The 72,089-nt window shown below is 40.7% G+C and overlaps 1 protein-coding gene across 3 annotated transcripts; it reads right to left on the bottom strand.

Annotated features, from left to right (window-relative positions):
• Positions 1-19,080: 19,080 nt before the first annotated feature.
• On the bottom strand, positions 19,081-65,984 carry WT1 (WT1 transcription factor). 3 transcript variants are annotated; one of them, XM_029911520.1, is made up of 9 exons: positions 65,594-65,984; positions 59,516-59,638; positions 58,826-58,928; positions 48,326-48,403; positions 37,218-37,320; positions 35,641-35,791; positions 24,364-24,453; positions 22,796-22,888; positions 19,081-19,266 (listed from the first exon to the last, which is right to left on the bottom strand). In XM_029911520.1, exons 1-9 carry the CDS (start codon positions 65,982-65,984, stop codon positions 19,145-19,147), a joined length of 1,254 nt encoding a protein of 417 aa, XP_029767380.1. In that variant the 3' UTR covers positions 19,081-19,144. The 3 variants fall into 3 exon arrangements, with proteins under 3 accessions (XP_029767380.1, XP_024067238.1, XP_029767381.1); XM_024211470.1 differs by having other exon boundaries at positions 22,805-22,888; XM_029911521.1 differs by lacking the exon at positions 48,326-48,403.
• Between the last annotated feature and the right edge of the window lie 6,105 nt (positions 65,985-72,089).

Raw genomic sequence — 72,089 nt, 5'->3', positions numbered from 1 at the left:
TCTAAAAGGGTGTCATAAGGGGGAGGGAGAAAACTTGTTCACCTTAGCCTCTGAGGATAGAACAAGAAGCAATGGGCTTAAACTGCAGCAAGGGAGGTCTAGGTTGGACATTAGGAAAAAGTTCCTAACTGTCAGGGTGGTTAAACACTGGAATAAATTGCCTAGGGAGGTTGTGGAATCTCCATCTCTGGAGATATTTAAGAGTAGGTTAGATAAATGTCTATCAGGGATGGTCTAAACAGTATTTGGTCCTGCCATGCGGGCAGGGGACTGGACTCGATGACCTCTCGAGGTCCCTTCCAGTCCTAGAATCTATGAATCTATGAATCTCATTTAAGTTTTACAAGCTTTTGTTTTTTAATTGAAAAACCAATCATCTAATCCAGATCCACATTTTTGTGGATTATCTAATAATTGTGTCTGCAATCTACAGCACCTGGGTTCATTACAGATTGGTTGGATTTGAACTCTGGGGAACTACAGATGAGTGTGTATGTGAGAGTGTGATCATTTGCCTTTTATTATAGTGGCTTGCCCACAGAGCAGATAAGGGATCTGACTAGTAGTGTGAGCTGTGTTATGTCCTAGAATGGTAGAGACTTTGGCTGGTTTGAGGACCAACGCCTCCACATTGCACCTTTATAGAGCCCAAATGCTCTGGTTTTACAAGGGTTGAGTGTATTTTGCCCACAAGGAATATTGTACCGACTGCATTATTCACTTTCATATTTAATTCAGTAAAAACTTCTGTTAAATTTACATAAAGATGCTGCAGGATTGCCAATCTGCTGCAGAATCCAGGGGGTCTTTGTTCAGGCTTGCCACAGAGTATAGAGGGCCTTATTGGAACCTAGTTTGCAATAGACTGATTTTATAAATATGTGTGTTTATGTTTGTGTAGTTATATGTGTGAATTAAATATATAATACATCAGATAACCTAATTAAATTGCTGCAGACCCAGTTATCCTTTGCATTCATCAAACCTTGAAAGCTTGTTATTATGTTTACATTCTATAATAAACACCAACTGATTCTAATAAACGACAGTATAATGATTAATAACTAAAAGAATCTGGCTTTTATTTTAGCAATAGCTTTTATTTGAGAAGTTTAACAAACCCACTCATCAGACAACTGAAATCTTAACTTCTCACTTTGTCAGGTCACCTACAAAGCACCGAAGATTTATGTGAGCAAGAAATGTTGTTGCTATTTTAGGTGGTGGTGGTTTTTTAAGCAGTGTATCTCTATTAGAAATTTAGTCTCATAGTGCATACAAAGGCTTTTGCTTTGAGAGTATTTGGTATGAACTGGGTCACAAAGGCAATTAAAAGTTGTAAACCAGATGTATCATGTCTGTCCAATCCCTTTTATTTGTGTCAGAGGGTGAAATGGTTGCCTGGTATGCACTGGTGCATTTTGTCATTCTAAAATTGGAAGCGATGTAAACCAAAAAAAACAGCTCTCTCTGATTTTGTAATACTGGAATGGAAAAGATATTTATTAATATACTTTCATCTTCTTGAGGTGGGTTTTCATATATAGCCATCAATATAATCAGTGAGTATCAATTCATTTATTAAAACACATAATTTTACTTTAATGTGAACAGGACTGGGCTCTAAATAGTTATTTTCTGCTTCCATGGACAATCAGTTTTAACAAGTAGGAATAAATGAACCATTTATGTGGATTACACACTAATAAGCAACTCAAGTCAATTATAATTCTGTTGCTTTTGGCAAATATCTAGTGCTGCAATATTTACTCTAATGTAATAATTTGGTCAGAGCTCTAACCCCCTTTTGAATCACACTTACTATGCATAGTTCAAAAATTATAAACATATTGGAATGAGGTTTTTGGATTCCATAGAAGGTTTATTAGCTACTTTGCCAACTGCAACAGAGAGTGAAGGTTCCCAAAATCCCACACATGCCCCAAATTTCTGCAATAGAAGTACTCAATTGTTACATAGCTACCTACACCTGTTGAGGAAGGGTCAGGATGTGGGACTATAAGCAGAGTTTTGTACAGTAACCAGAGAGGGATTCTTAGTAAAATAGCCTGCCTCTTTCCAACCCAGGATTGGTAGTAGGGACTCTTGTTGCTCCTTGAATCTGCAAGGGGACTGGCAGCTGCAAGTGGAGGAGTGACTCTGTGGGGCCATTCTTCACTCCCATGTTCACATGTGGGGCTTCTTCCACATGTGAGTGATACAGTCATCGTTGTTTTATGGTGAAAAATGACATGTGATCTCTATGCATGTTGCTTTCTTTGTACATCCACACACATGCAGTGATATGGCTATGCTTTTACTTCACCATGCTAGTATTTTTATCAGAGGAAACTGTTAGGGCATTGAAAGTTATTTATTTTCCCATCTACTTTATTGGGTTATTTCCTGTTTTTCTTCCTGTTCCCTCACTCTGTCTGATTTGGCAGATTGATTTTCTTCTTGCACTTTCCTCCCTTTCAGGCTTGTTCTCCCTGATCTACTCATCTCTCTCTCACACACACTGAAATTTTCATGTTTTAGGTTAAAACTTAAGAAGTAGAGCTGATCAAAATGTTCAAATGTTATCATTTTGAGGTTTTTCAGCTCACTTCAATCTTTAAAAGTTTTGCAAAAAGTAGGTGTAGTTTTTCAACCTGATCTATTAAACAGTAATTTCCTCTAGTTTTGCTTATTTGTTATTTAACATTTTCTTTAGATTTTGTTTCTCCAGCACCTACACTACCCACTTCCTTACCTTTTTCCTGCTCCCACCAAACTCAATAGGAATAAGATTGGGCCCAGTCTAATGCCCATTTTATCTACCTTAGGAACCTATATGGACTTCATTACCATAGTATCTGAGTGCTTTACAATCCTCACAACACCCATGTGAGGCAGGGAAGTGCTATTATACCCATTTTATAGATGGGGAACACAGAGCCTAAGCAATTTGCCCAAGATCACAGTAAATCTGGGGTAGAGCAGGGAACTGAACCTTCGTCTCCTGTATCCTTGGCTAGCAGCCTAACTGCTGGCTGGATCATCTCTTCTTTCTCCATCAATTTCAGTGAGCATGCTCTATCTGAATAATATTCATTTTCAGCTCAATTGACACAAACTTCAGCTTTGACCTCTAGCTCCCTCCTCTCTGCTAGCTGTTTCAGATATTATAATGATAGTAGGAAGTGAAAACTGCTCATTATATTGAGGAAATGAGCCAATTTTCTCCAATCAAAAGATGAGTTTCCCAACCTGCTCTCAATAAACCTTATTTCACCAGTTTCTAATGAAATATAACATGTTTCAGGGAAATAGTCACTCAGAGCAGTAGTATCCATTTGGATTGAGATACATTGAACAATGTCAGCTGTATCTACTCCATCACCTCAGGGAGAGAGACCATTAAGCTCAGCTCATAAAGGAAAAGCCCCAAAGTGCTTGATCCTGGAGTACTTATTCAGGCTAAGCACAGCAAAAAATCCTAAATTTGGCATACTCAGACTATTGTTTTGAATTCCCAAATGGCCCTCAGACGGACTGTTTTGGAACCCAGAAGCTATGTATTCTGTGGTTAATCTCACTCATCAGCTATATTAATAAATCTCCCAGGAAAGGGGGTGCATTACTTTACTGGGGTATACTGAGACTTATTTGCTTCTCACAGAAAAATAATCTAAGGACTTTTTGTTAAAAAAAAAAATCAGGTATTGATTGTTCTCACTCTCACAATCAAAACAAAACAAAGTGATTTAGTTCTAATAATACAGAAACCAACAAGTATATGAAACAGGCTTACCAAAACATTATCACTCCAAACCCCAAAATGAGGAAAATGGATTTATTTTAAAGAAATATTTAGAATTAATTGTATTCTGTTCACCAAAACTGGAGCAGAAAACTCCTAACATACTGCTTTTTTAATCAGTTTACAAACATTATCTAAATTTCAACATTTATTCTAAGTAACTAAGCAAAAATTTAATACAGTTTGATAGGAAGAAATAGATTACAGAGACAAAAATATGCTGATACTAAAAGCAATGAAAAAAATATATTTTTCATGCCAAAAAAGAAAAAAATCCTTGGAGTATGACCTGGAAGTTTGAACACTTGAAGAACAAGGGTTCAGCATATATTTATTTTTTTGGCACACTCTCTGTTCACTCCAATTTACTGCTGATGTGTTTGGACACAGACTTCAACTGTCTCTTGTATCCAAGGATAATGACCTAGCACTCCAGTGATTTAGTAAACCTCAACTCTGTGTAGCCACTCAATCAATGATGGGCTAATCCCTTAATGGCCATTCATGTCTTTCCAATGCCTCTCAAAGAATTCTGCAACACTCCAAATTGTGCTACGTGGAATTACGTGCATGTCTTCCACCCTCGTTATCTTATCTGGTAGCTAATTCCCACAAATTATCATGCAGTTTCAAGTAAAAAATCAAATTGCTGTTGAATCATAAATTTGTCACTCTTTAGACAGCTGCTAAATCAGTAAAATCTTGATCAAGTGGGGATTAGTCACTGGATTGAACAATTAAGACCGGTAAGTGTATTTGGCCTTCTGTCAAAGAAATGTTTATTGATAAAAAAATAGTTTATGTAGAGGTTTAAAGTGTTATTAATTCTTAAGTGGGGCATAATCCTTTATCTGGTATATTGTGACACATAGCACAATATCCTACTAAAGTCTAGTTCAGCTCAGTGACTGTTTTAAACAGAATCTTTTGAAATAACAATGTTTGAGTCTTTATAAATTACCAGAGCATAATGCAGAGATGTCATTTACTGAAATTGCTTGGTTCAACTTTTAGTGTGTAAAGGGAAACTTGATTCCACATCATCATTTAGCTATGTTTCTTAATACAGTTCTTGTACATATTGGGTGAAAGACTTCCTGCACAAAGAAAATGAGTTTTATACAGTGAACTCTCTCTCTCTCCCCCACGCCCCTCAGACCTATTTTAAAAATATGTTAGGGTACAAGGTGCTATTGAAACATCACTTTATAGTGATTTTTATGTAATAGAAACAGCTAAAGGAGTTAACCCCTTTTCTTCAAATTAGCGATCTCTGCTCAAAGCTTTGCTTACCTAGAGATTTTTTTTGCCATTTTTATCATGTATCCATATTTAAGCACAAAGTCCATTTTTTTAAATATATATGTAGAAACTAGAGATTAGACTTTTAGATCCCAAAGCATGGAGTATTACTGTATCCACGGCTGTAAGATGACTCTGGAAACCTTTCATAGCTGGATCATTAAGACAACAGTGGCTTAACTGAAGGTATATCTGAATAAGGGTTTGTATACTTATATATTAGTGTAATTATTGAGGTTTTTGTGATTTGGACATTTGTCTACTGAGAAAAAGGACTTAGACCACCAAGTGCATTTCACACATATACCTCATGGCAACAACTTTTGATTACAGTTGTCCAGGGCTGGATTTGAGCCAACAACCTAAAGCTAAAATGATCTAGAGTACAGCCCATTACCAAACCAGAGCACCATTCAAAGCCGTGTTTAAGTAGCGCCGTAGTAGAATCATGCACATGTTCTGGAGAATGCTTGTTTTTCCTATTGTGGTTGGCATCAGCTAAATAATTAGACTCTTCCAATACAACTGATACCTTTTTCTGGTTTGCATGGTGTAAGGAAAATAGCATAGTGTGAATATCTCTTTGGGTTAATGTCTGGTTTAATCAATTTCTTGAAATGTCTGTGTAGTATTCAATGGTTTTGAAAATGATTCTCTAGAACTACCTTAGAAATGTTATTTATATTACAGCCAAGTGTATGCTCTTAATAAAAATAGTGTTGAAACAGCTCAAAAGCCACATTAATTTAACACCTAGCCCCCCACCCCAGATAAATGGCTTAGTATGTGCTAGGGAGGGAATTCACATCTGTTATATTAAGACATTAACAATGTTTTTCTTCTTGGTTCTGTACAGCACCAAACACACAGTCACATGCAATAAATAATAATAATGTTTAGCCATATAAATCATCCACAGCACTTAGATGGAATTAAAGGCATGTATAATTTGGGCTGTTCATAATTATGTAATGTATCTTTAAAATATTATCTGCTTGGGCATTTAGTATAGACCTTGTTTATGGCCGATGCAAGCTTGAAATTAAGGAAGAAGGGAAAAAGAAGAATGAAAACAATTTTAAAGGATCTATAACTGGAGAAATATTTTTAGTCTGACAAACACTTAAATATAATACAAATAAATAGTCTAGCAGCATTGTGAATGTGATAGAAAAATGCAGGCCCCAGCTCAAACATCATAACCCTCTTATATAAAGTGCCTATCAGCCCAAAAGATCCCAAGGCAAGTCACAAACATAAACCCCTCTTCTACAACCTCTGCCAATGCAAGTAATCCTTACACTTTAATTTCAGTGGGCCCACTCACATGAGTAAGGGTTGGAGAATTATGCCCTTAACAAATTAAGTGCAGAATTTACAAACTGAGATGCTTATTTTACATCCAACAATGAGATATAGTCACCTCTAGAGTGAAATTCAACAATTGTTTAGGATAGGTGGAAAGAGAGAATGCCATGCCCGGCCAACCGAACCTACAAAGGTAGGCAGGTTCATCTGAACTAATTATTATTACTCTAGCAAAAAGATAGATTCTTCTGTTATCATTTCTGCACCAAGCAGGAGTCTGCAGACCTTGTATATTTTTAATGTACAGATTGCAGCTGCTACTTAATCTCCTGCAAAACCTCCTCCTGTATTCTTGTTTTTGTAACCCTAAATTTTGGGCTCGATCCTCAGCTGGTGTAAGTCGGCATAATTCCTTTTACGGACCTATGCCAGTTTACACCAGCTAAATGGAGCTATACCAATTGACATGAGTTGAGGATATAACCCTTTGTTTTGAGGTGCTCCTCCGGTAGCTCCATTTAGTCTAGAAACCTCTCCCTTTACCCACTGCTGGCTGTGACAAGTCCAAGAAATTGGATGATGTCTCTTTGCATGAGGCCATATTTAGGCTATTTCTTAGAGCATGTCTGCAGGCAGAGATCTCATAATGTACACCCACAGGCTCTATTCTTTTTTTAGAATAGTGTCTGCTAAATGATGTTCATTGAGGACAGTCTCCCCATATTATATTTCTTTATCTGAGCACCCCCTTTTTTATTCTCACTGTTAAGAGCTGTATGTAAAGAGTGATGCACAAGCAGCCTTCTGCAGTGTACAAGAAGAAGTTTTATTGGTCCAACAAAATCAAGGAACAATGCTGTATGTTTTTGAGTGCCATCTACAGAAATGGTATCTATTAGCTAACTATTTACATCTCTTACAGAGCTCTGCTGTAACAGTTGTCAACAGCTTTCTATTAAACTCAGGTAAGTCCCAGTCTTTTTTTACCTTTCTCCCTTTAATTTATATATCTTATATGGCCCCTATCACTGTAGTAGCCAACATGGGTGATTTTATTGCAAATCTCATGCTAGCTGGTGTTTTTCTTCAAGCCACCAGCTCTTGGAATCTTCTGTTTTCAAAAGAATCATAGATTTAATTGTTTTAAAAGTGAATTTCTAGTCCTTGTGCTCGTGGTGAAAAGCTTGAAAATGTGATCCACATGAACCGAAAAGCCTCAAAATCAACAGGCAATAAAAAGAACCTAACATTTATTATTTCAAATTATCCTGATTCTTAAACCAATATCATGATTTTGGGGGGCCTGACTGATGATTATTGACTTCTTGGGGCTGGTAATACTGAGGCTGTATGAGCGGATTTTAACATAATTTCTTTGGGCTAAAAATATTTCCTTGCAGGTCTCACATAGGACAAACACAAGCAGCTTTTACTGGGTTTTATCCACATCATATGTACCTTCTACAAATAGTGGTTTGTCATACTAATAATTATATTTTAACTTTCTTTTGTAATTGTTGTGGTCTTTTGGACTTTCCCCATCAGATAGCTACCGTTTCTTCTTCTGGCTAACCATGTTTCTTTTATACGAAGGGGGAAGACAATATAGCACAGCACAGTTGTTGCCACCCTCTGTCCAAATGGAAGAATTGTGTGAGTGTGGATGTGGGAGATAACTACCGTAATCACACACACAGGTAGTTCACTATGGATTTCTTCACAAATCAGAATGAAAATGCCTTAGTCCAGCCATTGCCTCTCAGTGCTATTCAAATAACATCCAGAAGCATAATTTAATAAGTACTTAAAATGCTACATTAATGGGTCACGATAAATTCTTGCTTGCCTTGTCTACAACTGATTAATGCGAATTAATTTCATGCTAATCAGCCCAAGCAGTTTGCATGCTGTTCAGATGACCACTATTTTCACTAGAGTGCAAAAATATTTTCACTGTTATTATTAATGGTTTCAAAAAGGTCAGAATATTAAGGGCACTGGTTTCAAAAAAGAGGATGTGGGAAAAAATGAGATCATGCTAACCCTATATCTGAAAATGTGATTTTAAAAAAATCTACTGAGTTACTAATTAATTTTCCTGAGTTTAGTGTGTGTCAGAGCAATGATATTTAACAAGCATAAAAATAATTGAGCCTCATGAAGATGGGTTTTCTAGAAAAAAAAGCCAGGAATGCAGTTAGCTATTTCCAGCAAATGGCCAAGTTAAACATGCCATGACAAAAGTTCCAGTCAATTAAAAAAAAAAAAGTGGTACATTTCATACTCATTCCAAGTGGGGGGAAAAAAATAATCCTTTTTTTCTGTTACCTGAGTTTTTAGTAGCAACCAAAGTACTTAATGAGATATATTCAAGCATATATCAAAGGGAGTAGTATCCTTCTAAACTGAATGACTCAGTCTATAGACTGAATGTGAAACCACTTCCCTATTCCCAGTAACTCACCCACACACTATTTTATGGTTCATCCTCTAAAGCTGGTACTAATCCACACTCTTTGGGTCAAATTCTGCAAGTTCTTAGGCAAAATTCACATTGATCTTGGCTGCAGGGAAATGGGGCGGCCATTCTCAGTAAAGGATTAATTTCCCACTTCTCAGTAAAGGATTAATAGCACCCAGATGTAGCTAGCAAGGCCTATTACTAAAATTGTACTATGTTTAAACTACAGTACAATACATTTATTAACACATTGATACCGCATCATAAATGGCTAAAATGACAGTTCTCAAAATAAATTCACATGGTTCATTCTGTAATGCGTAGTCTTTGCTTTTAGTGTTTGTAACTCACAAAATTCACTGATTTGCAGTGATTCTCTCAATTACCATTAATACAAAGTTCCAACAAGTAATGTGCCCAAAGATGTGTAGTTTTCTAACTCCCATTGATTTCAATGGGAGATAGGCACCTAAATACCTTTGAGGATCTGGGCTTGTGTAATCATTATGAGGGTCTGTGTATAGGTTGTAGGCCCTTATTCAATATAAATGATGCATCTCATGTTAATCATTTTTAAGTTTTCAGCACAATCAACTTTGAATCTGAGTATGGCACATTTCAATTAAAATAATCATCAATGAGATACTAAATGTTTCAAGTTTTACATTATGACTATGGAGTATTTCGCTATTAGGATCACTGTGTTTGAGAGTTAGCCCAGGCTAATAGTAAAAGAACTTTGGTACCATTTGATGGATGATCAGTGGTTTACATGCAGTAAGTATTATGGTTTCAGTCCAGCTCCTAGTGGACACATGCTCAACACACACAACCACTGCATCTGCAGATTACACCTTGTTGGCAGCCTAAGCACAGAGGCCAAAGACTGGCCTACTATCTCGCCCCCTAAAAATGAACTTTCCAGAACAGAGTTGAGGCACATCAGTAAAGCACTGCAGTGAAACTTACACTGCTACTACCTGTTTCCTACTTGTGCTATGGATAAATAAAGGGCACCACTCCTGAAGGCTGGCATCTTTCAAGAGCGCTAATTTAACTCAAAATTTTTTCTATGTGTTTAGATTGCATAGAAAAAAACCCTCCTGTAGTTTACTCAGCTTTAGAAAACTGGAAATTTCAGAAGACATAACTATTAGACAGCTCTGGCTCAAGTGAGAACCAAGAGGTTAACAAAACTCTAATCACGTGTTGCCATCAAGCAGCAGAGAGTAGCAAATGTACTGGACATAAATAGGTGATAAAAGCTGATAAGAAAGATGACAAAATTAAGAAAATAAAGAACGCTGTTCTAAAGATTTATAGGTCAGCTAAAGCAGAGCAAAATAAATGATAAACACTGATAAAAAGAAACGGGGCATCAGCCATATAAACACACAGGAAACTTCAATGCTTCTGTATAGTACTATGACACTGGTTTGTTTACATCAGTATCGACCTTTTGCTCCCAGAGAAGTTTATTAACCATCTTGGCCTTCTTTTGTATTGCTTTACTCATCAAGAGAAAGTTGTACAGGGTTGATTCTGATGAATGGCTTTTTCAGAAAGTCAAGTTATCCTTGACTAGATGCAGATGGCCCAGTAAAAAATGAATACTGCCAGCAGACATTGTCTTTATCAGTTGTAAAAGTTCAGCAGGGACTAGACTTCCTCATCTCTGGCCAGAGAAACATAGCCTTCTGTTTCAGCACCATATCACATATTGTCCTAATGAATTCTTGTAACACACTGCAGCCCAGATAAATATGCTTATATTAATGTTTTTGGCAGTCTGGGGCATGGTACAGAATTGACACAAGTGTTTGGATTCTGCCTAAAGCAGACATCAGGAATGTATACAGCTTAGGAATATTAGCCTGTTAGGTTGTTTGTCCTGTGTGATGACCCTCAGTATCATAAAATGTGGTTCATGCTCCCCGAACTGTCTTCATATGGGGGAAGTCTGCATCACACTTGTGCTGAACTCCCATAGCTCAATCACAAGAGGGTGAGAAATCAAATCAGTCACTAGGAGGTTCCATTCATTCCAAGGACAGCACAAAAGATTAGAGATATGTTTTCAAAGAGGTGCACAGGGATTTAATGGGTTGAATTCCATTTCAGTCAGTGCAAATCACAATGCTAAGCCACTCTAAAGTGCTTTGAAATGATCACATGACCCCATACCTCATATTGTTCCTTCTAAAAGAAGCAACACTAATCTTCATCTCTTTCCATCTCAGAATAACTGAAGGTTTGCAAGACATACTTAGAATGTAAACTCCATGGGGAAGGGATCATTTTTTTTTTGTTATATATGCATGCAGCGTCTGGCACAATGGGGCCTACTCAGATCCTTGCTTTGGGCCTCTAGGCAACACCAGATATCAATAAACAACCAACATATTTAAAATCTGGTCTGTATAACTACCAAGTAAATTCCAATTTTTATAATATTTCATTATTAATTAATAATAAGCATTCAAGCTCAGGCTGCTGAATGTGTTATACAATATCATGCAGCTCTGATTCTTCCATTGTAAGCGCTGTTACTTTCTGTTTCAAGTTAGTAAATTCCTTCACGTGTTAAGAGTTGATTGAGTTTCCTGTATATACATTGTATTCCCAGTAATGTGTAATGGTTCATAAAGCGAAAGTCATCTGGGATGAGCCATCTAGTAGCTAAAAGTTTTTAGACATGAGTAAGAACATTTTAACTTTTTGCTAGTCTAAAATTAGTTCTTTGCTAGTCTGGGTTACTTACCTTTTGATGGATTAAAATCCTCCATTTGTGCCTTATATGATGTACCTTTAGCATGCAGCCAGGCCTATCATTTAATTTACAGACTTCAGTGATTTAAAAGAGACTTTCACAGGTAGAAATCCACTGAAACTTGTGCAATTATTATAGTACTAGTAGTTGCCCAAGGGTATATGCAGCTTTTCCAGGGAGACTTGAGGCAGAGATTGTTGAGGAAGAGAATTTAGTGTCATGCTTTTTTAAATGTTATATCTCCACATTGCATTCATATTGTGCACAATGAAAATAAAAGTCAATGAGAAATAGCCTAAAAATTAAGAAGAAAAAAAGAGAAAAGTTCTATCTATCCCATTTTATTCTTGGATACTTCTTTGGCTCCATTATAACAGTATCTGGGCATCTCACCATATTTAATGCATTTTCCCCTCACAATGGCCCTGGGTAGTAGGGAAGTTCTTTTTTTCAATCCTCTAGTACCACATCAAGCACTATTATGACCCAGGGGAATGACAGGCAGATTTGTATTAGATTTGTCTGGAAACTTACTCTCTTAACACATTCTGTTTAGCCAGTGATATTAGTGAGTATTGTCTGTCTAGCACTGCTTCAGCGTGTTGTGTAGTGTAGTGAGTACTGCTGTGCAAAACTTCAGTTAATCAAATGTCAACAACGTGTTTCAGATGAAAAACAATGATGTAACAGTATTGAGATATTTGGCATTCTGTTACCAGGAATGAGAAACCTCTCTTTGAAGCTATATTTTTATTCGAGTATTTCAGTTCCTTAAAAAAAACCCTTTGCATACCACAGTTAAAAAGAAATATTAGATTACCTTTCCTTGAGAGTCAGTGAAGTCCAGCAGATTGAGTACAGAACTGGGGAGAGCGGGGTCAGCTCTGCCACTGATTTGCTGTGTGACCTTTGTCTAGTCATTTAATCTCTCTGTGCTTCACTTTCCTCACTGGTATAACAGGGAGATTACCTACCTTTATAAAGTCCTTTGAAAAATACAGAGGAGAAGTATATTTTTGAATATCCACCTTTGTTATTAAATTGTAATAATATTACACTTTTAAAAGATTTTCTCAATCTGTTTAAACAAATTGACTGTGATAAACTCAGAATAGCTATACGGCTGATATTTTGTAGCAACAGATTGATAGCTATGATGTGAAAATTGAAACTGCAAATGATGAGAGGAAAGATGGCTTTGAGGTGATGGCATGGGACTGGAAATCAAGAGATATGGGTCCAATTCTGGATGACACCCTTCCAGTATGAATTTAGGCAAGTCATTAAAGGCCAGATTTTCCAGTGGGATATTGAGCATTTTTAAAAGTCTGGCCATTAAACACCGTGAAAAATAAAAATAATCTTTTCATTCTCCAATGCTTTGTCTGTCTTGTCTATTTAGATTGTAAGCTCTTAGGGGCAAGAACTGTCTCTTACTAGGTTTGTTTGTACAGTGCTTACCTTGTGAATGGGGCCCTGATAGTAATTCTAGGTGAAACTGTAATACAAATAATAAATACGTTCAAAATTAAATAGATGTCATGTTAACAGAGGTCCTGAGTACTCGTGGTCATTTGGGATCGCCAGGCCTTTTTATTTATTTATTTATTTATATATTTTTGGTCTTCTTTTTTGAAGGAGTAAGTTACCATTTCTGTTTTGGTCAAATTTAAATTCCAATATTTGGTAAAATTCCAATACTGCATTCTGCTTAACTAAATGTACTTACCCATATCAACTGGATGTGCTATTCCTGATGTAAACCATTTTAGAGTGCTGCTGTGTCTAAGGGTACATCTACACTACAGGGGGGAGTCGATTTAAGATACGCAAATTCAGCTACGTGAATAGCGTAGCTGAATTCGACGTATCACAGCCGACTTACCCCGTTGTGAGGACGGCGGCAAAATCGACTTCTGCAGCTTTTTGTCGGCAGCGCTTACTACCACCTCCCCTGGTGGAGTTAGAGCGCCGATTCGGGGATCGATTGTCGCGTCCCGACGGGACGCGATAAATCGATCCCCGAGAGGTCGATTTCTACCCGCCGATTCAGGCGGGTAGTATAGACCAGACCTGAGAGACTGCTGCTGCCCTTAATGATCAGTCCATTAATACCAGGCTTAACCATGCCACCACTTACATCAATGGGAGTTTTGCCATCATTTCTAGTGGGAGCAGGTTCAGGCTCTGTTTACAATTGGTTTGGGACCCTTTGGGTTGAATGATGTTATGAAGATGATAATCTTATATAAAGATGTATTTCCTTGTACTTTGAAACATGTAATGGGCATCTTCTAGTTCACTGTGCTCTTTCCTGTCCTACAGACATTCTTAGTCTTTTAAGAAAAGTTGATAGAAATACCCTCTTTTTTATTTTAGCATATCAGCTCCCCACATCATGGACTAAGAAGCTAACAAAGACCCAGTTACATGGGTAGAAATTCTTCACCAAGTCTGTGCTTTCATGCTAACTTCTTGTAGTGAGTCTGCCATAAGCATCGCATTAACGAGGCAGCAGCCCTGCTCGTTATTGCTGTCTGCAGATAGCATACAAATTCCTGTCTGTCAGACTCATCTTCCGTTCAAACCATGCTGGCATTTTACCTTCAGTCTTCACATTTTTTGACATGTATGTGAGGCTCCTCCAGAGGTCCCATAGCCTTCTCAGCTACTTTACAGAACTCCTGCAACTCACAGGCGCACTATGAATTATAGCGCCACTTGGCCCACCGAGCCTGTCCTCCAAGTTTATCTCAGTTCTTCCCCCTGTTTTGTCACCGTATCCTTCAATCCCCTCTCTCCCCATAAAAGTGTCTTGCTGTCTCTTAAACTCACTTTCCCATTTGCTTCTTTGACCTCACTTGGCAACTTATCCTTGTATTTATTATTTGGGGTGGAATAGTTCTGGCTGCATTCCTGGTTTTCCTCTTAATTGCCTAATTTTTAGATGGTCTCATTGTGGGTGGGATTTTTCTTAATTTTATTATTTACTCATCACTATTGTGACCAGTTCCATGTTATCAAACTCCATCCCACTTCTAACTTTTTTCACATTTTTTTTTTTGAAAAGTTTTTTTTTTTTTTTTTTTTTTTTTTAAATAAAAGAAAGGTCAATCCCCTGGGTCTTGACAAATATATATATAGTCATAGGGCCAGATTCTCTGACCCACTAATGCCATTTTGCACTGCATAAGCAGTGCAAAGTTGCCTTAAGCGAGCAGATGACCAGTGGAGAATTCCCACTGTGCAGGAGATCTCCCCACAAGTAGAATGCTGGTGGAGTCAGCTTCACCACATCCTGAGCCAGCTGCTTCTCCCACCTCTGTCCCCCCATGACCCGTGACATAATGGGAAGAAGGCAGCACGTTGGGGCAGGCATGGTCAGGATAGGGAGGAGTGAACTACTCCCAATCCTCCACTGGCAATTTCCCTGAGGGTTGTCCTTGTGCAGCCCTAATTTGTACCAGGCTCAAGCAGCCCTGAATCTGGGAGCTGCAACCAGTTCCTGGGTGCCCCCGCTCCACCCTGTCCATGTGCAGCTTGACTAGCCTGTTGAACGAGTCTAATATGTTTGACCCAGCCCAGCAGCCCTCTTTGACACACTCACATTGGTTCCGGTTTGAAAGGCAATATGCTGAATGTAGTTGGCAAGATGAGGTTTAACCAGTGCCTATTTAGGAGGAAAAAACCTTTGTTCAAAGTACAGACCTATATCTCCAGGCCCCAGTTGTCTTTTTAAGGCTGGTTGGTAGAGGAATGAAGTCAGTTCTATTGGCATCCTGAAACAGATAGAGATGATTGTAGGGCCATCTAAAAATACACACACTTTACCTGGCCCAAAGTGAGACATGCAAATAGCTATAAACTCATTCCTCACTACTGTCTCTTCTCAGATGGATATGACTATGACTATAGGCTAGATTATTCAGAATAGTACTCTAGTCCCAGCAAAATGAAAACTTCTTTGTACCTCATCTTGATTTACCATAGTCCATAGCCTGAAAGAATAAGATGCTACCCAAAAATATGATAGTGTGATTAAATACAGGACATTTTAAGTTACTTCTTGTCAAAAAAGAAAGGCACATTTAGCTGTATTCAGCGGTCTTCAAAAAAGATTTAAGTGATCCCCTGGATCTCAGCAAATGAAATAAGAAATAGGAGAGACTAGGCTGTTTACCACTACTATCTGTATAGTTTTTGCATCATAATGCAACCAAATAAATGGAATGGCAGTGAATTGTGAATCCATTTTATGTAAGGGAGATATTACCTCACGCACCTTGTCGCTCTCCAATATCCTGGGACCAACATGGCTACAACAACACTGCATACCTTATGTAAGTAACACGCTACTATATGGTAGATGGCTACTTTTTCTTCCAGGAGTTACTGAAGCTACATAGCAGGAATGCTCAACTAAGCACAGTAAAATATATAGAAAATGGTCAAAATAATACAATTCACTATTCTCAGTTTAAGAACACAAGGCAGAGGCATACAAGATTTTCTCAATTAATTGTTGCACTGACAACTTTTCCAGAGACCTCAGGCCACATATAACATGCCTAAAATATAGACTACAGCCTCCCTGCTGCCCATCTTTCCTATAGACCCACACAGTTTCTGTGTGGCTCAAGAGGAAGCACTGCATGCTTTAAGGAGTAATGTTTGTGGACTACATTTGTACAATTCAATTAGTAAAGCACCTCAATAAAAGAGTACATGTCTGATATAATCTTTAGAACAAGAATGAGATAACAAGAGGAAAGGATATAAAAGTCCTCTTTTGACAGACTGTAAGAAGATTAGAAATAAAAAATAGTACAAAATTTAAACACTATTCTCATCGCAGTCTGAATGTTGCGGGTATGGTGAACGTCATAGTTACTGTACCAAGGGGCACTCTCATAGAAAAAGTGGCTACAGTCAAAACACAAAGGAACAGATATTCAGCCCCCCATCAACTCAGCCTTCATTTTTTGCTTATGCAGTTGTGTATCCTTCTATTATTTGCCCTGCAATTCACTACAGGAGAAAAGCTGTGGACACACCTCTTTGCTGGACACTGAAAGTCTGTCTGGGCCATGTTGTACTGTAGTTTTGGTTACATTTCAGGGATATAGTTTTATTTATATTTGACTAATGCAGGCATAACTTGAGGTTGAATTTTTTGTTTTGTTTATAGTATAAACACATCTGGCAGATTTCTCTTTTGGGTGCAGACTAAAAAACAACCTGTTTTGTAGTCAGAGAACGCTACTGGGTAAATCAGAGAACATTCTTTCTAAAGCTAAATGTTGCCACAGGACAAGGCAGGGCTGTTTTATTTATTTAATACTGCATAGTTTTACACCCACCATTCGCTCCAAATATTTGATGTTTGCCACACGTTATGGGTTTCTCCAGAGAGATGCGGTCTTTTGGCAGCAAAAGATAAAAACCTGACTGATATAAACTAGTCACGGTACCCTAACAGTAATTAACAATGATGCAATATCCATGTGAAAAAGAGAACTTAAAGAATTAACTGTTAAGTTTTCTTGAGGATGCAGCTGCCAAAGCTTAACCTATCATAGCTAGAGTGCCATTGTGTTGCATTAGAGAGAGAGAAAAAAATCTTGGAAAGATTAAAAAATAGTTAATGTAAAGGGAAGTAGGATACAATAATTTTACAAGGTCAAAATCTGAGCCTGATGACACCAAATCAGGTTGTATTTATTTACAAAATAAAAATCACACCGGATGACAAAGTAACCATTATTTTTATCCTCATTTTCACACTTCACCTTCTAGAAAAGAATGAGTGTTTTTTTTCAACCTGCTCAACTGATTTAGTGCACCACAGTTGTAATTTAAGTCTTACTTGGTATCCAGCCTATGACCTCCTAAGCTAAAAAGGTATTCATGCGAACTACTACATGTGATTCTATAGAAGGTTAATATTTTCTGTTTCAAAGATTTTTTACTAAGCTATAGTATTTTCACTCACATTGTGTTGGTCTAACCCACTAACAGACAAACTATTGTAAGGAAAAAAAAAAAAGGATTGAAGCAACTGTTTTATAACATATGAAACCTGATACTGTTTTCTGTTGCCAGTACAATTCCCCAGTGAGATGGATAAATTGTGGTCAAGACCTGGACAGGTTAACTAGTGGTCATCAATGCTGGTGGTACCTTTATATACAAAAAATGGAAACTATTGGACATGGCATGTGAAATCTAATACCAGCCATGAAACAAGACAGCTGTTGGACTCTCGTTTTTTTTTCCTCTTTGAAGGGGCTTTAATTGAAAGCTTGGTGAAAAATGCAGGTTACATTCTTAGTGTTATCAATAATTTGTAACAGCAACAACATCAGAACAGTGATGCATCTAATATTTATACACTTTCTAATTTTAGTTGTCTAAGAGCAATACATTATCAGATATATATATATATACATACATACACACACACACACACACACACAATTTCAAGCAATTAATAGGAAATAATAAACCCCTCCTCCCAAAACCCTGAAATAATATATTTCCTCACACTAATGTCTCTTTTCACATATACTTGACGAAGAGTCTTTTTAAGTTACTTATCTTAAGAGTAATCTGTTAATGGAGATCCTGGACCAGCCCCATTTAAGTTCAGTTTTAAGTTTATACAGCTTGCTAACCACATAACCAGTGTGGTTTACATTGTAAACAAATCCCAAATGTCTACAATGACTAGAATCCGTTTGGGGTAAGAAGATGATCTGTGCATCTCATGATGGAATAAATTTAAACTAGTACAAAAAGGTGATTTAAACAGAGAAAATACAGTTTTGGGGGTCAATGCTATAATGTTAAAAGCAAGTTAACTTAATTGTAAGATTCTCATTTTCTGCACAAAGTAGTACTGCTTCATCTAACTTTAGCTGCTCTAGAAACTGTGGGGGGGTTTTAAAGTTGATTTTTGAAATTCAAATCAGACCTTACATTTTAAAAAATTGCCCTTAGGCAGTAGAAGTACAAAGCTTACCAGAAATGTCTCAGGTGGTTTTTTGGAGTGTGTGGTTGTATTAGAATTTGGAAACCTAACCATATGCACATATGCAGTAAGCATAGAGCTTACCTTAGCAGACATGCCCTACACATGGTTTGACTGAATAAGGTCCAATGAATTTGCACCGGGAAAAGTTCAAGTAGAAATAAAAATTGAAAGCTTTTTAGAGGAAAAAAACATCAAAAGTAACTATAGTTCATAGTAATATTTTAACTGTAACAGTCTTTGTAATTCCATAACAATGTTACCAAAAAAAACCACTTAACATTGAATGGGAATTTTTTTTAAGTCCAAATGGATGACAAAACTGAACAGAATCCTACGGTTTAGTTAACTTGTCTCAACTGGATAGTGAAGACAGCCGTAGCTTTCCTAAAGAGGTGGTCAAGGATGATGGAAAAGTTTGCAGTAGTTCACAATGTCCCATCTGGTTTATTCATTTGTTTGAATTGTCTAAAGGGCCAACTGAAGTTTAGTCATGTTCCTCTGGTGCATGTTGTGATGACGGACTAATTCATCGGATCTGGCAAATTTTTTTTGACAGCTGGGCCATCTACAGCTGAATGGTTTTTCACCTGTTAACAAAAACACCCCATTGTTTAACTGGCGTAGAGATGGATTCAAACATTTACAATTTATTTTGTTTCTTTACAACTCCTTTCAATAGGAAAATAACTACGCCCCAGATCTATAAGGTACTGAATGCCCTCAACTCCCATTCACTTCAATGCTCAGTGCTTTGCAAGACCAGGCCCTAAATGAGGGCATTTCTCACTCAACCCATGTTTTAAAGATGTCCTTTTAAGATTAAGCTGAACATTTGCAACAGCACATTCCTGAAGGAAGCACATAGGCCCGGCACACCAGTGGTTATTCTTTAAAGCCTGATCCAATGCCCATGGAAGTCAGTCATTTCCAGTGACTTCAATGGGCTCTATTAAGCTATCTCAGTGAAGACCTAATGAGCTGGGTAAGAAGAGGTCTATGGATTTAGCCTCAGGCTTGGCGAGCTGGTTCAAAAAGTTCCTCCCTGCTCTCCAAGTCAAGCAGACTTCACATATCCCACTGAGAAGAAAGAATGGGAAATTATTGAAGGCCCAGAATGCTCCATATTTTCCTAGCACTCCCCTAAGTAAATCAATAATCAAAAAAACCAAACAGACCCCAAATAGAAAAATATCCTTTCTGCACTTTTAGCAATTCTTCAATTTACCACAGCATGCAAATGCAGTAGCAAGTCACATTTTTGATAGCGCAGGAGTGCTGGAGGAATGTCCTCAGCAGCTCAGAGCAGGGCATAGGTCAGAACAGAATTGGAAATTTTATTCTTCTAGATTTGTATCATTAGTGGTATAAACTTGGATTTTCTATTTGTTTGTTTGTCTTTCTAAGTACGTACAGGTCTGTTTCTGGAGCCTGAAGTCATCTGTGCTGGGCTGGCTAGAGGTTCAGCATTCTCCAATTCAATACATTCTGGGGTTGGCATGAGCTTTCCTAACTACCACTACCCCACCCACCTCCATGGCTCACTTTTTGTGCAGATCATTTCAAAACTTCCAGATTCACACTCAGGGAAAGTTTGGATTGTGGTGAAGTTTTGTTTGTGTGGGTTTTTTTTTTTTTTTGCAAAAAATCAGTGAAACAGATACATCAAGGGGTCTTGAAGTCTAATTAGCTTAAAAAATACTTTGACAACCTCTGATTATTACAGAAAGGTATCAAATGGTTTAGAACAGAGATGAACTTGTCAGAATGACTAATAAAGTCATAAACTAATAAAATCCATCAGTTCTCAGCAGCACTGGCCAAATCATCCTCATTGATGTGAATTAATCATTATGGGCTACATTGTAGCTTTGCCACAAACCCTGCGTAAAAGAGGCATGTAATTGTGCTGCCTCAGAAACAAATCTGCTTCTCCTCTTGCTTCAGTCCTACACTGGGTGCAGATTACTTTCCCTTCCATGCTGGATCAGCTGCACTATCCTGCACCCTGGGGAGACAGTCAAAGCTCTGCCCACTCCTGCCTGCCTGCTCAGGAGGAGGACTAGCAGTCATGTGGGGAAATACAGGAAGCAAGGTGGCGTTTACTTACTGCCCTGCGCAGGTATTACAGGCTGTCTTCCCTGCTTTTTAGGGTCAGATGCCTAACTCAATTTAGCTACCTCACCATAAAATCCCTGGGGAGACAAGGCACTGTAATTTCTGCCTTGATGTAGCTAGTCAAGGTCAACTCCAAGTGGGGTGCTATAGTACTGACCTCAGCTAGCTACATGAAGGAATAAACTACCTGTGCACCTTAGCTCGGTTGATGTAGATCCCTGGGGAGACATCTTGAGTTATCTATCTTACTGGAAACACACACCTTTTTTGGCAGTAAAGACACAGGTCCAGCTCACATTGTGGCTATAAGATGGTAAGGCCCCAGGCTCTAGTCTTTGCTTGAGTCATGTGACACTTAGTCCTCTCACTCAGGCACAGAACAGAGCTTGTGGCCTTGTCTTCACGGGGGGGCGGGGGGGGGGGGGGAGAAGAAATAATGGAGATATCCTATCTCCTAGAACTGGAAGGGACCCCAAAAGGTTATTGAGTCCAGCCCCCTGCCTTCACTAGCAGGACCAAGTACTGATTTTGCCCCAGATCCCTAAGTGGCCCCCTCAAGGACTGAACTCACAATGCTGGGTTTAGCAGGCCAATGCTCAAACCTCTGAGCTATCCCTCCCCCCAAAAGGTGTTTTCTTAACTTAAGTTAGCTAACATGAGGTAAAATCCTAGTGAAAATAGGCAGTTTGTAGTTTTCACATGTTGACAGGTTGAGGTAAAACCTACACTCTCCCATGGTCTAACTCAATCTACTAATTTGTGTGAAAACTACACACTGCCTTGTCTTCACTAGGTATTTACCTCATTTTAAGTCATGTTAACTATGAATACACCTTTTTTCCTAGAGAAGATGCACCCAATTTCAGGCCAAATTCACACTGTAACAGCGGGCATACACCAGGGATCAAAACTGTGCCCTTTACCATTTACAGACAATAAAAGTGTAGACAATGAAAGACACAGCACATTGTCTTAAGCTTTCTTTTGGATGCAGCCTGGAAAGTGCCAGTATTCTACAGGCGAATAGTTCTGATTTTTGTAAATTATTTTTTTAAATCTTAAATATGAAAATTTTGTGGGAGGGAAGGGAAGAGAAAAAGTCCTTATCATCTTAGTTGGGAGAGTAGGACTTTCTACAAGTCCTTGTCTTGCAGTGTGGGGGCATGTTTCAAAGCTGGAGATCATTATGAATAGCACTAAGGTATCTAATAATATTGAACTCTAGAAAGGCAGTTCTTTATTAGCAAGATATGCTGATTTTCATATAATAAGTTAGTATATCAAATTGTTCAGCTAAGAATGGTGCAAAAATAATTCTAAAATTACTCCCAGAACACGAGGTTCCAGTTAAAATGCTATGGAAAGGATCTATTGTAATTTCATCGTTATGTTTCCTCAAATGTTCCTTGGACATTTTGGCATGTTTTTACTTTAGATTTTGTGCGTGTGGCTGTTTAGCGTTGGCGAAAGCTGCTGTCTTTATCCTCAGGAGAGATTACAGTGATGCCAGCTTCCCCAAGATACCTTACATTAGGCTTCAGCCCTGACCTAGAGGGGCCATGAGTAGAGATGAGAGGATCTTTAACTCCACAGCCCCTCTGCTGAGGCTGGCACTAAATGGCCTCTTTGTGGGCAGTTGTGGGGATGATAGTTTATGCACAGTGGATGTTTGTGGGCTGAGATCACTAAAGCCATTTCACAAAAGCTGACAAAATACATTATGCCAAGCTGATATGTCCTAAAAGCACGAAGTACCCAGGAGCAACATTTTCCAAAGCACCTAAGTAACACAGGCGCCTAAGTCCTATTTTGAAAAGTGATTTAGGCATCTAGGAGCCAAGTCGCACTGAAAGTCAATGGGACTCAGGCTCCTAAGTCACTTGGGCACTTTTGAAAATGTTAGCTCAGGTTCGAAGACTCCCGCTAAACATTTAAATCACAGTAAAATTTATTTAGTTTAAATAAATAATGAAATATAAATGTGAAGAAAAGTTTACGCACTTGTTTTACCTGTATGAGTCCTGGTATGAGTCTTCAGATGATCAGATCTGGAGAACTTTCTCTGACAGGTTTTACACTGGAAGGGTTTCACACCTAAACAGATAAAACAAATCTATTCCTGTATTTCAACAACTTTTGGGAAGGATCAGGGAGATCAATTATTTCTGAATTATCAAAATACTGGAATTTTTTTTTAATAGTTCCTGTAACTCCTCCTCCCCAGCTGCCCGCCTACGTGTCTCAAAGATCATTAATCAGGCTTCTGCACAACTTACCCTTTCATAACCCTATCTTTCTCCTGCAGGCCAGTTAACACTTTCAGGTATAAAGTGTCCCAGCTGCAGCCAGTGTAAGCAAGCTCTACTCATAGGATTCAAAATATGAAAAGTCATGATCAAGAAAAGCTCTACAAAGTTATTAATTTGTTGGTTCCTGTGGTTTGGTACCTCTGGCGTTCCACCTCAAGCTTTGTGTATTTGGATTCAATTTGGTAAAACCAGATTTGAAAAAAAAAATCCACCTGACAAGTTTTATTAAACTATATTGTGCATGGGTTCTTAAGGATTTGTTTAACCCAGAAGACCTACCATGGGATTGTCAAAAGTGTATATATTAGGGGGTGGAAATTAAGTGAAGCCATATAACAGTCTCAAAAACGTCCCTCCTCACCCCCTAAAGAACCACCACTGAGCATTCTGATTAAAGGTTTGCAAGACCCAAAGAAAGTTTACATGAACTGCTAGTTTTCATGTTTAAACCGAAAGATTCCTATCGTTTCAGGTTTCATTATAGAAAGTTTCACACAGCTGAAGTCCATCATAATTCTCCTATTACCTCTTAAGGGCCAAACTGTCTTCCTTAGGATAAAAACTGAACAAACAGACTTTGCATAAGGAACCTTGTAATATTCCGCAATCCAGAGTCAGGCCACAGAGCCATTTATAATTGCTACAACGTTCTCCACCCTGTAGCCAAGGAATGCTACATGCTTCCTGCGCAGAGTTTTTGGCCAGTGTAGCCACATGCTTAATGTCAATAGGATTTAAGCACATGTTCACAATTAAGCACATGCCTAAGTGCGGGATTGGGATCCAGATGCAGAGCAGTGCTCTGTAGATTGCAGTGGGTGTGGTGTACACTTCATCATCTGCTCCTCCTTTCTGCACAGCAAACACATGGTAGTTCCATTGCCTTTTGAGCCTCACACACGGGTGAGTGCAGGTTTTCCCCTTACATATTTAAATCATAAGCATCACTGCAGTATTAACTGCATTAATTGTTTTTAAATTATTACTTTTATCAGATTACTAGTCGATGGTTTTATTTTGTTTAATCATTCCTTGTTCAAAAGAGAGAATATTTTCCACACCATGCACGTCACTCCAGAGAGAAGAGTGTTTCATTTCAAGAGTTTTGTTACAAGTTTGCAGAATCCAAAAGCTCAATTATTGAGGCATAAATTTGTGATTCTGAAATACTAGTAAAAAATCATCATCCTGGAGTCCAACTAAGGATGAATCTTCCTGCTAAGAAGAATGTTAGAGAGGAGAAAGCTACAGCCAACAAACCTGTGTGTCGTCTTTGGTGTCGTTTGAGTTGGTCTGAACGAGAGAACCTTCGCTCACAGTCCTTAAAGTCGCATTGGTACGGTTTCTCACCTTAAGAGGGCAAAGGTTTCATTAGAAAGGTATTGCTGAATTCAAAAACATGTCAGCTTCATGTTTAATGAGTCTCTTCATTCATAAAATGTGCTATACTAAAAGGCTAGGGCTTCTTCTCACATATTTTTAAAAGTTAATGGGCCAGATTCTCAGCTGATTCAAATTAATATAGCTTGAAGTCAATGGAGCTATGCAGATTTTCACCAGCTGAGGATATAGCACAATTCATTTACCTTAGTTAAATTTGATCTCGAATCAGTTTGTTCTAAAAAGGGGTAAAAAATAGATTAAAATTACAAAAACTGAACCCAAGTTGCATGAACATTTATTCCAACATTTGACATTATTCTATTATTTGACAGTAAAAACAGCAATGTGTCTTTTCCCCCGAAGACCATATTCCAACCCCTTCTACAATTTTCACAAGGAAGTAATTTACACAGGTGAAAGATTTATAAATTGCTGTAAACTGGATTTGAAGGGGAAAAAAATCAAACCCAAAACATTAAGACTGGTAAATTTTTATCTGGTGTAAGTGTGTAAAAGAATTGGCAACATTCAATCCTGGAATAAAGCACATTTCTCCCCCAAAATGCCTATTCCTTCACTTCCCTTAAGCACCATGAAAAGCAGTATTTCACATGCAAACACCTCCCTCACACAAGTCTATGAAATCTTTGAGAGCCTCATACAAAAATTATCTAAACTTTTCCTATGTGTTTTGTACATCTCTACTCAGAACCCTAGAACTCAGCCTGTCTGGGACCAAAGGTGATATGCTGGCCTTAAAAATAAAATAAACGATAATAATGTCTCACATTCATACAGCACCTTTCATCATAAAGAGCTTGACAAATCATCTAAGCATACAAACATAATAAAAATGCAGCCATTTCGGGAGAGGAGAGTGGAAACAAATTGGAATACAGCACACTGTGGAATAGTGGGGTGACTTAAAATTTTGACCAGCACAGAAGGGCTAACTTAATCTTACTGACATAGGATTTTTAAGGCCTGATTCTCATTTACACTAAGACCTTTTTACACCACTCTGGCATGCTAGAAGGGCATAAAATACATACATTATATTTACACCCACTATAAGGCCCTTTTACAATGTCAGAATGGAGCCCTTTAATGTGTATGCAGAGCAGAAGGACTCTGGTTTTTAAACACTTCATATGAAAGTTCTACACATAGTAAACTGCATGGAACTTGTTTTCTTCTGCTTTGGAAGGGTGAGGTGTACAACCAGGGCCGGTGCTACCATTAAGGCAAACTAGGCGGTTGCCTAGGGCACCAAGATTTGGGGACGCCAAAAAGCGGTGCCCCCAATTTTTTTTTTACAGCGTTCCTGGGCTGGGCTGCTGACACGTGCGGCTCAGACTCCCTCTCCCAGCGCAGCAGCCGCTCCACTTCTCCTGCCTCCCAGGCTTGCGGCGCCAATCAGCTGTTTGGAGCCGCAAGCCTGGGAGGGGAGGAGAATTAGAGTGGGGGCGGCGTGCTCAGGGAGGAGGCGGAGCAGAGGTGAGCTGGGGTGGAGAGCTGCCGCACGGCTCCCCGGGGCGGAAGCTGCCGCGGGGGTGGGGGGGGCGCGCCTCAGGGCAGGGTGGGGGGAGCTGCCACAGGGCTGGGGGGGGGGCACAAGGTGGAAGTTTCGCCTTGGGCGCAAAACTTCCTTGCACCATCCCTGTGTACAACAAAGACCCAAAATGAAGGCATTAAAGAAAAAAGGAGCTTGAAATGAAGTGGGGTGGGTTTTTTTAAAATGTATGAAGTTCCCAAACACCTGAATTTCAAGATTCAGTGTTTGTGGTGTTAGTTTATAATAATAGCAGAGAAATAGGTTTCTGTTAGCCACATTTGAATCTAGAATGAGTGCTGTACATTCTGAGGCGCAGAGGAGGCATATGCTAAGATATTATGTTTATGTTGCATGTGATCTATGAAAGTGAATTGACCCCTTTACAGAGTATATTTGATTGCAATTACAGTGTTAGGACAGTTAGAAATGGTCCATGATTTAAGGGGACATGGCAATTTCTACTTGAAAATATTTATCTTTGTAGCTTATCCTTATCCTTTTTAAAAATTACAGAGTTAACACATCTCTATCATTTTTGTATTATGAAATTATGATTTGGGCTTAAAACATAAATGTGACTCATTCTGGGATGAGTCACATTCTGATCTCAGCAAAACTTTTGCAAATGTTGTGTAACTTTGTTTATATTAACAACGAGGAGTCGGTAGCACCTTAAAGGCTAACAGATTTATTTGGGCATAAGCTTTCATGGGTAAAAACCCACTTCTTCAGATGCTCGAAAGCTTATGCCCAAATAAATCTGTTTGTCTTTAAGGTGCCACCTGACTCCTCATTTTTGTGGATACAGACTAACATGGCTACCACTCTGATATTTGTTTATATTAATGAAGATTTACAGGGGTGTAGCAAAGATCAGAATTTTCACCATATTTAACATCTGTATAAAAATCTTTATAACTTCCTGTGGCAGGTACCCAAAGGAGTTTACTGACTCTTAAACCTAGGCATAACCTATTCCATCTCTGTTCAGTTTAATTTATTTATGTAAATTATTACGTTTGCCACAAGTGTTTAAAATGGTTCCTTACACTTCGACCACAAGAACTTCCGCAGAAATGCTTACTTCTAGGAAACCACTTACTTTCAAGAGATTCAGCCATTTGACAGATTTAAGAGACTGAATGTCAGTGAAACAGAATGCAGTGACAGGATGATTGTCTCCTAATTGCAATATAAATGCAGAAGATATTTAATTAGACATTTGAATAGAACATTGTAACAGGCTTGAAGGCATCCACTTTGAAAACAAAAGGACCTTTATTTTTGTTTTACAAAATGATCTACTCGCCTGAGAAGTCTGATGCCTTTTTCAGGCTACCTTATCAGCAACCTTCTTCTGCTGGAACCAGAGTTGCTCACTTGCATTCAGATTTGTTTGGACAGAATTGTTATGCAATTTAACCATTAGAAGCCAGTTTGTAGATTAAAGCCATTTAAAAAAAAATTAATTAAAAAATATTTTTGATTAGAATAAGGAAAACGTCAACCAAAGCACACATGGGGGTCAGCCAATCCAGCAAACTGGCACAAAACAGTGTGTTGAAATTGAGTGTAAAAGGAAAGGGAGTGAGATTTGGAGAGGATCCAGAATTTCTCTCTCTTCCATTCTTCTTGGGCTTCAGCAGGGGCCTAAATTAAATGGCCACTGAAGTCAGCGGAGATACATATTGACTTCAATAAGCATCAGAACAAGCATCCGATTAGGAAAAGTGCACTGGGTGTTCAACACTAAACACTCAGTGGATTCTCTAAACCAGCGGTTCTCAAACTTTAGCAACCCAAGGACCTCCATTTTGATTTAAAAATTGTCACGGACCCCCTAAGTCCCTCACTCAGCCTCAGGCCCTGCCCCCACTCCTCCCCTTCCCTGAAGGCCCTACCTCTGCCCCACCTCTTCCCGCTCCCACTCCTCCCCGTCCCTCCCAGCACCTCCTGCACATCGCTGAACAGCTGTTCCCTGAAGTGCAGGAGGAGTTAAGGGAGGGAAGGGAAGGAGTTGATCAGCGTGGCCAGCAGACCCCCGGAGTGCCCTCATGGACCCCCAGGCATCCACAGACCCCAGTTTGAGAAACACTGCTCTAAACTGATTAGCAAAAAGCTTGTTTGTGATTTCTTCTCTCCCAGGGCTCATTGGGGGCATCCCAAGTTAGAGCTAAAGCTTCCAGGTTTGAGGGACACTCAAACAATATTTCCCATATGACAAAAACAAAACAGAAAGGAGTTGAAGATCAAACTGCACCTGCCCTTTGCCCTTTCCTTGCTCAATTTTTCGCTATTATTTCCATTTCAGTACTAATAAGAAAAACGTAAAGGCTGACCATAATGCAAGATAAAGCTTTAGACATGAGGGAATGGAAAGACAGTTCACTATAAAACCATTTCTTCTTTTAAAATTAAAAACTCAAATTGCACTTTAACTTTAGGTTTAAAGCACTGCAAACATAAAACAAATCTGAGCGGCATGGTTCTGGTTTGTGCGCTTTTTTTTTTTCACTTTCATCTTATATATATGTCAGTGTACTTATTCAAAATGGGCCAAATTACACCAGTGTAAATGGAAGGCAACTTCTTTGAAACCAATGCAGTTACTCCAGATTTAAGCGAGAGCAGAATTTGGACCTACTTTCCTATAAGTGCACAATATTGACCATAATACTTTCATTCAAGTATACTTTTGGTGGAGGAGTTCTGGAATGGGGAGGTGGGCTAGTGCTAAGACTAAAACATTAATTGAGTAGCTGAAGTTTTGCCTTCCGCTCAGAGACAGCAAGTTTTACAGAGAAAGAATCTGAGGCAGGTCTATACCCAGTTTTGTGCCAATCTAATTAAATGGGTTTTTATACTGATTCCGTTAAATTGGTGCAACCCCCTTGTGTGGATGCAGTTCAATATCAATGCAAAAGTGTTTATACCATTATAACGTGTTTCAGTAAACTTTTTTTACATATTTTTCTTTTGCAGGTAAGCTTTAAAGATAAAGTTTATGCATTTTTTTTGCACAAGAAACCAGATTGACATGGGGGGGTGGATTTGTAACTGTTGGTGATAAAAGAAAAACCTTCTACACTGCACATTATCCCGTGAGAATGAATCTTACAAGATCTGCCTTCAAGGAATATTAATAGACGAAAGACAGTCTAGGGCACTGGCCTGGGACTCAGACATGGGTTTGATTCCCCGCTCAACCACAGACCTCACGTGTGATCTTAAACAAGTCACTTAATCTACCCTTAGTTCCCCATTTGTAGAATAGGGATAATATTTCTCTACTTCTCAATGATCTTGGAGGATAAAATCCATTAATGATTGCAAGGTGCCTAGATACCGTGGTGAGGAAGGTCATATAAGTAACTAGATAAAGGAAGGAGACACAGAAGGGATGTCAAGAAGACACACTTCATTCTGAGTGGGTTTTGGTGGCAGTGTATAATCAATAAGATAGAGTCATTGTGAAATACATCACCAATACTTATCTAGTACTATAAAATTTAAGGTATAGCAAACCCATGTGTGACACCCTGGCACCTCAGTATTTACCACTGTGTGGTATCATTCTAAAAGTCTTGATCTGCTAGACAGTAATATCTCGTTGGATTGTATGAACTATTGTCATATGTGAAGTTATGAAGTTTGGCTATGTATGTGTTACAGAAACATGTTCTGAGGTTGAAAACACCCACAAGCAGCCTTTCAGGTACAACAGTAAAAAGGCCAAACAATGTTAATGGCTTCTTGAGGAAATTCACACAAGCACAAAGATTACCCCAGGAACTGTGTACAATAGAAACCTCTCAGAGATAGCATGACACAATGGGAACTGTTTGACCCAGGCTACAGCAAAAGAGCTTTCCAGCAAGTGGGAGGAAGATATAAAGGGGGACAGTGACATCATGATGGGTCCTCACTCTCCCTACAACAACACACCTGGAAATGCCTGAGGGGCAAGGACTGAACTGTGGGAAGTGATGGTCCCAGGCTAGAGGGATTTTTAGCCTGTGTATGAAAACCTGGGAAAGCCAAGGCAACTTGTGCCTTAAGAATCTGCCAGCCTGTTTATCACTCACAGTGAGAATTTGCTAATTTATATCCTACCTGTCTAGTATGTTAAGCTCAGTTTTGTTTATTTATTAAGGTAATCTGTTTTGATCTGTTTGCTATCACTTAAAATCTATCTTTTGTAGTTAATAAACTTGTTTTTGTTTTGTCTAAAACAGTGGGTTTCAAACTTTTTTTCTGGTGACCTAGTTGAAGAAAATTATTGATGCCCGCGACCCAACGGAGCTGGGGATGAGGGGTTTGGGGTACGGGAGGGGCTCAGGGCTGGGGCAGAGGGTTGGGGTGTGGGAGGGGGTCAGGGCTCTGGGGTGGGGTGCAGGCTCTGGGGTGGTACTGGGGATGAGGGGTTTGGGGTGCAGGAGGGGCTCCGGGTTTGGGGGTGCTCAGGGCTGAGTCAGGGGATTGGGGCATGGGCTTACCTCGGGTGGCTCTCGGTCAGTGATGCAGCGGGGGTGCTAAGGCAGGCTTCCTGCCTGTCCTGGCACTGCGGACTGTGCTGCGCCCCAGAAGTGGCCAGCAGCAGGTCTGGCTCCTAGGCACAGGTGCGCAAGCAGCTCTCACACGCAGGCACAGCTTTCTGCCCCCCCTCCCCCCGCCAGCTCCCATTGGCTGGCAGAGCCAGTGCTCAGGGTGGGGACAGCATGCAGAGCTCCGTAGCCCCTCCACCTAGGAGCCAGTCCTGCTGCTGGCCGCTTCTGGGGCACAGCATGGGGTCAGAACAGTTAGGGACTAGCCTGCCTTAGCCGGGCAGCACCGCCGACGGGACTTTTAATGGCCCGGTCGGCAGTGCTGACCAGAGCTGCCGCAACCCAGTGTCTTACATTCTGGGTCGCAATCCGCAGTTTGAACCACTGGTCTAAAACCAAGGAGTGGAAATTATAACTTGGGGCAGAAAGCTGTTGCATATCTCTCTCCACATTGAGGGAGGGGGCGAATTTTATGAGCTTACACTGTACAGTTCTCTGTGCAGCACAAGACAGTATAATTTTGGGTTTACACTCTGGGGGGGCGGAGCTGCTTTAGCAACTGGGAGTGCCTTAGCTGAGCCATCCCAGGCAGAGCTAATCTCAGCGTCTGTGTGAAGCTGCAGCTGGGTGTGTCCCTATACTGTGTGTATGCTGGTGAAAAAGCAAGCTTGGAAACTTATCACAGCACCACAATGTGAAAGAGAGCCCAGGCTGGTGGGTCAGGTGGGCTGAGTGGTACCCCAGTTACAAGTGGCACCCCGGTGGGAACCCGTCACACCATGGCTATATACTTTCAAACACAACCTTGGACTTTCAACACCACAAGCTGAAACCCCTAACACTTGAACTAAAAGGATCCGCTCCATTAGTTGCAGGCTCTCAGGCACCACTGAGGGCAGCTACTAGACAGAATCACCACCACACACACTTACCCTGTATATTACAAAATCCTTAAAAAGCAAAATTCTTGACAATTACTGCTCTCTCTCTCTCTCTCTCTCTCTCTTTTTAAATGAAAAGGTAGTTTTTAGAGACAGAAGGTCCGAAAAGCTATTTTTTGTATAAGATGACCAGTTTCTACTCAAAGTGAATTCATAGCTTTACCAGGAATTGGAATATCACCAGACAAAATCTGGAAAGAATTATGATGTTTCTGCCATAGATCATGTTCATGAAGGGTGTGTGTGTGCGCGTGTGTGTGTGTGTGTGTGTGTGTGCGCGTTTGCGTGCGTGTGTGTGCGTACACACACACACACGTATTTATGTATAATCAGTTTTCACAAAGCAATCCCTGAAATCTACTCACCACATTATTTGCATTATTGTTTACAATTTATATTTATTTTTGCATTTCTTTAGGAGCCCAATCTACTACAGTGGAATATTCCAGATAACAAGTGCGCTTTTATGGTTATATGTGTTTCAATAATGGCATTGTTAACAGTGGATAAGCAATCTTCGAGGGTACAAAATGTCAATGTATTTTCTACAAGAACTTTGTTGAAACACTAGTAAAAACTGATTAGAGATTCCAATTTTGTGTTTCAGAGCTCTGCTTGATTTTGCAATATAGCAGTTGGTAACATTATCTGAAAGAAAAGGACATAAGTAGAGGAACTAATGAGTCAGTCATATAAATATCTAGTAGGTGATAGGAAGAAATACATCAAGGGCCAAAATTATTTTGTAACAGCACTAACAGCTAATTTAAGTTTACATATTAATATTTCATCCTGTTTCAAATCAAGTGTCCATTATTGCAAAACCTGATCTATTACTATATTAAGAAAGGTGGAAGGGCTACTGCATGTGTGTATTCTAATACCACATTACACCAGGAATAGTACAATTGTATATTGGTTACAGAAAGACAGGCCTGATACAGCCAAAAGTAACCTCTATAGTAGCTGGCCCCTGGAAGCTCTCCAGGACTTGTAGCACTGACGGACCCATGTCATCAGCAGGCAGGATCAAACCTGGGGCCTCTGGAGCTTAGTGCATGAGCCTGTACTGCCTGAGCTAAAAGCCACGTGGCCTTTAGCTAAGGCTGTAGAGCAGACTCATTAATCTCTCTCTGGTCTCGGTGCCACTAGATGGGACAGAGCACCACACCCAGGAGGTGTGTGGGTTACACAGCCAAAAGTAACCTCTATAGTAGCTGGCCTCTGGAAGCTCTCCAGCTTTCCTGCAACTATCCAGAGTACTGTCTACACAAAGGTATATGTGTTAGTGGAAGAAGAAGAAGAAGAAGAAGAAGAAGAAGAAGATCCCTCTTTTTGTGAGTGCAGAACACCATGCTAGACATTCTACTGCTATTCCCTTTCTAGTTGTCTGACTCCACTCAGTCTAACTGGCATATTTAATACTGAACCCTAAGTTTACAATGCTCAGGTGTTGCTCAGCTGCCTGTTTAATCTCAGATTAAGAAACAGTTTTAAAGGGCTGTGGCTTTACTTTACCAGGTGGTCCCTAGCTGGCAACTCCATTATATTCAGACTGGCCTGATGATGGTCCCTAATAGATTTCTCTAAGACAATGCCTTGCACCTAAAAACAGCAAGTGGGGTGTGGAAGGAAAGGAGTAGTAAAGAAGCTATCATTCAGTAAGCACCGCCACCAGGAAAAGAGACACTCCACAGCAGTGATTCCAAAAGGATAACTCCTCCATAAAAGAAAGATTGGTTTCCAAAGCTTTCCACAAAATGGCTGCACAACCCCCATGCTGGGAAACAGGGGAAAGACAAAGATACAAAGAGACTAAAAATGGGACCCTCCACAAAGTTCACATCTGAATATTAGATACCACTGAATATGGATGGAACTGCCCTTTTATAAAGCTAAGAGACATTTGCAAAATTCAAAACCATATCTAGATTTGAATTTAAAATATCTGAAAGTTCAGGGATGTACAGATCTTGGGCCACATCTGAAAGAGAGATCATTCTGGGGGAAAAGCCCCTCTGGGTTTGTGAAGCATGGAATGCAATGAAGCATTTATCGTGAGCATTTATCTCCTCTCTCTGGCACCTCTACAACTCACTCTAGAGGAATAAGGGTATTTATGCCCTTCAAAGGCAGTCAGAAAACTCCCTCTGGAGAGGATAGCCAGCTACAGTCCCAGCATCTACAGCTTCCTGTAACTTTTTTGTCTCCAAATATTATAGAGCAAGTGCTAAATAGTGTGTGGTATCATGCAGTACATCTCTTGCAGTTAAAGAAAAAAAAAAGATTCAGGAGTAACCTTTGTGAGGCATCCAGAAATAATATGGTATAAACCAAGCATCTACATGTAATAAAATAAGAGCTGAATAATTAACAATTTTCAAATGATGGAAAATCAAGATCTGGAGCAAATAAGTTTAGCGATGGAGGAAATAGGAGTGATTGTGAGGACAACTCAAAACTGTTTAGACATTTTCAAGCAAAATACTGGCATAAGCAGCTGTTAGAGGCTCCCAAGTGCCTACAAAATTGTATTTTAAAACTGTTTATGGAGACCAGAGTACTGTTTGTGTACAGCTTGAGCTGTGAAGCCTAAATTGCAGTTACAATCTAAAGTATCTTGAATTTGTAGTCTGAGCAACACTGAAGATGTCCAGCTGAATATTCCATGTGTTGTGCAGTCCTGTGCATTATTAAATTAAAAATGCATTGCACTGATTATCCTTAAGATCTTTACAATTGCTGCACGCAATTAACATTACCATAGTATTCAAAGTATTCCACTGGCCTGGGGTTTGCAATCTCTCTTTTATAGTGTGAGCCATATTTTAACAGAGATAGTGTATGATAGACCATGTGACTATTTACAATGGACCACCTCTCGACAGTCTATTTCATCCCTATGATAATGACAGCAATTGCTGATATGGTAGAGCAGTAGCATGAAAATGTGTATCTTTAGCACAGTTGTGATCCTAAGAGCATCCCAACACAAAAGGACAAGGGGCTCAGTGATAGCTCTTAAAGTTTCAGATGGCCTGACCATTCCAGTGTACCCCAACGCACTAAGGTCATAACCTGTAACTAAAAGGTGTCAGGTAAGGTGTCAGTAGAAAGCTAATAACATACTGATCATTAATATGATTGTGTAATGTATGTACAGAGGACAAATTCAAAGTTAAAAACTTATTGGAAATTATGTTATCAAAGTGTGTCTGCCAGGCAGTGCTGAAGTTACCCTACCCTAGACAAAGGAATGTGATTCTGCCACCTTGAAGATATTTCCAAAGTACATTAAGAGACAATTGGAATGCAATCTAGATAGAAAGTAAACAGACCCATCAAGCCAGCAAGGGGAAGTATTAACTACTGAGCATCACAGCAGGGGGAGGAGATTTCAGGAAACAGATTAATTTGCATTTTAGCAAATACCAGTGGGGGAAGAAACCAGCATGGAATTTCCTTCACCACTAGACTCCATGTCTCCTTCCTCATAACTTGAATGAACTTCACTTTGGGGGGAAACCTTCAGAAGAATCTATTTAAAATGTTCACTGGACTATATAAGAGAGGAGCAAAGAACCCCAAGTTATCTTTCACCTAGGAACTGAGCACTTTGGACTCTATCAGAAATCCTGACCAGATGGGTGGTCAGCCATCTTGCTGGAAGGTAGACGGGTAAGGAAAACTACCTTGGACAAGGGCTGTAGCTTGTTGTGTTAAGTCTTAGCCTCTAGAAAGCATATTTCACTTTTATTTGCTTTTAGCCATTTCTAATTCTATCCTTTATACTGGAACTCACTTAATATCCTATCTCCTTTTGTGAATAAACTTCTTTTACTTGTAATCTAAACCACTCCAGTGCTGTGTTGGATTTAAAGTGAATGTTAATTAGAGTTAATGTGGCAAGTTACTGAGTATGGTATCTTTAAAGGAACAGACAAACCTTAATATCTCTCGGAATGGTCCAGGAGAGGGCACAGACACACAATCATCATCATCATCACACAGGTCTCCTCTGTACATGGAGCTATGGGTTGCCTCTTCTGCCTGATCTTGATTTTAAAACCACCCCCTTTCTATGGCATCTTGCTTAGACAATGCAGGCACTTACCGGTGTGCTTTCTGCTGTGCATCTGTAAATGGGACAACTTAAAGTATCGTTTGTTACAGCCAGGGTACGCACACATGAAGGGACGTTTTTCATTCGTCTCGCTAGCTGATCGGACAATAGTTGGAGCGACTCCTGGCACTCGCCGAACATCCTACAATGTCAGAAACAGCAGTGTGCATAGCTAATGTGAGCACATATAGTCACAAACCTGCTCCCATGTAATCAGTAGAAACACTCAAACTTCAACACGAGTATGATCCTCTGATGTACCTACCATACTACAAATGACCATTTTTGTATTCTATTAATAATGTATAACAGTGTTCCTTCACCTTTTCCATGTACAGCATTACAAATATGTGAAGGTAAATGCTACATGCTAAATTCCCTCTAATATTTATTATCTTACAATAAATGGCCCAAGTTCCAAACTAATTACCAACAGCATAAATGTGGAGTAACCCCCTTTAGCATCAATGGACTAGCTTCAGAATTATAACAGTGTAAAAGAGATCAGAACCTGACCCCGAGTAATGTTTTTATACTTAATTTTACAAGCTAGAAATTAAGATAAGGTCCAAGGAAGTCAATGTAAGAAAAAATGTTACTATTAGATACTGCTGTAGATTGCAACATTGACTATACAATGGTACTGCCACAGTGTTCCAACCAAGATGGACTTTCTTCTGCGATAACTGAATGTTAACTGCACAGTTCTGTTCACTGCATGTAAAGTTTAATCATTTAACTTTTTTCTAAGAGCTGGTTCACTAAGTGATGAATTGTTAAACTATAAAAAAGGACCAGGTACTATTAATATAATCTAAAGATCATCCTATTGAGATACATTAACAACACTGAAGCAGTGCAGAAAAGTCAGAATACATTTTAAATTTCTTAAAAAGCTTTGTGGCCAGTCTATTCAGTTTACAGAACGTATGCATTTATTGTGCCTTATGTCAAGGCACCTCAAGCGTAATATACAGCATGGGATCCATTAGTATTAATTCTATAACCAGTTAGAAATGGATGGGAATCAACCCTCCTGGATTTTATGGCCCTTTCAAGTGTTTAACTGGTGATTTAGCCATTAGGGATGTGATCACTTCGTGTACTTCTGTCTTCAGGGAATGATGTTCAAATTGTTACAATTTCACAAATCCACACATTCAGAACTTCATCTGACACCTCATTTTTGCTCAACCTTATATACAATCCCAGGTCTAATCTACTATAACTACAGAAAAACTTATGTGGCCAAAGTTACTAAATACCTAACTTTCAAGTTAGATGAGAGGCTTCTAATTTTTGGCCATCCTAAAGTTAGTGAATAATGCAGCTCCAAAGATATATTTTAGAAGGAAAAATACATGATTTTTCATACTACAACATGTATGATCTTATTTTGTTCCTCAGTGAAATTGGAAATCAACGTATCTCAGGGATTTCTTAATGACACAGGAAGACCTAAAGTTAGCAACAGAATTATGAATACCAATCAAATAATCAATAAGTAACTGAAACCCTATAAAAACAGTAATTCTTCTTCCCTATGTAGAATGTCCTAATATACTTACTTGTATTCCTCTAAAGACTCCATGGGTGTGTATTCTATATTGGGCCCCACAGCTGTATAACATAGGACCAGTGTGGTTGTCACTCTCATATCCTGTTGCATGGCTGCAGATAAAGAGGGGAACAATGCATAGAGTTATATATTATTTTAGTGCACAGCTCCAAGCAAGAGGATTTGTTTCTTAATATGGTGATAAATTATTTAGGCTTTGATTTGGTAGTCAGGAGATCTATCCTCAAGTGAAAATTACTGGAGAAAGATTTCTCTTTCATTGCATGGGTCAGACCATGATCATCACTTTTCCAGCACAATGCATTGACTCAATAATATAGTTGCATTTATTATTGCCCAATAAATACTGTCCAGAAAAAAAGGAGTATTGTCATGGTTTAAAGTGTGATGCATTACCACAAAGATGTTAAGAAAAAGAGACACACACAGGAACATAAACTTATGTGCATATGTGCAAGTTATTTATCAGCTAAATGCTGAGCTGGCTATTGCTAATATCTTTGGAATGAGCAAAATGCCTCAAGTTTCACATTAAGTACAGTGGATTTTGTCAGCACCTCATGACTCAGATATTACCAGATAGTACTGAGAAAGTGATGACATTTATAAGAATAGCAGTCGTGTACTCATAAGTACAGATTACAAATCAGCGTCCTAACCATTTAACCCACATATCAGCTTGCAAGACGCACTGTAGTTTAACTCTTTGTAAAAACCAACCTATGCTAAACACAAAGGGGATGAGCCTCAGTTGGTGTAAATTATCAAGATTCCCCAGGCAGCAGCACAGCAACATTTAAAATAAATGTTTTTTTCACAATTTTGTTTACCTAGTTAAGATGAATCCTGCAAAATGTTATGTTTTGGTTTGTAGAAAGGTAGGAACACTAATGGATTTTTCCACTTTAATAACTGTGAGATGTACACTGCAATTTTTAGTTCTGAATTAATAGTCATTTGTGTTAATAAATTAAGAGCTGTAGGTGTTTAAATTTCAGTATCATGAACATTCAAAAACTCCAGGAGTAGAGTCCAGGGAGACACAATGGGGGAACAATGTAGATGGATGAAATGTGGGATTCTGAAGCAAAGCCTAGAATAACCAGGTCTATTGCCATCACAATTAGAGGCCATTGAGGCTCCAGACCTCTGACTGAAAAGGAAAGCAGGGCCCACTGAAAGAAAGCAGTCTACGTGGAGGTCCAGTCTTTCGAATGATTTACAAGAACAAGCAATGGAATTGCAGGCTGGAAAGAGTCTGAAAGTTTCATGAATATGACCAAAGGGGAGAGAGCTTTTGTGACTATGTAATATTTGTAAAATGTGTGTGTTGCATTCTTCTTTAGCAAGTCCACATCGAGACTAGCAGTCTGCTTCTGACGCCTAACAGAGGTGTTCCTTTGCCTCACGTGGTACAGTTCTGTAGGTTCAAACACTGCTAATGGCACCCTTTTCTACTAATTACACTAAACCCAAAGGAAAGCTTCCGGCACACATGCAAAACCTCTGCTGGGGAGATTACCTTCATATTCTGGAGGCTTCTCTCCCCAAAATTCATCATGGGGTATCCCAGTAACAGCCTTTTTTATCCAACTGTTCAGGATGGCACTGCATGGCAGCTACCTACCTAGAAGCCACAACTAGCTTTCTTGAAAGAAAGACAGATTTTTAGTTCAATTGGTTTTTTCAGAGACAAATCTACAAAGCTATGGCGTCACATCCTTGGCTGGGCAAGTCAGTGGATCAAAAGTGACACAGCAAGCATGTGTTCCACTTCTTCACAAATTCTACAACAGCTGTGATTTTCCTGGTTTGGAAGGGCTAGTTTTTTTTCAAGAACACCTAAACCTGGCAGAACCAATGAGTTAAAGACTAGGCCTCATAGGAAAGTAGAGGCTTTTTTAAAGTTCACAATGAAACAGGCTAAAAGAGGGTTGCAAGGTGAATAAAATCTTTTAATAGTGGCCTTACCATTAGTAATAGGGAGAGAACAATGCTGGCACCTGTTCAGGGCAGAAATCCTCTTTTATCTATGTATCAATGCCTACCACAATGGGACCCCAATCCCGATTAAGGCCTTAGGTGCTACCAGAATACAAACAATAAATAATCATTTTCTCAGTTACAGCATCCGCCAATATCAGAGAGCCACAAACAACCCCATCGATGTTGAATTTACCTCTCAATTCAAAGGACAGCAACAATGAAATCTGCTACTTGTGTAAAAGCCTGTCAAAGGGAAGGAGCATCTACCACATGGCAACATCTGTTTTAATCGCCGAGGGGAAGGAAGTTAGCATGTTATAGTAAGGGAGAGGCATCTGTGCAGTTCACAGCAGAAGCAGTTGCTGATCTGTAGTGCCATAGGAAAGCAAGGGTAAATGTAAACTTTATCATTATTAGTCACCTGTCTGAGTAGCCTAATTTAGCTTTATAATCCTTCACCTATCAGATCCACACCCCTGATAGCAGCCTAGGCAGTTCAAAAGACAAGATAGTTTGTAGGAAGATACCTTAAACATATGATAAACTTTACACTGGAAGAAACCTCCAAAAGGTACAACAAATTACAGTAGAAATCATGTATCAGAATGGTAGCCGTGTTAGTCTGTATCCACAAAAACAACAAGGAGTCTGGTGGCACCTTAAAGACTAACAGATTTATTTGGGCATAAGCTTTCGTGGGTAAAAAACTCACTTCTTCAGATGCATGGAGTAGAAATCATGCTACAAAACACAGACTAACTTGTACTCTGCACTGTCTGAAATACAGGAGACTTGCAAGGTTTTCGTTTGTAGGTGCCAAGGATTTTCTGAAGGACTATTCAGTTCTGTAATGGAAAGTAGCCAGCAGAACCCACTTATCCTAGGAATTAGAAATGGAAGGAAGATATATGAGATCCCCTGGAATGCTCCTCATGGTATTTTCTCCAGTCTACTTTTAAAATATCTTCATGGATGGGGCTTCTACCAAATCGCTCTGTATTCCCCAAGCTTAAATTTCACTGACAGGAAGTTTTCCCTAACATTCCTCACATTTTTTTATTTCATCCCATTACTCCTGGTCATATGCCCTCTTTGCTTTGTCGAGCAGAACTGTAGTGAAAGGCTTGATCACATTAGAAATTGTTTTCAAAGCCAACTAACCACTCACATATTAACTAGTGAGCAAACTACCCATTTAACAGTTCTCCCGAAAAGGCATCTTAGTAAGAAATAACCGTAGTTCCAGTTCCTTAAAACCCACCAGCATTGTCAGGGACTTATCACATATGGCCCTGTTATACTAACTTTGTTCATGTCGAGTAGGAAGGCACAACTCAATAATGAGTAAGGGTAGAGTAACCTGACCCTAAACAATTGTAATATTCTCACATTGGGGCACTTACTGGAAGTCAATGGGACTGTTGGTACAGCAATGTAAGACTTTCACAAATTGGGCCTGTAGCTGCTGCTTTGAATTGAAATCTCACTCTGCATTGATAGTCACTGTCACACAGCTTGTGAAATAGACTGGATTTCTCATGTCTCTCCCTCTCGCTATCTCCCTTTTGTTAAGAGCAAACATGATGCATGCCAAGCTATGTGAATTTGTTGATACACCCATAATTTATTTAGCATACACACTAGAATGTGGAAGACTCAATGGAAGAACTAGGGTAAGTCTGGCAGCTCCTCTACAGCTTCTCAGACTTTCCAAAAATTACAGAATCACAACCACTGGTTTCATTTTACACAGGAGATAGCAACCAGAGGAAAGTCCAACCTCTATGAGCAATACAAGTCATCAGTGAGTTCATGCATGCAGTACACTAAAATAATTACAAATACACATCTTTCAGCTGGAGATTTAAAAAAAAAAAAAAAAGAGAGGGAAATTCTTTGACTTTAAAAACTATAAAAAAAAAAAAAAAAAAAAAAAAATCTTTCAGCTGGAAATAAAAAAAAAAAAAAAAAAGAGTGGGAAATTCTTTGACTTTAAGCTCTTTGGAGTAGGGACTACATTTACCTGGGTGAGCAGGCAGTACCTAGTACATTGTGACCACTAATGGTAAGTAAAAATATTAATACATAATAAATAAATAAATTAAATTAAATAAATAAATGTGTCCTGCTTGTTTACCAAGGGATCAATTGTCCTACATCTCTACAAATACATTTTAATCTATATAATTTTGCACCTTTGCATCTGAGCTAAATAAGAATAAACAAAACTTATGGTTTAAAATGAAGTTGCAACTGAAGCCAAGGTGTTAATTGTAGAGTGGAAATTTGGAATCATCAAGAAGTCAAAGCTGGAAAAAATGGGAGAAAAAACTGTTTCCTCTGTTTAATGTTTAAAGTCATATTTATGACTGATAGGGGGGAAAAATGCTGAAAAGAGTCAAGGCTAAGCAAAGCCAGATGCAGTTAAACCTGTTGTCAGGACAGGACTATTTTAGTGAGGCAGGCAAACCCTACAGGAGTTCCTGATTGAGTAAAAACGGCAGGACTTGGCCCTTAAGGGTCCCAATTCTGCCTTCATTGGTGAATACAGAATTCCCTTGGAATCAATGGAAGTTGCACAGATCTACCCAAAGGCAGAACTGGACTGTAAATATTTAGAGTTCATCAAGTTGGTTGCTGAGATGGCCCCATATACATATTGTCCTTTGGTTCTAGGCAGTCAGCTGCAGACCTGGAAAAAATGCATAAAATGTAGCTCCACATTTCTGCAAAACAAAGATTGATACTTATGCAGCATAAAATGCTAAGCAAGCGCTATCTACTGTAGAGCATTTAGAAACATTTGTCTTTAGCATTAGGCCAGAAAATCCTTAACACTTGGAGAGTAGCTCTTTTAAAATGATTAATCTCGACGCTGTACAAATTGTACAGAGATTAATAAAAATGAAGGTTTTACAGATGAGAATGTGTGATGAAAAACAGAGCAGCTTTGGAGAGTTGTACCAATCTAAGACGTTATAAAAAAATCTCATAAAAGATCACTTTCTAATCTGAATATATAAAAAAACCCCACAACCTGCAATTTCTCTCTCACACCAACTTTACTTTGTTACACTAGAACTGTCTGATTAGTTTACAACTAGCCTCAACTTAAATCTGGAGAGTCAAGCTTGATTTTTTATTACTATTATTTCATAAGACTAAAAATGGGACTTTATAGGGCATATTGAGAAGAGTGAGCAAATATCAGCATGAAACATGAATGCACATTGACTCATAAAACGGAAGAATTAAAAAATTAGGAAGGAAAAATTACACAAAACACGCACCACGTTAAGATGCAATTTACTAGTGTTTCAATGCAGGAACTGGAATATTTGGGTGTAGAAACAGAGCCAAAAATAAGGCAGAACAAGGGTGCGGGCAGTCTGTGTGATAACAGCACAGAAGAGAAATAAAGCTAATTTCCTTTGATAAAATATTTACCACACAATATTATGGGAAATATATGCCACCACTGAGGCAATAAAGAGAAGTCTGATTAATGATATAGATGATGTTTCCTCCTGTTATTGGTGGTAATGCTATTAAGCAGGAGGGAAGCATAAAGTTGCTGCTTTATCTGCATTCTCCAAGGCAACTGACCATCAGAGAAATGATTTCACTGATTAGGGCCCAGTGTGCAATCATTATGGAGAAAGAAAAGTTGGCTGTTGAGATTAAGGCACTGGACTAGTATTCAGAGACCTGGGCTCAATTCACAGCTCTGCTTGTGTACTTCTTTAGGCAGCTCACAATCTCTTTCAGTGAAATCCTTGTTCCACTGAAGTCAATGGGAATTTTGCCATTGACTTCAATGGAACTAGGATATCGCCTTCTGTGCCTCAATTCCCTATCTGTAAAATGGGGAGAGTACTTCCCTTCCTCACAGTGGAGAGGATAAATTCATGATTAGGCATTCTGATGTGAGAGAAAAGGGGGAAATGTTTAATACCATGAAAAACATATCATTGCATGCTCCCATTCACACTGGCTGCAGGTTTGAGCCCAGCTAGGGATGATTTAGACTCCCAGAACTTACTAATGGTGTTTTATAAGGCTATGGTGAAGGTTCTCTTGTTAATCTATTATAGAAAGCCTAAACCTTAAGGGTCTTGCATTAGAATGCAATTGTAATAGTGCTTTACAAAGGACCTCTCCATTGTTCTTTCCAGTGAGACCAAGCAAATGGCAATACACACTAGTGTGCATGGGAGCCCAGCCCACTGATTACATAGCTCAAGAATAAAGAAAAAAGGCACTGAGCCAAACTCAGTCAGTTCATATATGTGACCTCAGTGGGACTGTACACGTTAACTTCAATTTCCAGATAGCATAGCCCTTATTTCTTCAATTTTCTATCTGCTCTGTGACAGAGCTCCTCATTTGGTAGCTTATTGAGCTAGTCACAGGTTCAGGTTCCAAAGCAGGGTTGAGGCTTCTATCCAATATTGACAGGTCTATGCAATACCAGTGGGATGCTGCACTATAGTCTTTTTTCAGATCATGGCCCCAATTCTTGGGCCCACCTGAGTGGCACTTCTGAGACTGCCAGGGACTAGATAGCTGAATAGGTAGCTAGTCAATATTTTTCTTTATTCTCATTAATCAGTGTGTGGCCATATTACTTATCAGACGCTATCCAAAACCTGTACTAAATAAAGAAATATTTAATTTCTTCATGGGCCTTCTAAGGTTCTCATCACCATAGTATGGAGGATTTAATATTACCTAATGAAAGTATCTTCACATCACCCCCTATGAGGCCATATTATTTTCCCTATTTTACAGCTGTGAAACAAAGGCTCAGAGATTAAGGCTAAATTTATCAAAAAAGTGTCCACTAATTTTGAGCGTGTATCTTCAGATGTATAAAAGGCCTGATTTTTCAGAGTAATTAGTATCTTTATAGCACTTTATATTTTCAAAGCACAGTGCCCATTGACTTCAGCTGCAGTTGTGAGCTCTCAGCACTAATACAAATCAGGCCCCAGCTGTCTCAACTTGCACACCAGAAAATGAGGAACACAGTTAGTGAACACTTGTGAAAAGTTTGAAAAAACAGAATCCTGTTCTTCTGAGTGACATTTGACTGCCTTAGCCATCAGACCATCCTTTCTTCTCCTGCAATCCTTTGCTTCATTCACTCCACACCTACCACTGTTTGCAACAAATTGGAGAGGGGTGGGCGGAATGGTTCTACAGACAACAGTGTCATTCACTATGCAATCCAGATCCATTTCCTGATTCCTGTCTATCCTGTGCACTAAACATAGGGTGACCAGATGTCCCGATTTTATAGGGACAGTCCCGATATTTGGGGCTTTTTCTTATATAGGCTCCTATTACACCTCCCGCCCCGTCCCGATTTTTTCACACTTGCTGTCTGGTCACCCTAACTAAACAAGACAGGAGTCCTGGGGATAAAATAGCATGTATCGCATAATCAGAGACTATATCATAATGCCTATGCATAAGGGGGGGCTGAATAAGGTTACATAACGGAAAGTGCCAGGCAACCTTAACTATAGGTGTCACTGCCAACCCTGCCTAGAATATATGGTAGTAGTTTCATTTTAGTACATTAAACTTAAATTAAATATAAACCCAGGAAAAAGGCTACTGAATTAAGTTCATGTAAAATGATAGGGTTTAGAGAGTGATATATCACTAACATATAATTTTAGATTTCCCAATTTCTTGCAAACTTGCAATAATATTTCTTTATTCTTTATAATACAATACATAAAAGAAAGTTCAGCTGAGTCATAAGGAAGTGGTGGGGGGGGAAGAGGGGAATATCTATATAAGGATTGTCATCTTTGGAGAGAAATTAAACTCTCCGTTTCAACATAAAGATGCCAATATTCATAAAATACAACTTCAAGATTGAGAAAAGTATCTGAAACAGTAAACGCCTGGGAATCACTTATGAACAGTTCATATATTTTAAAGATGTAAATCTTAGGAAGAGTACCTTATGTTCATGGCAACTGAGTTTGGAGGTACTGTGTTTTGTAACTCTCAGCCAGAGAAGACAGATAACTATTTTGGCTCATATTACCAGTGATGAGGCCATGTCTAGTACTGATTTTCCACAGATTCTACAATCTTGGCCTATACCAAAACTTTCAGCTTTGTTTTACCATAGATCATTCATCTTGATTTCTTCTTTTTTCCTTTCAAGAATTCTAGGTCACAAACTTTATACTGCTAACAGTCTGCACTTTTGGACAAGTAAAACCATTTATTTTGTTCAGTACTCCTTTAATATTTCTATTGTGTCCCTTTTTTTCCACTCAGTTCCCCAAAGAATAACCTCTTCCTTGTTTTAATAACTTGGACCTCGGTCAAGGTTGATGTGTTTCTCCTTTTTGCAGGATATTTTCTTCAGAAGAGACAAAACAGTGTCTAATATTGCAATGAAGGGGTTTTTTTAAAAAAAGGGTGCAGTTTAAAGAGGAAATTACAAACAGTTATGAAAAAAGTAGGAAATAGCCTCAGCAGCAGAGCTGGTCAGCTTGATTTGTACACAATAGTTGGGTTTGAAGAGAAGGGGCTCCCCTTTCTCTCCAGTAAGGGAGCTGCCTGACAGATTCCAGGTGTATCACAGAAGACGACCACTTCAAACTCATGCTTCTTTCACTAGTTTGCTCTGATACACATGGTTTACTACACTACTATCTAGTGCCTCTAGACTTTCGGTACCATTCACGAATAAGGGTTAGAAGCAGATCAGCAGTATTTCATACTATTGTGCTATACTGAAGCCAGCCTGCACAAATACCATACCAGATAGATCTGGATCGAGTCAGTTTCCTACATATTAGTTTGGGAATCTCCCTTTTTAAAAATATATACATATATATTTACTCAGAAAAGGATAAAGAACAGCCGTAGTTTATCTTACAAAGTCAGGCAAACGTTGGCTTTGTCTGGGCAAGGATCAAAAGGAGGTTCTTGAGAACATGTTAACTAGCATGTTATTAATCTCTACTCTGGACCAGGCAAGTTATAGGTTAGCAGAAGCTAGCTACTTGAGTTGAAGTCTAGGCTCCCTGCAAACCTTAAACTGGACCAGGTAGCACTTACTGAAGTACAACTTGCCTTGTCCACACTAGAGTTTTAGAATGGGTTAGTTACACTGTGCTACCAAAACATATTTTTAAAAATAAACCACGTTCATATCCTCGTCCAGAAAAACCCTCTGATGTGCTCTATTCGTTTCCTCCTAGCACATCCTCTTCCACGATCCCAAGGTGCTGTCCCATTTTGGAAGGGCAAGAGTGGTTAAATTTTACTGACAACCCCGCAAGGGGATTTGGGAGACATCTTTGGAATCTCTCAATACAGTTACTGTCCTGCCTATAGGAAGGAAGGGACAGAAGCCCTGGCCCTGTAGGCACCACACCCTGTGTCTTTGCTACGCTACCAACGTCTCTGATCTACAGCACCTCTGAGGCAGGCTTCCTGCTTGCAAAGTAACAGGAAACCCATATTGGGCAAGCCGCAAACAGGCTAGAGTCCATTCCCCGCAAGGTGGGAGGGTGACAATGGTATGGAGGAAGGAAGCCAGAGAAGATGGAAAGGGCCAGGAAAGGCAGGGACAGAGGATGTGGGGACTGGAGAAGGGAAAGATAATAAAAAGGAGGGAGAGAAGAGCTGGCATGAGGAGCAGAGTGAGGTTAGAACTAGAGAAAAAGGAGAAAGGAATGGAGGGAAGGAGACACAGGAGGTAGCAGCAGTAGTCTAAGCCTGGAACTCTTTCATTTGTTCTTGCTCTCACTGTGTTGTAGGAGTGTGGAGAACACTTTACACCCTGCAATCCTGGGCAGGACAGTTTGAGGCTGATTATGGCAGGGGTGGTGAGAGCAGGCCAGGCCTGATCATCCCAGCATTGATACCCAGGCAGATCAGCCCCCGCACACTTCCCACACCCAAAATGCTGTTCTCCCAGCTTTTCATGGCTCTTTCCCCTTCTGCTTTTTTGCTCAGGCCACCCCTGCATTGTGTCTCATTCCCCAGGCCCTCTCTAACAGCTACCATTGTTATTTCACACACCACACAGGTCACGCGCTGCCTTTGGCTATGAGCTAGGCCCAGCAGCCCCCTGGCAGGCATTCCTGATGCCGAGCACGCACAAGTCCAGGGCTGAATCCAGCACAAGATCTATTGGGCAGCCACTGTTTACAAGTTACAGAAAGCACATTTCTGAATTGCACTCTGACCCAACAGTAGTTATGATGGGGTCAAGACGACAACACCTCACTGCAAGGAAGTCTGAACTAATCAGAGGTCAGAATCTAAAAAAAAAAAAAAAAAAGCATTTTTTTTAAAATTTATATTAATGGAAGTTAACAGAATGGACAAGCTCCACATTTAACTTCACCATTCAATTGCAGAGGTTTTTCCACTGTTTCCCATCTTTCATTCACGGGCTTAATTTTGTTACTGCTTTGGAGTAGAGATCTACCTTGTCTTCATACCCATTCATGCACTCCCTCCTATCAGATATTGGTGCTGTATATATGGACTAATACGACTGCTTAGAACCATCTATAATACAATTATACAGATTTTCACATTCATGTTATCCCAACTTACATTCAAATATTACTAGTCTATTACTGGAAAAACACCTTGCTCACACAAATTGAAAGCTATTACATTTACTTGGCACCTGAATTGTGTAACCTACAATGAAGACAGTTTGTTTAGACAGTAAAATGGTTAAAAATCTACAACCAACATACTGTTCTCCAAGACATATTGGTTTAAGTCAAAAGACAAAAAAAAACAAACAAACACAATTTAAGAAAATATTGCTAGTTCTTTCCCAGTTGACTAACCTTAGACTAAAAAGTCTAAGAGAAAACTTGACCATAAAATTCTTATTAACTGTGAACTGACTAGTAGAATAAAAATTTTAATAGTTCAATAGGGTTATTTTTTTAAACTCAACATATTAAATTACAGACAAATAAAGACCTATTTTTTGGACAGGTTAGCATTTTTCATGCCAGTAACCTTATTCCATTCATAAAATAAAAAATAAAATGAAGTTAACTACGCTAATGCAGAAGAAGATTACAAAATAATAAAACATCTTACCCCTTTAACGTAGATCCCAAGTTCATTTGATTCCATGTCATGCATTCAAACTGTGAGGTCATTTGGTATAAATTGTCACTGTTATGAAAATATCTAGAATTAGAACTAAATTACTTGACCAAAATTCAAGTAATACTTAAAAGAAGCAATAATTTTCATTTTTCTTTTTTAAAAGGGGTTTTCAAAATACATATAGCAGTACCAAATGAATTTATTTTATTTCAACTCTTATGTTTGTGACATTAGTTTTAAAAGAAAAAGAAAGAATGATTATGTGATAAAAGACAAGGTGTTCATTGTGATCTAACTTGTAAATTTTAAATGGCTGAAAATTATATGCAATAAAGCTCTTAAAGAAAAAAATATATACTCCAATTAAATTAATGGAACTAGTATATACAGATTTGTGGGTTAGCAATAAAGAAGATTTCTTATTTTTATAAAAAAGAAAGCAAGTGAATTAACTTTTAATAACGCGTGTAGAGGATAACGTGGTTAATGGACTGAAAGCTATCAGGACTGGTGACCAATGTTACTACATAAAGTGACTTGAGAAGAAAAATGGAGTGGTTGAACCATAAATTAAACTCACAACTGGAATACTAGTCTTTTTTGGTTTTATGTTTTTTTGTAAAATGTTATAATCTTAGAACAATGAACTCAGCAGACAGCAATATTCTCAGAAACTGGTTGTCAGTTGCTTACTTTCTATTTTTAAAGAAAACACTTCAGTGTTTTTTTATTTGAGATCAACTGTAACCAAAAGAAATGTAGATTACAGATCTACTGATATAATAATGCTCAACACTTATCACAAATAATTTAAACAGAAAAGTGAACAGGTATGTGCTTCGAGGAGGGGGAAATCTGCTGCAAACTTGCAACACCAAAAGCAGTCCGTTTCCCTAGGGTTCTCCCGTAAGAGGAGAGTCTCGCTATACAGACAGGGCTGAGCAAGCTGGTTTCCATCTACACAGCATGCTCGCACAACACTTCTCCAAGGAAACCCGCCGTGTGTTCTTTCTGAATCTTGGTTCTCCTGGAAATCCAAGTTCCCATTGCTACCCAACATTTCTCCGATCTGCTGCAGAGACTCTAACTGAAACAACGTTTTGAGTCTCTAGTCTTTTCGAATCAATTTTCTGATTGATGTGGGTGCCAGTGAAATAGCAATTCACAATCAGCATAAGACCCCTGGTTGATTAATAATAGCTAAACTCACTAGATTTATGTAATGATTGTATATAATTTTGTTGAGAGAGTTTTTTCATGGCAGGAAGAAGTGAGCTAGAAAAGTCAGATTCCAGTGGGAAGCTTTTGCATATAAAACAAGTTAAATTACTTCAATCTTAAAGTATGTGTAATATCATTTGTCAGTATCGCGGGACACTATTATTCATTAGAATGTCTGAACTGCTATTATGCTACTACAATGTCCTGCATATCAGCTCAGAAATTGTTAGACTCTCCTGCAGTTTCCCCATTTGCAACAGCAGTTCGTGCTGGTCTGTGCCACTACGTTTTGCAATTCCACGAATTCTTCCTGTAATGCTGCTGTAATTAATTCCTCCGGGGCCCTGATTTTTATTAGAAGTGCCCGCCCGATGCATTTACAGCAGGAGATTTCCCTTTAACTTTCTTTCCCTTGACAGTTCATTTATAAGAGCCTCCTCCACAATATTTCCCCCCTCCCTCCTTTGCTTTTTCATCAAGCAGTACACATTCATCTTGTCACTAACCAGCAGCCACTGTATTCCATACTGGGTTTGGTGACAGTGCACAAAACAAATCGCTTAGGAACCAGGACAATGTTCAGAGACACGTTGAAGGTAGTCCTGGGCTCCATTTCACTACAGTTGGAAGCGTGGCTGGCTCATGCACTCCATTCAATAGGAGGTTTACAGCTATGTGTCCCGGCTACAAAAGACAGCCTTGCCAGTGCAATCAGGGGAATTCTCCGCTTAAGGGATCCTGAGTTTACACTTGTCATCAAATAAACTCAAAGATGGTTTGTCCCTTGCAACAGGTACAGAGGCAAATTCTGCTCTCATAAAAACTCCCACAGACTTCCATGGACTTTGGATCAAGCCCCTTACACTGGTCATTCCCATGACGTTAGCCCGGACCCCCATTTACGCCGGTGTAATAGAGCAGAATTTGGCCCAGAGAAGTGGCTTGAGCAAAGACAGACCCACTAGTCACTGGTTATGTATTTGCCGAGAAAGAGAAGGAGGAGACAATAGTAACACGGTGACATCCGAGAGGCCACCCACTGACAATCAAGGTACCATGGGGGACAGTGGCTGGAGCTGCGGGGACTGGAGGGGAGCGATTTGTGAAGGTTAAAGTATTAAGCTCCAAATAGATGTTGCAGCCCGACCCTGCTCCCGCTGAAACGGGCAGCAAAGTAACTGCTGTTTACTTCCAAGGGGGCCCGGTGGAAGCGCTCACCTGGTCTGCGGAGAACATAGGGACAGGCAGGAGCATCCCACCCAGCCAGGAAACCCAAGGGTGACTAACCCAGCAGCCTGAGAGCATAGCCCTTCAAAGTCCCCCGGGGCCCCGGCACTGGGACCTCCACTCCAGGACCCCTCTCTCTGCCTTTGGCTGGAGCCCGGGATAACACGGTCCCGGCCGGGCCTTCTCCAGTTTCTGATACTTGCTTCCTTCTCACGAGAACATCAGGGCTGCAGGTGGGATGGTTTAAGCTACAAACCCACGGGAAGGGAAAAAGGCCTCGGCATTTCACCCGCTTACCCTGGAGAGCCCAGCTGGCTGAGTGCCCCTCTCTGCGCTCTGGCTGAAGGCACCTCAGCAGTTATTCCGGAGTCTTATGCCTCCATAGCTAGAACTGTGTTTCCATTTCTACCGCAGCAGGGACTTCTGCCCGGTTCTCCCGACTGCACAGCTCCGCGGAAAGGCCCCTGCCCACCCTCAAGAACAATCAACGTCCATGTTAACTCGGCTGAAAGCCCGTTCCCAGGGTCTAGCCCTGTAATGGGAGGGTTAATACGCATGCAAAAGAGAAGCCATTTATACAGATGGCTCCCGATCTAAAAACAGACCTATGTTTAAGTCACCAGTATTTAATCACACCGGAAAAATAAGCGTTTAGACCCATCGGTTCCTAAAAACTTTGGAGACCACCATTGCCACTCAGGGTTGCTTACTGACCTCAGCCATTCGTAAAGATAACCCGCAGAGAGTGGTAAGAGTCGGTTTTGTTTATCTGTTTAAATTCAGGCTTGTACGAGTTCTGGCTGGGGAAATCCCCCATAGGCTTTACCAGATACATACTGTACTCGTGAAAAAGCTCCTGTTAAATACAATGATAAAAATAAGACGCCTGTGGCATGAGGCAATACTGTGCTTGAACACACATATTTGAGCTGGAAGATTTTAAAGAGTGACTAGGTATCTAGGTGTGTGTGTGTGTGGCGGATTGTATTGAATTTTCTCCCTGTTTTATTCTGAGCATCCTCGATTGCTCTCAAGTAAACGTGGCTCAATGGCCTTGACAAGCAAACACAATTTTGCTTCAGGTGTGTGTGGGGGGGGGGGAAGTGTTCATCATCCCCATCTAAGATCAGACAGGACTGTAGACCTAGCGAATGATTCATAGGTGGTGGACATCAAGAGCCCAGTCCTGCTCCCATTGCAGTCCGCGGAATTCTCTCAGTTACTGCAATGGGATAATAGCAATGATTCAGCCGCCCCTATAGCTACCGATCACATCACATCCTGGCTGGAAGATTTTGTGAATCTCCGCTCCAGTGGAAACACCCTCCTGTTCCATGCTGCAAATAGAACACAGAGGTGAAAGTTGCTGCTGCTGGGGAGAGACTCCAAATGCCAAAACACAGCGAGCTGGAATGTAAGTAGTACTGCGAACTCCGGGCTCCACGGTTGATCACCCCAGGCTGGAAGCAAGCGGGAGGCAGAAAATGGCATGCTTGACCAAGTTTGCCAAGTGCACCACCGGGCTTCTACAAAAAGAGTTTAGTATGGTGTATCTAATAGAGGAAGTATAACAAAGTATCCATACATCCATTTAAATCTAAAATGGGTTATTACTGCCAGTGCTACAGGATGGTCTCAGAGTCAATAGTTATGTTCAAATCTTAGCTTTAAATACGATTTGAATGATGAGAAGGAAAACTGGAGTCTCTGGGGATTTGACTGCATTGATTCCCATTTGAATCACTAGTTCCCTCAAATGACCACAAATAAGACACTAAAAATAACTTATTTTCATTACAGAGATGTTTTTAAAATGAAATGGGGGGGGGGGACTTTTCTACAACGAGGATTAATGTAAGTTGGAGTGAAATAAAAGGAAGTCAACCCTGAGCAAAAGAGGAACTTTAAAGGAAACCAGTAGTAGATCATATAGAGTTTGTTTTGGCCTGCACGGCAGTATTACTGAGTTCTTGACCTCTGCACAGAAAGAGCTATAATCTGAACTGAAACTCCTCCACTCTTAAAGTCTTTGCAAGTGTGACTCACAGTAAATTTTCAACATTAAACATGTTTACTACATTAAACAGCATGAGGTAGAAAAGTTCACATCACCATTTTAATGGAATCGCAATGCACGCTTTCAATCTGCATAGCTTTGCCATCAATAACTAGCCATCAACAACAGACACAATATCTCTTGGCAGATGCGGTGCTTGTGTTATAAGAGAGAACAAGTAGTTGCCAAAACTGGAGATTTCAGAGATACTGTTGCTTCCATTATAAGAATTATGGGCTCTTGAATATTTATTTCAAGTTATCGCCTTTCTTACTGTCTCTTTTACCAGGGCAAAACAATGGAAAGGTCTTCAGTCTTAGACTTGCTTGCATATTTTCTCCTTACTTCCTTTCTTTATTATGGACAAATTGGTTGCTACTAGCTAGCTAGACTTGGAAATCTTAACAGCAGTATTTGGTGAATTACTGCAGTGTATGTAGAACTCTGGAGTTTTGTAAATGTATTGTTAACCTGTTAAAGGAATAGTTATGAATTTTATATCAAATTTGTTATAGGATTCAGACACTGATCAGAGCAATAAGAAGGCTGAGTGACTGCTGGTGGCTGTGAAATGATGGTTGATGCCTCTTTGCTTTCAGAGGTCAAAAATAGTTTAAAGCCCCGCTTTCTTTTTACAAACACAAAATTTACAATTGTCCTGTGGAACTCATTGCCACAAGGCTACCTTTGTATGGTTCTGAAAGGATTTGACATTTGTATGATAGTGAGAACAATAAAGAGTTACATTAGATAAGATACAAAAATAGCTAGAAGGAATATAAACCCCTTTTCTGAAAGCATAAAGCCACCTCTAAACTGATGGAGACCAGGAGGAAGCCTTTCCTGATGGGCAATTTATTGCATAAACGTCCTCTACAAGGTTTCTTACACTTTCCTAGGAAGCATTTAGGACTGGCTACTGTCTGAGACAGGATTCTGAACTAGATGACCCAGTATAGCAGACAACTCCTATGTCTCTAGTGCCACCAATTGGCTGTTGTGCTCGATTCCCCCTCCTTCCTCCACTTTTAAAAACAAACAAAACAAAATACTAATATGTATGTGCACACAATGAAACGAGTGTTAAGCAACCTGTAAACGGACTGAGGAAAAGAAGAGGATTAATAGAGTTGGGCTGCTAACAAAGGTGGAGCATTACTGTACTGCTCACCTTTGGGAATACTCTGTGGGCCATCTCCTAAGGCAAAACAATGCTTTGTCTACACTGCAAAATTACATGTTTTGTTAATGAATGTCAACACCTCTATGAAACAGCTACACAAATACTGCCTGGCATCAGCTGGCTGGGATTAACCCTAGTCCAGCGTAGGGCTACCCAAGACCAGATGTTAAACACAGCAGTCCTGGTCTAAATTAAGTACCACATGGTGCTTAACACTGTGTTAATACTTGTTCTAACACAATGTAATTTTAGACAGTCTTTCTGAGTGTTTATGAAATCTCCATAGAGAGAGACTTTGTAGGAAATTCTCTCCTTTATCTCAGGATTTTGGTACCTTTTTGCCACTCTAGCTCCCCTGTTGTATATAACAAAGCTTTTCCTCCACGAACTACAGCTGCGTATGAAGATGCACATGAACATCTGAAAACATCCAGAGCTAGATCAATTTAGGCATTTTCCCCAAAATGAGTGTACCTAAATTTAGGCACTTAAATCCATACTGTCAAACCTAAATTCCTGGCCTGATTTTCTGAGGGGAAGAAGTTGAAGTCTATGGAAGCTGGTGGAGCTTTAGACTCCTCCAATGGGACTCAGTGGTCAAATTCAGAGGTGATGTGGGTAAGGAAGGGACCATATTACTGACAGCAGGCTAAGTCAGTCTAAGCAGTCCAAGTTGGTGTAACATACAAATGGAGAAGACCAGAAGAAGGTGTAAATTACACCAATGTGGATGCCCTTAGATTTTGTCAGTCTTGTTTTAATTATGCATGGGGTGGAGTGAGAAGAAAGAAGAAAAGGGATAGGCTCTCCGAACAAGAATGAAGACAATGGCTATCAAATTGTGGTCTATGGGCCACCAAGAGTCCGAGAAGCCCTTCCTGGAGATGTGAAGAATTGAATATTTTGCAGAGTAGGTCCTGGTGGCCCATGAGAGGATCTCTCAAAGAGCGATCCACAGAATGCCAAGTTGGAGAACCCCTGGGCCAAGAGTTAGTTTAATATCTTCCTTGCATCTGTACTAATCCGTACCATCTGTGTTCTCCCTAGCCACTCCTCTACCATCTTCCGTGGAGGAACTAAGGAACGAACATGAAAAATACTCCTGTTTCTTAGATATGTTCTTCATAAATTCCAGTCCATGTTTCCTACCCTCTGTACTGCCTAGAGGCCAACTGGCTCGCTCTGCCTCCCAACAGGGCACCAGTATTCCTGCTTCTGGCACTCGGAGAAAAAGAGATTATATGGATCTGACACACTCGCTGGGATGAACCTGATGATCCAAGAGGATACTTACAGCCACATCAGCAAGTGAACTTTGGGTTTATTCTGATCAGCGCTGTATTGTAATTTTTCAGACAAGGGGCGTTCTGGAGAGTGCATTAAAGCCAAAATTGTAGCTCAACTTTCTATCTAGGCTTCAAACAAACAACTTGTTTCCATGTGTCGTTTACAATTGGTGTCTAAAGTGGTGAGAGAATAGTCTCTACATATGCCTATTTACAGCAGATAGCTGCTAAGGACAAGAACTATATCCAGGTGGATTAAGTCAAACTGTGGTTTCATTAGGAGGTTTTATCGGTGATTCCAAGGGCTGAAGATACCGAAAGAATAGTAGCATAGCATCCCATCCTCTATTTTAAGAGAGACTCCCTATTATAATGAAATGCTAGAGAGCCGACACTTTAAAGATCTGTCAGTATGCCCATTACAAAGTGTTGAGAAACTGGAGTACTAACGTTTTTGTTCTGACGTGTGTAAACGTTCTGGTAGAGCTCTACATATATATGCTGCTAGCTCCAAAAGGGTTTAAGGGATTAATCTTTATCCCACTGCAGTCAGTGTTACAACTTTCATTGGCTTCAATGGGAGACGGATCAAGCCGCAAGTCAGGGAGAAATTGACTGCATGCTACAATGCCGAGCGGTAATAGGATGAATTAAGGATTGAGTTTCAGCTACCCATGAATGAAAGGGTCTAATTCCAAAACTCACAGCAAGAGATTTTAAGTTACTGGCGATGTAGTGTTTGTGCCCTATTTATTCATTAAGGAAAATGTCACCGAAGCTTATGAAAAAATGCCTATTATACAGACATCGTTGGGAAGATAGAAGGTAGAGACCTTCGGTTGGAGTTTTAGAACAACAACAGTTCTTTACTTTCCTACTGGAATGCATATATCAAAGTGCTGGACTTGCTTCATTAAGCATAATTAAGTGCACTTGTAAAACTGAGTGCATCCGCCGTGGAATCAGTAGTATCAATAGATTGTGCTTGCTCACATCCCATCGCAAGAAGTAATGCTGAAGCTATACTACTCGGTAGCCAAGGGAGAGCGGGGCTTAAACAGAAACTTTGTATCTGCTGTTCCCAGAGTGAAGGTTTCTTACTCAATGAAGTAGCTCTATGAGTTAGTGTTTGTGTTAAAATCTAAAATAATTTAGAGTGAGTCTCCAAAGAACAGACCTGCCAGGGTTACAATGGCTGGGGAGACAGCCACACCAAAGGTACCGGTCGTTTCTAAAGAACTGGTCTAGCTATTGGGGTTCTGGCGAGATAAAGTTTTATGGAGTTCTCCCGATTCAGCGACCAGGGTCTTGCCCTGTGGTCCATCAACAAAATTAAGTTTCCGTTAAAGTCCGGCCATTTGTGCATTTAATGTTATAGATATTAGTTCAAAATGGAACAGAGAGCGAGAGGATTGCACTGAGCTGCCTGAAATCCAAGTGCAAAATGCAAGGGGGATCTTATAAGGCCCTGAAATATGAATAAACTGCTAAGAAAGAAAACATTATCTGTGCCTTGAGCTGCACGCGAATTATGCAGAGCCCCACATTTTTTTTCCTTTTGAGGCCGCTCTACAAATCATATTTATAGATTTTCCTGAGAGATTAACAATCTTTGTCAGTTTCAGTGAAGGCATTCTCCCCGCCAATTATTCTACAACTAATCTATGTGGATAGGCTTCTTTCCTTCCTTCATTACCTCATTCCCTCCTTCCCTTGACGTCAACTCACGTTAATTGGAGAAGTGGCTTCTGGAAGTGACAGAATTTTGTTGTCCCATGTCCAGTGTTGATTAATCAAAGACGATATAACCAGCCTATGAGAAGAGTCAGTTGCAACTTCCTTTGCAAAGGCATATTGTTTTGTGTGCTCAGGTTACTTAGCAACTCAGAGATATGGGACTGGCTCCAAGTTCACAAGAAGTTGAAGAATAAATTTTGGGTAACTTCTTTTCTCACTCCTAAACACATTGTAAAATTGAAGGAGACACAACTGGCCCCCATGCCAAAAGAAGAAAATGGGAAATAGCTATTGAAAAGGGTCCATTATAGATGTACGCCATTTAACACAAACAGAAAACGAGATCCATATTTTGGTGGCAAGCAAAGCGGGTATTAATTTTCTGATTCTGCTTTTTAAGTGTATATTTAACCCATTCTTACATCACATTGGGAGTCACAAGAAGGGTGCTTTAATTTGCTATACAAAGCCACGTCGTGGGGGGAAAAATTAAAATGAACTGGTTTCTGAATTACAGATATTTATTTTCGTATGCACTGTCCATTGCTGTCATTCGTAAATGACCTGCTAGTCTCCCCTCACACCCATACACATACCCCTTTTAAGAACAGGCCGGACACACAGCACCGAGGGACTGCTCCAGAGCCCACTGAAATGAAGACGTTGAAAGCCTCCAGTTAATTTGCATGGGTTTGGGTCATAGTTTGGAGCGTCCCACCTGCAGTAGATAGTGGGCAGGCGGACTACTCCATGGGTCAAAGAGACTAGCGATTGCGGGACCGGGACCTGTAATGGTCAACTCACGTGAAAGGGGGAAATGGAATTGACAGTGGTGTATTAGAAAGAAACAAACCTCAGGAAATGCAGCTTTAGGGAAGAAGCATCAACATTAATTTGACATCTTAGTTCATACCAGCTTCGCACAGCTGGTAAGAATCTACCATTGAAGCACATTTATATAAATCTTTTTTGCAGCCGCCTTATAATGTGTGTGTCAGAAAATTCCAGGACACATGTTATATACCACACTCCCCCCTCCCCAGTTTTCAAGCATTCATATTATGTCCTGTCACTCTGGTCCCTCATAATCACGTCAATCTGATCAATCCTTTCTCCGGGCCTAATCCTATTCCCACTTAATTCAATGGCAAAACTCTATCTCACTGGGAACAGAATCTGGCCCTCAGTTAAAACTGCCATCGAGTCACTGGTGTGTAGAGTATCAGACCCTTCATTTAAAAAGAAGAAAGCCCTTAGCATGGCTCCTATGGTACATACACCGACTAGTAAATTCATTGTCAGGATCCACCTTGAGATTGCTAAACCGTTGCTTTCTGAACGTGTCTCTTTGTAAGGCGATATAGTCCACAAAATATAGTAGTATACATCAGGAAGGAGAGCCAGGCTCAAAACACCATGCGGATTTCATTATTGTTCCCGCTCTAATGAGAAGCAATCCAAGTAAAGCAGGTAGCTGGGACAGGCATGTTATGTACATCGTAGAACCTTCATAACAGAGGAAAATGTGTGCGCCAGACAACAGGAAATACCTCGTTAAAAATCAAAAAATTAATTAGTGACCAGGACAAAAACAAAAAATGCATAAAAGCATGAGGTAAGACAAAAAAGAAAAGAAATTCTGTTTCCCCTACACAAGGAGTTGTCTGCCAAGGAGCAAAAACACCACACACACCAGCCAAAAAACTTGTCAGTGCAACAAGCAAGGTTAAATGCAATCAAAGAGGAAGCGAACAGTAAAGGCTTCCGCTTGGAGGTACCTGTTATATGGGGTCCTCAGGAGCAGGGCCTGGCTGCCTGTGCAGCTGTCTGTGGGGGTGTGACAGCCGTACACTGGTGGAGGTACCGAGTACTGTTGATCTCCTGTAGACAAACCACAAAGAGTTAACCACCGCCAGGCTCAGCCCTTTTAGTAGAAATCTGGATGGGAAAGGGGAGCGCTACTTTGAAAGTTACAAAAAGTTCCAATACAAGATACGTTGGCTGTTTGGCTTCAGGATTAAGCAGCTATAGTCAGAATTCAAACACACGGGTGTTGGGCCTGCATAAAGCAAGTTTACTTGTGTGCACCGGCCAGATTTTGCTCTCCTTTGCCACCTGCGTAAATCCGGAGTAACTTCACTACGAGTCACTCTGGATTTACAGTGAGATCCCCGCCATGTAACATCTTTAGCACAAATAACCAAGTGGCATTGGAGTTCCTTACATTTCAAGTATCTCCCATTGATGTGGAGCCCGCAGGCTCAGATAACCCGTGTAATTAAATCGGTAGGCTGTGCAGCAGCCAAGAGTAAAATAATATATTAATAATGGGACCCCTAGCCTCGGGTACAGAGAGCCTGGGTAACATTTGTAATTGCTGGGGCCATCCCATAGCGAGGCTATTTTTGCGCGGGAGGTGTTGGATGTTTCTCCCTCCTTTTCGGCTACATAAAGGTCTCTGACGTTACCTAGCGAGGTCTGTTGACTGATGGGGTCCTCATGTTTGAAGGAGTGGTTTGTAAACTGCGCTGCGTGGTGAGAGGGAGTGTGGCCGTAACTTGGAGTCCCATCAAACGCCACTGTGCTGTAACCTTCCAAAAGAACAACAGAAGAATCGGGAGTTAGTTGCCTAGCCTTGAACTTTCTCATGAAGCAGCTTCCTGCGAAGTGTCTCCAAGCAGGCGTCGAAAACTGAAGCCTACGCTCTTCCAAGGGCTTGAGCTCCCAATGGCTCCCTTCTGCCAAGATAGCCATCAAAGTGAACTCCGATAACCCGAAGAGCGGGTTACCAAAATAGTTCGCTCTATATTTATGGCCGTGGGTCCAGTTAAAGCCTCCCCCTTGGTGCTGTTTGTGTCTCTTCTCGGATTGCTGCTCTACTCTGGTACAGCCCCCTCTGTATTTAACATCGGAAATGGTGGATTTTTGCCCCATAACTCACTCTCCCCATTGCAGCCACACAAGTGCCATTTCAAAGCAACCTAGAAAAGCGAGGCATTGAGGCCAGGACAATACATTATCTGACCGGGAGAGTTCAGTTTAAAAAAAAAAAAATCAAAGCCTTTGCTGAGAAGGTCAGCTCTGGAGAGGTACTGAAAGGGGGGAACGGGCCAAAGAGGGTGCTGTGCCCGGGGGGGGGGGTGCCCACTGGCATAGTGCAGCTCCGGGTCAGGAGCAAAGCCAGTCAGTGCGCTGTGGAGAATGGAAAATCGGAAGTCCCGTTCCTGTTTAAAGAGGACAGATCGGTTTCAGTAATAAAAAGGATGTTTTCATTAATTGTTGCTCATATTAAAGAGGAAGATTCCCATCTGCTGTGTGTTCTCATCTGCCATTTCCAGTTTTAAAGTTACCCTTTAATCTTTTTTTAAGAACAGCTTTCCGAAGAGTCTGCAATAAAAAGGTGGAATGTTAAATGAAAAATAAACTCCTACTTTAAAGCGAAAATTGCTGGCCAAAATAATAAACACCTTATATTTTTCACCGAGTAAATTCAGATGGAAAGGGATCACCTCTGCTGACCCGAGGCCGACACCCAATCGTAAATCAGGCGTTTGGACACCAACTTTCATTAATTACTTGGAACCAGCTAAACAACTTCAGCTAAAAAAGTAATTACAGAGTAATATTATCTTTGAGGCTTCTCAGCTCATCAGCATTTACCCCAAGACCCAAAGATGTCAGCGCAGCGCTTTTGAGAGCAAATACAAACCTTAAATCTTCCCTGGAGCTCAGCTTCGTTATAAAGATCACATTTTCTTCTAACCCTTATTAGTCTAGCTCGGGCCTCCTTCGGGGAACCGTTTTGACCAAACACATAGTTGGACATTGGCTTTTACGAATCTCTTTATCCCCATTCTTGCATGTATATTCCACTAGCCCCCTGCCCCCCCCCCAAACCTCACTCCGGATTGGAACCCCGTTGTGCTAGGCGCTGTACAGATACATCAGAAAACAATCCCTGCCCCGACAGTGCTGTGGTTACTTGTTATGACAGAGTTTCCAATGAGGTTATATTGCCTTTATTTAAAAGGGCTCGGGAAGATAGATCAGTGGGAGGCAGAAGGTGGAGATTACAGAAAACACTGTGGCGCTGGAGTAGCACTAGTCCCATGCCTCCATTTTATAATAAATCACCGGACTATGGAATTCAGTCAGAGACGAAAGGAGGAAGCTACAAAATAGCAAAGATCTGGATTATTCTGCCCTCGAAGTAGTTCTGAACCAGCCCTTTGTCCCGGGCTTCGATTAAACACCGAGCCGCATTTCTCCAGACCAACCTAGTCTTTGTATCCCACCCCCATGGCTCTGCGGGTCCTTTCTCTTCCAGAGGATGATGGGCCCCTTTGGCAGCGATGACAGCACGGGTACCCCATCCACTTCCATGTTACAGCTGTTTCTCGCTCTCTTATCTCCTTCATAGACTGAAGGATTTTTTTCTTTCCCCCTCCTTGTTTCTTTTTAGCGTTCTAAAACACTAACACTTTCTTAGTTCCTTTTGGCCTGATGCAGACATTTGGTGACCTTCGAAACTCTGCTCTGAGCAGAATGATGTTTTGGCCACATTTTCCGGTGTTGCCTGACCCAAAGCTTCAGGAATGTGATAAGAAAGTTGAGTTCTGAACAAGCCTCCTGATAGCAAGGTCTCTTTAATTAGGACCTTATCAGAAGCAGGGCTGATTAAAATGTGCTGAAAATAATTGAAAGTTGTGCATCTGTTGGAGCATGCGATCTTCTGAAGGAATCCAATTGTTGGAGGAATCCAGCTGGATGAAAGGACAGGGGAGCCAGAAGAGAAAATGGGCAGAGGTTTCAAAGCCTTATTTTCCCCCCCAACACTTGGCAAAAAAATGATTGCTGAGCCAAGGTAGCGTCTTTCCCACGGTCTGAAAAACGTCTGAAAAAGCAAAGTGCAACCTTGACTGGTTCAAAGCAAGAACATTTTATTCAGCCCTAAAATACTGTTTGCGATCTTACCAAATTCCTTTCGGCTCAAAGGAAGCGTTGTGTGCTGCAAAATATTTTTGCTTAGCAGAGAAGATGCTCTTACCCGTTACTATTTTGGGAATGTCACTGTACTGGGCGCTATAACGGGATGTGTATCAAAATATGGCACTGACATGTGTGTCTTGAAACCAAATATTTACTGCCTGGGCGCCCCACCGGGGAATCTCGCCAGCGGTTTAGAGATCAGAGTCGATCTTCAGAAAGCCTTCATTTAGCGAAAGCTGATAGGTAGCCATTTGAACACAGAGAAAGAACAGGTAGGAGACATACAGAGGATTAGTAGATAATGGTAGTAGGTACCACCCATTTCCCCCCACCCCCTAAGACCTAGGTTAACATGGCCATTCTGGAAGCTCTTTCAGTATTTGGTCAGTCTGAGTCTTGTCTTCTCCATGCAGAACAAAAGCAAATGAGCGGGCGTGCGATGCGTTTGTAAAGATCAAAATATGCAAACAACCGATTGTGTGAAGCTCCGTCGAAATGCTGGAGGTATCGCACACCTGCGTGTGTCATAAAGTGATAGTTTTAGCTGACTCAGTGTGATAGGATCTGAGTCACCTCTAGTTTTGGACAACTTTGCTGTCTCTTTATTGAAAGACAATTTGCTCCCAGAGCGAAATATATTTCCCCCTAGAGTTAAGCTACCAGGTTTGCCTGCAGTAATACCCAGGTCCAGTCAAAGGACTAGTAAGTACTGTTCTTTAAATGAGAAAGATTGGTTTAACTCTCCCAAAGAATTTCTTACGCTAGTTTTAATCAAAATGGCGAGGAAAATAAGTTTACTGTGGCTAATATTCTCTAAGAATCGATTAGAAGGAAACGCTCTGACCAATTGCATTCGTTTCGCCACCCACGCAAATGCGCTAAATTTTAAATATTAAAATAAATTTATCTTAATGTCGTTCGAACAAAAATTTCCTTCCCATCTGACACTGTTCTCCCCACGATGATCTACAAGTACTTTTTAGTATACAGATAGAAAATCTAACCGAGAATTACTGAATGTATAGTCTCAGAGCTCAGAAAAATATAAAGGTAGCCGTATCTGGTGTTGAATTATTAAAACGGAATTACTCTTATTTTGAGCAAAATGTAGAATGCAGCTTATTTCTGATGGTCACTGCAAACTGATATTTAAAACAGTTACTATATATACTGCCCTTGTCTGTGTCTTAGAAGTGGTCTTCTCCTAATCTTCGCTGTTGTTTTTGTTTAATTTTTGCTGGAAGACTCCAGAAATACTGCACATATAAATTTTAAACGTTTAAGCAAATATAGAAGAACTTCTTTGGAAACATTAGGTTATTCGAAAAAAGGCTAAACATTAGAAATCCAACATCAGCCCAGGTGCACAAACTGCAAAAAAAACCACACACACCTCCCGCACAAACACAGAGCAGGTATTTGAAAAGGCGAATGCTCTTTAATTTGCAATCATGGAAGGCGTAAGTTTCCCATAGCGTTATTTTACCTAACATGTCAGAGAGTACAAGATACCCTGATATTCCCAACTACTCAATTGCCCAGTAACCTGTGCATTAAAATAATAAAAATAAATTTTAAAATATCAGTTTAAGACATCCTCCGCGCTCGGACACGCCCAAGTGTCAAATAAATCTGAAACATCTCCCCCTCCATACATAATTCCAATAGTGATGGCTTTTCAATAACAAGGCGTTTGAACTACTTTTGGAACCAAGTAAATGAACGCTGCTCAGAGATACTTTACGTTTACTACGGCCCTAGAATCAACGAGTTTTGCATTTTCGTTTCAATGACTGCATTGCTGAAGTAATTGCTACAGTAACTAAATATTAAATGATTAAGCTCAAATACTTTATTTTTCCTATATATTCTTAGCTCTTTCTCCCCAATGCCTATTCTACAACCCACGACGCAATTCAAATAAATAATAATAATAAATAATAATAAAAGCCCAGTTTCTTTATCGAGATGGTGGGTTATCAATATGTATTACAATGAGGCACTTTAGAAGATAAGCAATTCAGCTATGTGAATATTGCACTTATTCCACAGAAGAAACCCTGCTCTTCAGGTTGACAAGTGTGTGTGTGTGTGCGCGCGCGCGCGCGCGCGCCCGAATTGTAACCGATCTGGTGTAAGGCAGTAAGAACACCTTTGTGTAGAAAGGATTTGTTGCCTTCCTCTTAAAAAGAATAGTACATACCTTTGAGAAAAGATAATAGAACCTGCCTGAAGGTCTCTTCCCATCGGATTAAAAAAAAACAACAACCCCCGATCAGGCCTCATTTAATTTATCTGAAAATCTCATATTCAATCAAGGGATGTTCTCAATAGATCTATAATTATATTTTTCCAGTTTTAGGTTTAAGATAATTAAACCTTATATCTTAATATCTTAATGCATTTAAGATAATTAATTAGTAGTTGATTACATGAGGTATTTCTATACAGCAAACCCTTAACCAAGGAGCCATTGCAAGCTTTCAGATGCCCCAGGAAAGTGTTGCACATAGAATAAAAACAACGCACTTGTTTCTTTCAAACCGGGTAAAAACTGAACCTTAACCGCAGTGCTTCATTATATGTTGCTTGGTATTTTCCCCTTTCCCCGGTCACATCTGCAGATGTTTAAATTACAGCAAATGGAAAATTGTTAGATTATAACTACGTGTCCACACTTAGGGACTGCTGGATTTGTGCTAATAGATTTTCCTGGCAATTTAATGGGTGTAAATTTAATGGCTACTGAAAACAGTAGTTTCTTTGTTATTCCCTTCCTAGGAGATTACATTTTAACACCACATTGAGATTATCTAAATGTCATCCCATTGTTTGGTTAGTTCGGATTTCGTTTTTTAAATATCTTCCAACGGGAGATGCCACAATTACCCGTTTAGTGGAGAGGGAAAAGTGGGCGTGTTATTTCACAGCTTCTAAACGTTAATTTAACAACTAGAGGGCTTCAGATTAAAATATATTCTAACGGAAGTGATTTATTTACGATGATCCATTAACAGTTTAAGATAATTCCCCACTTTATACCAGATATGTTGGAAGTTAATTCTCTAGATCACCTTGAGAGTAACCTCATCAATATCTGACTGTCTTGAAGCCAGTCCCACTTTGAAACAAAACTCTGCAAGGAGAAAGTTTCCTGGTCTCGCCAAACAACAAGAGTGAACCACCCACCTTCACTACAGAAGCTAAGTCAGAACTCAGTTTAAGAGCGAATAGAATAGCAATGCCAATTCGTATATTATTTTAAAGAAAGCCTGAGTTAGTGGCCAGCCCAGTTTAACACCGGTGTGCAATGGAAGTCCCTGCAGAGCCATGGCTGCCAGAACTGGGTCTATAGATGTTGGTCCAGTTTAAGAAGGGGGTTGTCTACTGAGTTGCACGCGGAAGGGGCTCGGGTATTATATTACCCAGCTGCTGCCTGGCGGGGAACAGCCAAGGCACAGCTCTGTTTACAAGCCTGTCGGGATTGTAGCATTAAGAGGGAGAGCCCCATAAACCATTCCCCGAGCCCGGCGGCGCTGGGCGCGAGCTGGCCTTACCCTGGTTGCGGATGGCTTGCTGGCTCTCCAAGCAGTTGGGCAGATAGGGGCCGTTGGGGAACATCCGAGCCTGGCTGGAGGGCGCCTGGGTGGGCGGGGGGGCTCCGAAGGGGCCGTAGCGGCAGGCGCCGGCGGTGCCGGTGAACTGGCCGGAGAAGTGGACGGTGAAGGCGCTCAGGCACTGCTCCTCGTGGGGGTCCGAGGCGTTCCAGCTGGGCTCCTGCTTGATGAAGGAGTGCGGGGCCAGCGAGCCGTAGGACGCCCCCGGGGGGAAGTCCAGGACCGGCGCCCACTGCGCGGCGCTGCTCACCGGCATGGCGCAGTTGCTGTTGCCCGGCAGGGAGGACACGGAGGGGAGCAGGGCGTTGAGATCTCGCACGTCGGAGCCCATCTGGTCGCAAACTTTCCTCCTGCCGGGGAGCCAGTCCCCCCCCGGGCCGCACTTATTCCAGGGGACCTGCCCCCTGCCTGCCAAGCCAGAGCCCGGCTCCGGCTGCAGGCACCAGGCTGCCGAGCTCAGCCCCTTGGGGGAAGCTTGCTCCGGAACACAAGTCCCCGGGTCCAGCCCTGCGGGAGCCGGCAACAGCGCCAGGGCAAGGTTGTTCTCCAGGTTCACCCCTTACTCCGACAGCACCGGGAGAGCGGCCCGCGGCGGGCTGGGGAGAGCAGCTGGGCGCGCGAGCCGCCTCGAACTCCGTACCTCGGATGCTGCCTGGTCGCCCTCAAGTTCCCAAAGCTCAAATAGCGGGGCTTGCACGGGAGGAGGAGTCAGGGGCTCTGATGCTCCATTCACACAACCTCAGCCTGCTCTGCTGCGCCAAGCCAGACCCAAAGCACTGGAGGGAGGGGGCTGGAGGGGCGCTTGGAGACTCTCTCTCCCCCTACACGTTACTCCCACCTCCTGGTGCAAACGCCGCTAACCCTAACAGCCCTCGGGTTTGCCTTTGCCTTGAGCGAGGGTCCGCAGCAGGCAGGTTATTAGATGGCTCCAGGTGGTCAGTAAGTACACGCTAAACGATTTCAGATACGAGCTGCTTGCATGTGGAACAGTTATTGGCACAATTGGGATAGGGGAGGGGGATCTATTACAGGCAATCCGGGGAAGGGGAGGGGGGGGCTTTTCCTTGCCAGAAGCATGAATGAAAGACACCGTTTTAAAGAGGCAGAAAATGTGTCTTTTCATTGCAAATCTCTCGTTACTAAAGGTCCCAAGAGGAATTAAATACTCCTTTTGTGGGCACCTGCGGGCAAGTGGAAGCTGTAAGGACGGGCAGGAGGAATTCACTCCAGTAAGTGTGATGAAGAACTAAGAGTAATAAGATCATTCATTATCTGTCAGGGTAACGCCTAATTGGCCTGATCTTTTGTGGCCGTTTTGCGGAGCGGGGGTCGGAATTAATTGTCCGGACATTGGGGAGACATCAAGAACTTCCCTCCTGGGGCAGCCAGTGTGACAGGGCTCCTTAGGGTACCAGAGTACTGAGATCTCTGTACGAATCTCTCCAAAGGCTCAAACTGGAGAGGACCAGAGCTATGGAAGAGAATCACAAGGAAGGCAAAGGGCAGTCACACAGCAAGAGACTTTAGTTGGCTGGCCAGTAATACTTTAGTGTGCTGAGATATATGGGATTCAGTCTCTTTAAAAAGATGTCCCCAATTCTACTCAGCGAACTGGTATTTAAATGAAACATACAATCCCATTGAAAGGACTTAGCCAGCAGCGGAGCCATACACAACAAATAACAGGGACTGATGGAATCTTTGCTTCCAAAGGATTCGCCTGGCACTTCCCCCCTAGAGAAGCCCGGCCTCAGCAGCCCTTCTTTCACGCGGGGTTAGCACAGGGGGTAGGACCGTGTTTCCCCGGGAGACCAGCAGCCTCTGCAAAGCAGGGCCTGGGGACAGCTTCTATTCGCGATCCCATTCAGCGCACCTGCCCTTTCCTTTGGCAATGTTACCCGCTGACATTGTCCCACGGCTCGCAGAGAGGTGAGCCACGTTAGCGCACGCTCTGGGCTAGCGCAAAAGGCCTGGCTGGGCGTCCGGCGCGCGGCTGAGGTTAGCACCTGCACTGTCCAGGTGTCCCCAGCCGCCTGCTCTCCTATCCCCCGCTCTAGCTCCCGGTTAGATGTTCATCATGGCAATGAAACGCGGTGAATGGAATCCAAACAAACTGCAGGGCGATGAGCAATTAAAGCCTGATCCACAGTCCACTCCAATCAATGGGGACGGGGAGCATCACCATTGACTTCAAGAGGCTTTGGATCAGGTCCTTACAGAGGAGGGGGGTCATTAGAAAGCCTTGGCTGGAAACACCCACTGACTCTGGTCCGTGTGAAATTTCCTTCCAACCCTCTCCCTCTAGAGATCGAGCTCCCGACACAAGCGACACTTTCTCCCACGGGATTGGATTTTGCCTGCAGACAACAGACACTTAAAGCAGGGAAAGAGACCGATACAAACCCATCTTCAGCTCTCACAGCAGTTTGTCTTGTTGGTGTTCTCTGCCCTACTCAGCCAATAAAGTGGTGGTAGTTTGTTGGGTTTTTTAAAGCCATGACACTCTTTCCAAACACGAAATAGGGGCTCCTGTTCGGTTACCTCCTTTTTTCAAAGTTACTAATAAATCATCTGCTTCTGAAAGACGCTTCCAACGCCTCACATAAACAGGGTTCTGATAGTTCCTCGATGCTATATTTTGATATTACACGCGTATTAGATATCTTTACACTTTGATATTTCATGCATATTCCACGAGAAGCGAAACATTCCAAATCACTCGGTCTGTGTACTTTGTATTTTTTCCCACCAGGCATAATTCAACCCGCATAACATAAAATTCTCTACGGGACATGTAGAATATTAAACAAAATGCAGCAGTCACTCTCGAACCCCACCCTGCAACCTTCTGCTTTGGGTAGGTAAAGATAAAAGATCTCCTTTCAATCTCAACGAACTGCAATTAGCATCTATCTGTAAAACCGAACTTGGCATAGTCTACATAGCAATTTTCACTGTAATCCTTTCCCCCCACAGCATCAGAAGTTATCACACAGCATTATCAACTCCGATTTTATGTTTAAAAAAAATAAAAGAATCAATACAAATAACCGTATTTAAGTATCAGGGTCTGAATTTGTTTTCGCCCTTAAAAACTTAACCCAACTAAATGTTTTGTAGTTAAGTGATTAAACTACATGATTTTGAGAAATAACGTTTAAGCAAATGTCTTTTAAATCACGGGTTGAATACGTTAATTGGTCTTACTACTCTAAAAGGAAACAGATATTAACCCAAAGGCAATCAGCGAAATGTTGCTGTTGCAATAATCAAAGATCGCCCAGGTTTGAGGATTTATTGTTAAGTGAGGATTAAACTAAAGAGAAAACTGTTTGGTATAGCTTCCAGAAAATTGCTTGTGAAATTAGAACCCATTCTTTCAAGAGAATGGAGGTGATTCAACCTTCGATTACACTGATTGGTTTGTTTTTATTTCTGTTTCCTCTCCTACTTCCTAATGTGGTACAATTTAACCTATTACTGACAAAGCTATAGTCATCTGTTTTTGTTCGTATAGCTCGCGTAGCGTTTTTGAGCCACTGAAAGGTATATATTCTGCTAGCTACAATTGTTATAGAATTTGTTTGTTTCAATAGTTTATATTATAAGTGCTTTATAATCTAATTAACCTCCAGTACTGAACACTACAAAACATACGTGGAAATGAACATCTTTGAACTGTTTATACCAAGTATTTTAGGGATCTCTTAGCGCAAAGTCTTCCTAAAAGTGGACTATCTTATTCTTTAGTAAACTGTTTGCTTTGTTTAAGTAACAAGAACTCTTACTGAACAGAAAAGGTAATTTCCTCATTAGGGAGGACTGCATTATTCATACTGTCAGGAAGATTTAGGAAAGCACTTCCAAAGCTTCCCCTCTCAGATGAACACAAAGTGGATAGAATCAAACAAACAACAAACTTTAAACCAAAACAAGGAGCAAATAAATTCCAGCAGGTTCTGTGTTTATACCCAATACACCCGCTCCAGCTGAGAATAAGGACTGACAGGGTGAGGGAAGGGAAACAAGTCATTTTATACCCCCCAAAAACAAGTTTAATTTGTTAAAATTGTGCCTTATTACAGATAAATGTGGAGTTGGGGGAGAAAGGTGTTGAAATGTTCCTTGCTTGTGTGTGATCGTTGCTGTAACTGGCACAGGTTACATACAGTCTTTACGAGAGTTTCACCTGACCCTAGCTGGAATGCTAAGTATACATAGACTATACGCTAGGAGGACACATACATTCCTGAATCGATCAATCCATCACTTTTAACAGTTTTTTTTTTTTAAAAGAGCCAGATTCAGGGGCATGTACTTCCCAACAGCGATGCCCAGCGACTGCCACCCGAGAAGATCCCACAGGGCAAAGTCAAAAAGAAATATCAAATTGGAGACTTCTATATTTGTCTATACTACTAGGTTGAGCAAGGAAATCAATAAAAGATTGGGTGGAAGTCTATTTGCCAGTCAACTAGTCCTCCCTTGCCAATTATCAAGGGAAAAAGTCAGAAGGGAGATCACAGAGAGCCCTTGGTAATTGGCCATCCCCACTTTTTGCAGCCATTTCCTCACATTCAACAGGGCACCAGGTTAAAAATACCCCTGCAATAGATGCAGTTTATTGTTGGAGTTGTTTTCAAACAAGAACTAAATGTCAAGGTCAGGAGCGTGTCCGATAACTCAGGAAGGGTTTAGTACATGCATCCAAATCCACTGAGCTCAGAGCCCTCTTCTCCCAGAGTTAAAGCGATTCCAGTGCATATGTATGTGTGTTGAAGGAAACGAGTCCTTCCCAAGTTCATTTTCAGATCTAAGGAGCAAACCCAGGGACCTTCCCTATTTCAAAAAGAACCTTTAAATATAGCTGTATCTACATCTGTCCCATTTTTAAAATGTTGGACGGAGGCCCGATTCTAATCTCAGACCAGTGTAAATCAGGAGCAACTTCACTTAAATTAGAGTTACCCAACATTTAACAGTTCAGAATCTGGTCCCTTGGCCTCAAAACAAAAGATAGGAACATAGGAATTGCCAGACCGGATCAGATCTGCGGCCATCCAGTGTCCTGTCTCTCTGACAGTGGCCATGAACAGATGCCTCAGAGGAAGGTGTGAGAGCCCCAATAGACAGATGTGGGATAATCTAACTCCCACTCCCACTTTAGGTCTCATCCAGCCCTCCCATACTTAGAAATAGGTTTAACCCCTGAAGCAGGTTTAATATCTCTTCCAACTTTTTAATAATTAATTGCGAAAGCTCTTTAATAATATCCAGAAGCATTTATTATTCCAGCACTCTGGTGCAGAGATTCCCTCTAGATCCCTGGCAAAATGGGCTTTGGGAACCAACTATACACACTGCTGTACTGTCTATCCTTTCTGCGTTTTTCCCCTCTTATTTTTCTCCCTTCCATCCCACCAATTAATGGGCTGATAATTCTTATTACGCTTTACTAAGCACCATAAATGATCCGCTCATGGCTTGGGGGTGGGGAAGAATGACTTAAACAGAGATAAATTCCCAACAATCCCGATCTTTGTTCACGTTGTTCCGTGCAAACAGAGGGATCTGTCTCCTTTCACTCAGGGAGCTGATCAGGGTTTGATTATTTAAGTGCCAAGAGCAGCAGAAACAAAGCTGTGAACCATCTCCAGGAGTCCAGGGTGCAGGGAGCAAAGAGGCTGAGAGAGGCAGAGAATTAATCACAGGGGGCCCGATCCTGCATTCCTCCTGAGCCTCAGAGTCGCGCTGAAGTCACGTTTATTTATTTGGAGTTTAAAATGCGCCGCAGCGGAGGTTACAACAAAACAGTAAAACTTGTTATTTACAAATAAACCGGTTACAAGGTTGGGATGCACTAGGAATGCAGGATCGGGCCTCAGCCTCAAGGGAGAGGATCCGACAGTTATCGGGCGAAGAGGAGGATTCAGACAAATGTGGAGTGGGAAGACAGATTTCAAATGTGAGCTTCTGCGTTTGGAGAGGCGCCTTCTCTGTAACATGTTCCTTCCTTGCAAACAAATAATCGGATTCGCTCTCGGATGCGCATTAGGAAAGTCAGAGCTCCCAGCCCCCGGGAGCAGATATTTATTTTCCTCATAGTGCGTGGATCAATTTCACTGAAACCGCGGGGAAACAGAGTCGCTTCCCTACCCTTACCCCTTCCCTGTCAGCCTCTAGTCTCAGCTGCATAGAACTATTAGGTCTAAAGGGAGCAGCAGGACGCATACAACTCCTGCCAGCCGGTCCCTCCTTGTAGGGTTCCTTATTCCATCCCCATCGGAGCACAGGTTCCGCAAGTGCGGAACCCCGGGCCCAGAGCGCAACACTCCTTTCAATGGAGAGCGCCTCTTACAACGAATGGCGCGCTCTGGCCCAATAGCGGCTGGATCCAGCTCTTGTTCTATCCACACGGGCAGTGCATTCCCCGTGT

This window comes from Terrapene carolina, unplaced genomic scaffold (assembly GCF_002925995.2).
Source record: "Terrapene carolina triunguis isolate 2854851 unplaced genomic scaffold, T_m_triunguis-2.0 Scaffold96, whole genome shotgun sequence".
NCBI lineage: Eukaryota > Metazoa > Chordata > Testudines > Emydidae > Terrapene > Terrapene triunguis.
This window is presented reverse-complemented; position numbering and strand designations above follow the sequence as displayed.

Bases quoted from the DNA above. Each gene is read 5' to 3' on its own strand.
- WT1 (XM_029911520.1), bottom strand. From the start codon at position 65,984: ATGGGCTCCGACGTGCGAGATCTCAACGCCCTGCTCCCCTCCGTGTCC. The intron at 58,929-59,515 runs GTAACGTCAGAG...GTTTGTCTACAG, and splicing joins CAGTCAACAGACCTCGCTAG to GAGATCAACAGTACTCGGTA. The intron at 19,267-22,795 runs GTGCGTAAACTT...TTTTGTTAACAG, and splicing joins GACTCATACAGGTAAAACAA to GTGAAAAACCATTCAGCTGT.